The 60,948-nt window shown below is 38.2% G+C and overlaps 1 protein-coding gene across 1 annotated transcript; it reads left to right on the plus strand.

Moving 5' to 3' along the window:
• Window positions 1–876: 876 nt before the first annotated feature.
• Window positions 877–57,678, plus strand: TNPO1 (transportin 1). Its single transcript, XM_074166899.1, has 25 exons — window positions 877–1,048; window positions 1,270–1,383; window positions 5,119–5,194; window positions 16,873–17,022; window positions 26,547–26,653; window positions 27,740–27,873; window positions 28,974–29,055; window positions 29,786–29,908; window positions 32,614–32,732; window positions 33,533–33,593; window positions 34,194–34,362; window positions 36,265–36,417; window positions 37,552–37,777; window positions 40,439–40,610; window positions 42,072–42,158; window positions 42,937–43,044; window positions 43,247–43,405; window positions 43,499–43,586; window positions 44,737–44,835; window positions 45,066–45,161; window positions 48,054–48,129; window positions 48,930–49,029; window positions 50,327–50,401; window positions 53,260–53,402; window positions 54,973–57,678. Exons 2-24 carry the CDS (start codon window positions 1,279–1,281, stop codon window positions 53,365–53,367), a joined length of 2,673 nt encoding a protein of 890 aa, XP_074023000.1. The 5' UTR covers window positions 877–1,048; window positions 1,270–1,278; the 3' UTR covers window positions 53,368–53,402; window positions 54,973–57,678.
• The last annotated feature ends 3,270 nt before the right edge of the window (window positions 57,679–60,948 follow it).

Raw genomic sequence — 60,948 nt, forward strand, 5'->3', positions numbered from 1 at the left:
GCTCATAGTAATAGAAGGAAAGTTGGCTCAGGACACATCTTAGCGCCTGAGACTGTGCAGCTGACGGTCAGTGTTGGGGAGGTGAGATGAATAGCCAGGCAGCAAACTACCTGGGACACGCCGTTAGGAACCACTTATGGCTGCGATGTGCAGAACTTGCACTGAGTTCTGTCCTGCAGGAGAAAGTGAAACTAGTTTCCATATCGTTGAGCAAGATTCTTACATACGCAGTGACTAAGATCATAAAAAAACAGGGAATTACTGTTTTTCATATTTTAGGCCTCTTTTAAGCAGCATGTGTTCTTATTTCGTCCATTAGCATATGTATAATATATAGAAAATAGACATATGTATATAAATGTGTATATCATGCATATGTATTTTATATATATACATATGTATATGTGTATCTAAATTGCTAATTTTGACCTGAGATCTCCCTTGATATATTTTGAGGGTAAGGATAAGATATGCTAGGTATTCAAAGCAGTTTATTTGGAGTTTCTTCACCCGCACACCCACACACCCGCATAGTTGATCCTGTTCCCTCTTTACACGTGTTACTGAGAACTTCTGGTTTCTGCTCAGCCAAATCACCTAGAAGCACAGCCGGCGGTCCCGCGTTCCCGGCTCCTGCCTCTGCCTTCCCAGCCCCGCTTCTTCCCCGCGGGTGGCAGCCTCCCCTCCCCGCCGGCTGCCCGGCCCTGGGGGAGCGCGGCCGCAGCTCTCCTGCGAGGCTGGAGCCGGGCCGCCGCTTCGCCCCCTCTCCCCAGCCCATCGCGGCGGCTGGAGGTTTCTCTCTGTTCTCGGGTGGGTGGCGGAGGCGCCCCGTGTCCCGCCACCGGGATTGAGGGCCCCGCCTTTTGTCGCCCCCAGGCTCCTGACGGTGTGGGACGCACCGGGGAAAGGCTGACGGCGGCCTGGGCGGGCGGAGGCGTGCCCGGCGCTAGGACCCAGGAGGACGCCAGGCGGCTCTTCGGGCCGGATTACAAATTCGCCGTGACTCAGTCTGCTCGGCGCGGAGCGCAGCGGGCGGCGGCGGGAGCAGGTCAGTGTCGTCTGACCGTCGGGGCCGGGCGGTTGGTGGGGTGCGGTGTTTGCGGGGTGCGCGCTGCCGGGGCGAGAGGCAGAGCGGGCTGGGCGCCGCGGTGCCCCCTCCCTCCCTCCGGCCTTCCTTCCTCCCTTCCTTCCTTCCTCCCTTTCCGCCTCCCCCGGCCTGGGCCCTGCCGCGCCGCTAAACGCGGCCTCCCGTTGTCTGGTGTTTTCTAGCGAGACAAGATGGAGTACGAGTGGAAGCCCGACGAGCAGGGCCTCCAGCAGATCCTGCAGCTGCTCAAGGAGTCCCAGTCCCCGGACACCACCACGCAGAGAGCCGTGCAACAAGTATCCTTGGCCGAGGCCTGCGCCGCGCGGGCGGGGCGGGCGGAGCGGGGCCGCGGCGGCCCCGGCGGGCGCTGGGGAGGCCGGGGGCGGCGGGCGGGGGGAGCGCGGCCTGCGCGGCAGCAGGCCGGCGCTGCGGCAGGCGGCGGTGGCGGTCGGGCCTGCCCGGTGAGCCACCACAGCGCGGTGGGCCGAGCCTCTGCCAGAGCGGGAGGCCCTGGCGCGGCGTTTGAACCGCCGAGGAGGCCTGTGGGCCGCGGGGCCGCCTTCCCCCGGCGGGGGCCCGGGCACCTGTTGCGAGCCCGGAGCCAAGGGCCGGATTGGTCGTGGATTGGTTTTATTTTTTTCTTTTCTTATTAAAGCGCAGGCTCTGGCGCGGCTCGGCCGGTATCTGCCGCTTTCCCGGGTTCCCCCACGCTGGGCTGCCGCCAGCCTCCAGCCGTGGCGGGGCGGGATGGCGGCCCTCGCCTCGGTGGATCCCGCCGACGGGTCCAGGCTAGGCAAGCGGCGCGGCTCGGGGTACCCCTCGCCCCTGCGGCGAGGCGGGGGCCTCCGGAGGTAATCTGGCGCCCGCACTGGAGGCGAAAGCCATCGATTGCGGGGGGAGCTGCTGCCTGCACGCCCTCGTTGGCCTGCTGGCTCTGACACTGCACATACTGCTACGTTGTGAGGCTGTTTCTGCTTGCCCAGAACCCTGAGCCTGAAATACTCCTCGTTACACTCGATAAAATTGACGGGAAGGGGGAAATCTACTCGTGCTACTCTGTAGTGTATTTGGTCTTAGTGGTGTGGATTGTTGGGGTTTTGACCCCCCTAAGTCTCTCTTGCTTGTGGAAGTGATGAAGTAGCAAGATTTTAAGGAACAAAGATTGAGACAGTAAAATTTTAAATTAAGAAGCAGAGATTTTGAAAAACAAAGCCCTCATCTACTGCCTCCTGCTCCTAGAGCTAGCCATATAAGTGCTTTAAAATATCTGGAAGTCCTGAAATTCTATGAAGGATATCATCTTGATCCCTTTTTATTTAAGACATTTGCTTGAAGGTCTTCACAGAAAGCAACAGAATTTATATAAGTGCGTAAGAACATATATGTGTGCCTATATATATTTTTGTCATTTTAAGAGTTTAGCTTGAAGCCAAATTTGCTTCACTTCTAGGCTTTCATAACAGATGTGGTCAAGCTTAGGAAGGCTTTTGCTCTTGTCTGAAAGGTGAAGGTAGTTTTCATCTTAAATCTTCTTGTTCTTGCAGCTATGTTTCAGATTTTAAAAATGTTACTGCTTCCTTTGAAAAATCCTAGCTGGAAGTGTCTAGGTGAAATGTTCTGATGATGATCCAAACTTAAACCAGTGCTCTTTAGTATTTAAAATACGAAAGTGTTTATAGCAACAGTGTTTATAGTGTAGCATTAATGTAAAATTACATTTTAAAGCTCTGCTTCAAAGAACTTAGTAGCATCTGGTTTGTTTATTGAAAAACAGCAGCGTACCTGTGGGATGGGGAATGTATGTGATGCTGTCTGCCTTGAAGATGAATGGAAATTGACTGAAAAGAAGTGCTGTTAACGGACGTTTTAAATTCTTTTCAAATGGTAGTGGTAATTCCCTGCTGTGCTGAGGTACCTGTGCTTTCAAGGAGGTCCTTGTATGTTGACCTGTATAGGTTAGAGAAGTGGCATGTTTTTACCATTGTATTATACTTCAGTTCAGGAAAATGTTCTAATAGAACTTGACAGGCCATATCCTGTAACTTAAAAATAAGTAAATATATAAATGTCCTTTGAGACTGTTTCCACAAAAAAAATTGTGATGGCTGTTGAAATGTAAAATGACACTTAGTAGCATGTCCAAGCAGAGTGGTGATTAATGGTTTTAAATTTAAAGTACTTTCAGTCCGTATTTTTTGGTAAGATTATCAGTGTGTTCATTCTGTCATGCTCGCTCTTTATGACACTGTTTTGGCACATTTGGGTACTCGGAACTCAAATACAACAGTGGGGAGTCTAGGTTAGCTGAAACCTTTTGTTAACAAAATTATGAATTGGTAATGCTTCAGATATTTTGCAGACAAAGAGATGTTTCTTGGAATAAAAAAGAAAAAGTGAGTGAAGACGTTGTTAAGAAAATATGGCCTGTAGGCTATTCTTTGATTCCTAGATCAATTCAGTGGTTTTTTTATTACGCTTCTATTAAATACTGCTCTTTTCATTCTTTCTCAGTTCTGCTGCTGCTTCCTACTCAATCCATTGGAGTTCACAGTTGTTACTAATGTTCAGCTGGCTTTTTGGTGATTATGTTTCTGAAGCTTGGAGAAGAAGAAAAAAAATTTTGAAATGTGCTACCCTACTTCTTGGCTGTTCCTGAAAGAGCTCTTTGGCTTGGCACCTTTGACAACAATCTTTGGATGTGTGGTTTTTCATTTCCAGGGGCCATGTAGAGTGTCCTATATTATTTTCACTTGTCCTGACCATCCTCCTGTTTGCATTTCGTCTGCTGTGTGTTTCACAGTAAAGGAGCTTGTGGCTGTGATTAAGTATGCTTTACTCTCTTATTAAGTGGAAAGAGGGTAGGCTTCTCCCACATTACTTCTTGATGCAAACAGCCTTAGTATCTAAGAATGAAGTTTCTGAAGTTTGTGATTGAGACAGTGGCTGTTGGTCATTGGAAGGAAATGGATACTTTAGAACTGGAAGGGACTTACTGGACCACCAAGTCCTAACATACGTGTATCTGGCTGAGGTCTAGCTACTTTGAATGTTTAGAGATTTAGCTAAATGGCAAGTAAAGTAAATGCTTATGGAGCAAATAACCAGGCTTCTTCTAAAAATCGTTTTTTGTTAAATGTCTTGATTGTTTGCCATACTGATGATATTTAGTAGGTTTAGAAACTTAGACGTGACACTGCACTGACTTAAAATATTATTGTTGTGCAAAATGCCTATTACTACCAGGGTATGAGAATGGGGTACAAGGAGAATATGCCAGATCACTGCTCTAGCCAAGCAGTGGCAGAATACTGGGAATTTGAGGCAGAAGTAGTGACAAATTTTGGGAAAGACAGCTACGTACCTTCACAGCTCTTCAGAAACATAATAGTTCTTCTTGCAGTTAAAGAGCATTTTGTTGTTTGGGGTTTTGGGGTTTTTTCCCTTACGAGACTGTGGATGAACATGAACTTCTTCGTACAACTGTCTGTGCATTTACAATTAAACAGGCTCTCGTTGCTGAGAGCTCAGGCTGTGGCTAATTAGCATCATAAAGAAGTATATGTCTAACATTAAAATGAGTAGCTTATCAAAATCACAGCTCTTGTATTTTAATGCTGAAATGCTTTTATTTATTGGGGGGGGGGGAGATGTATTATGGGATTGTGTCTCAGTGGATTCCTTGGGTTTGGCGGCCTTCTGTGTACCCCCTGAAATCTAAAACTGTACAGAGGAGGCTTTTTGTGTGTGTGTGTGGCTTAACAGATCCTTAAAAATATTTGTAAATTTTTGTGTCTGTTCTTGGATTGTCCTTTTTTTCTTTCCAGACTTCCCCATAACTAAAAGCTATTGCTTCAGTAAGAAAATTACAGAAACTGTTTTCAAATTGTTCTTACTCTGTATACTGTGAGCTTATGGTCGCAGCTGGTTGAAGCGACACAGCAGTACATAAGTCATTTAATAATCTTTGTATCTAGAAAGCTATAAATGCTGTGTGTGAAGATTCAACTTTCCTTAACAGTTTTTCTCTTCAGAAACTAGAACAACTCAATCAGTACCCAGATTTCAACAACTACCTGATCTTTGTTCTTACGAAGTTGAAGTCTGAAGGTAAGTTCTTGAGATATTAACTGTTTTATTCTTTTTTCTTTTGGCCTTTTCTTTTAATGTGTTTAGATTGTTTTCTGGGTTTTTTTTTTTCCTTAGTGTCCTGCTACCAGTGATTTTTCTGCCTTCTAGTGTTTGACCTCTGGGTTTTGGGATGCTTGCTTTTTTTCCCTTTGAATTAAATTTTACTACATGTGGGTCTGAAACATTCAAAGAATCGGCAAGAGCATTTATCCTAAGTTTTAACTAGTGTTTTGCATGTGATGTCAGTTTACTTCGGGAGGAAGGAAACAGAGAGGAGGAAAAAAGTATATTTTTATACTTGAAGGCTGGAGTATATCCCAATGTTTTTGTGTGTACTATGTAGGAATTCTCCTGATTATCTGTAAGGCCTTAGGGGAATACATCAAGTTTGACAGAGAGTGCTTTCAAGACTTGAATCAGCCAGGATATTAAATTATTGAGCAAAGTGCCAGTGTAAATACACCATGTGCTTTACACCATGAACAGAAAAATGAAAAGCAGAGTGAGTCCAGTTAGAGATCTGGAGTCTGTACAAAAGGGTATGACGAGAAGGGTGTTCCACACGTTTTTTTCCCCATATTTGTTTTCTAACACTGCCTTACTTGCTGATTTCCCCTTCTTCATTCTGTTCAGCACTTGAGCTTGAGGTTCTAGATACTAATATGTGTTTAACGATGTGTCAGAATCTATCTTCCTAACAGATCTCCTTAGATTATCCAGTAGTCGTCTTTTGCTGTTCTTAATGTTTAGACACATCAATCTGTTTGGAATCGGATGAAGAGTAGGAGATGCTACCTATTGAAAAGTGATTATATAAAGCCATTTTATCTGAGGGAAAAATAAAAAAATGGATCTGGCAGGTTGAGGAGGCAAGCAAGTTGGGGAGAAGTAGCAAGTTAACTTCTAAGAAGTGTTTGGGATCAGACTGCACTGATACCGCTCGCAGGTACATCAGGTCTTTTGTGAGACTGCTGAGAAGCAGCTGTTGCTTCAGAGGTGCTCTTGTCATGCATCAGTGACATTTTTAGAGTCATATTCTTTTGTCCAAAGCAACTATATTTTAACTTTGTGTTTCTAGTTCAGGAAACCTGCAGAATGTTGAGGGTGCCATAATTGAGTCTGATGTTGGTGCTTTTCATGGTAAGTTCTAAATATCCTTGTTACCTTGCTTGGGTAGGACTAATGAGGGACAACAGAGGACTTAGTTGGATTTGCTTTGAATCCAACCAACAGGCCTCCATTGCCCCTCATTAGTCCTGCCTAAGTAAGGTAAAAACACTGTTAGAATTGCTATTCAGCAGGTACAGTAATCTTCAGTCTTCTTTTGGACCAATAGGGGAAAATGTGATGGACTTATCAGGTAGAAGAAGGTTCTGTTGACAGTCTGTCCTACAGCCTTGCCAAGTTTCTTGGCTAGAGGAAAGAACTAGCATGCTTTATGCCATGGACCAAAGCATAGATATTCATACTGTTGGAAGTTCCAACTTTTCTTACGGCCATACTGCCCCAGAAGGAGCCATGAAAATAAGCGTCCAACATCACTGACAGCTTATTTAATAAAAATTAAGGTGTTTTGATAATGCATGAGAAAAAGAGCTTGGTTTGATAGCAGATGGGACTAACCTTTGATTTGGTTTTTGACACCATTGAAACCACTGCTGAGAAAACTGTACTTAAGGATACATTTAGGTGACAGCTCCTGACTGTGGGAATTCTGTATCGGTTGATTGAAATGTGTGTTAAATAGCTTCATTTTACTACAGTGGAGGTTGTACCAAATTATATTTTGCCTGAGTCTTACACCTCTTGCAGGCAAATAACTGTACTTGCAAAGCTGGCTGTTTCACTGAGGCTTGCCTCTAAGATACTTAGGTAAACCTTATGTGTAGGGAATTTGCTTTGTTTTAGTGCCAGAGGTACTACTTTTCAGTTGCAAAAAGTGTAACTTCTTTTTCCCTCCAGTTAGTTTCATCAGTCTTCTGTGTCTGAATGCTTATGACTTGCCGGTTTTAGGTTTATTGTGGAACTCCTACACATATGTGATGGTTTTCTTGTTTTTGCTTTTAAATTCAGTGGGTCTTGTCAAGCTGTCAAAGCTTGTTAAGCTTTAGTCCTCCTGGAAACAGGTGTTTCCCTGCTACTATTTCATCAGTGAAAATATATGGCCTGGCTTGCAGATGTGGCATATACATGCCCTAGCTTTAAGTGCTTCTTTTTCTTTTTTTCCATTTAACTAGTGTGCATTTATAAAGATAGCATTGTGAATCTGGACAAATGCCAATGTTACAAATATCACAGAATATAAAAAATGTCGAGGAAACAGCATTCAGTCCTGGAAGTTAGGCAGTAGGCGGGTTGGTGGAACAGAATATGATCACAAGCCATTGAAGTTTGAGGTATAGGTCCCCAGAATGTACTTCTCAGCAGGCATGGTGCTCAGAGATATTCCTTAGTTGGGTGAGATGGGGTCCAGATTAACTGGAAAATAACAGAATTAAAGAAGCTTGTTTTTACTGATGTATCTATAAATGAAAATATTACTCAGATGCTCTGCTAGTGTAGCTGTTCATTCTTGGTTTGGCAGGTATAAAACCTCTCAGATAATGTAGTGGCACTGCCCTGCCTTAGTGTTGGTCTTGTGGTTGGAATTTTTTTTTGTTGTTTGTTTTTTTGTGTGTGGTTGGTTGTGCTTTTTTTCCTACTGTTCCCTGAGCTGAGCTCAGAATCCTGTAGGCTTCTATGTTCTGTTAATGAGTTGTTTTCTGGAGTGCATGCATGTTGCTGCTGCTTCTCAGATCACTTTCTGTATTTTATGTGTGGTTGACTGAAACAGTCCAGTGCTGCAAGGGAGTATCAGCTTTGCCTCTGTTGTTAATTTCTTCTCTTACCTGCAGCTTCTTTTTGTTCTACATTGTGCATCTAAATCTTCCTTTCCTTGTTCACATTTTTGCTTCCATAGTCCAAGTGTGTTCCCTTGAAGGAAAATATGAGGAAAGAAGGTATGGTCCTAATTTCAGCCTCATTACTGTCTTGCTGAGGCCAGTCCTTGCCTCTAGTTAAGGTATGTTGAGGCAGTTGTCCAACAAGACGGCTGAGGCAGGTCAGATGAAGGACCTCTAGGTGTCATAATGTGGGCAATTCATACTGTAAGCAGAAGTTCTAAGTTTGTTTTGGAGCTTTTTGACCATGATGGTGAAATTCCCAAAGTTGTATGTATCAAAGCCTTGCTTGCTTTGTACCTTCTGTAAATGAAGGCTTGTAAGATTCCTTTTTCCCCCCATCTAAAATAGACTGACAAAAATAGCATCCTTCTTAATTCATCTGCCTTGTCCTTTTGTAGGACAACTTGTAAATTCCCTGGTGTTTTCTTCTTACTATTTTTAACCTGGAATTACACCATGCTTTATTTCATACAGCATCCTGAATTTTGTGAATGAGGTGGATCTGACACGCGCTAAATTATCAAAAGATAATGTCCATTGTCGTTCACCAAGAATACTCTCTAATCTTCATAAATTCTATTTGTCAGGGAGCATTGGGTGTGATGACTGTCATAATCCTGCCATAATATTTTGTTGATGCAAGGTTGTAGTGTGAGGTGACATGACCTACTTGCATCAACAAAGACTACCGTGTTGCCTTCTGGTAACCTTTCTCTGTTTAAGGAGAACCTAAATTGAGACTTTGTAGACTATTCCTGCTATGTTTCTGCATGTATCCATTCTTTCACTCTGATCTTCACATCTCTAGGCGAAAAAGGGAAGCTGTCTTTATACGGGGTCAGAATTAAGGTGGCATTCTAGTTGGCCTAATGTCACCTTCATGTTGGTGAATGTTTTGTATAAAAATTGCAAGAGCAGAAGTGATGTCAGAGCTTACTGCTTTTTAGGTAAGATTTAACATACCTAATGCTGCTTTATGTGGTGAAAAAAAGAGCAGAAGTACTGATAACTGATATTATGTTTATTCTAGTTAAGATTCAGGCTGTCTATCCTAAAACACAGAAGTCTTTTCTCAGATAAACCTTTTCTCCTTTTGTCATGGTTTAACTCCAGCCAGCAACTAGGGTGACACAGCCTCTCATTTGCCTTTCCCTTTCTATCCCCCAGAAGGGTAGGGAGGGGGGGGGAAAGGATGAAACAAAAGGGGTTGAGATAAAGGCAGTTTAATAGACCAATAAGAGAAAAGAAAAATAACAATAATAATAATGGTAAAAGAATAAACAATGCACAAGTCAGTCTCTCTGCCTGGTGAATTGGTTGCCCAGCCTGACCTGAGCAGAGATCATTGATTCCTCCCCCAGCTAACCCCCATTTATATACTGAGCATGATATTTCTGGTACGGAATATATTCCATTGGTCATTCTATTGTTCTGTCTATGCTCCTTCCCAGCTTCTATGGGAAACTTATACTAGTCAAGGGCCTTTTTCAACATCACTTAGCAACAACTAAAACAATATGCGTTATTTGACGTGCCTTTCATAACAAATCTGAAAAAACAGCAACCACTAGAAAGAAAATTAACTGTATGTCAGCTGAAATCAGGACACCTTCTTAGACAAGAGACAGAGAACATGGTTAGTTTGTGCACAGCTTCTGTAAAGTTTTGCATTTGTGTGCATTTGTGAGGCAGCTTTGGAGTGTTGGCCCGTTGACTAGCCTAGTGCATTCATGCACTTAAACACATTGGTTTAGGTTCTTCAAAAGTGCTATTCACTGTAAACATTTGGGAGGCGAGTCTTGGAATATATATTTTCTCTCAAGTTGCTTGTGGAGCAAGGACAGAAATTTTCAGGCTTTCCCTTGATTCTTGAGGTTTTCAGACCTTCGGTTTTGTTTGCTATGCATTTTTCTGAAGTTCACATAGTAAGACCTGTTTCAGCCACACAATAAATGGGACTTTTTTAGAGTAAGTTGGAGGTATTTAGCCAGCTATTTGAAGTCTTTCCTTAGCATGTCTTACAAGCTGAATGTAGTTCTGAACTGCCTCCTACCTGGAAAAATGGTGCCTCCTACTTGTGAGGTTACATGCTGGTGTCTGATTTAGGCTGTAATGGCTCCTAGGAAGCAACATCACCACCTCTTTCTAGATTTTCAGAAAGCAGACTTGTGGTGAGGCATTAGGATGATATAACCGTTTCAGTGTGTTTGTTATATTTCAGTGCTGGGACAGGTGCAATTGGTTAGCTGACCACTTTCATGAAGACAAATTAGCCCTATAGAGGAATGTCCATTACCACTTCTCATGTGCAAGTAAAAACACTGTTCCTTTAATGCCAAAGGGAAGTGTAATCCAGAAAAAAACCCCACAGATACATTTCAGTATCACCAGTAATAGTGCCCACAGTATTTTTGGTCAGCTCCAGAACTGAGTGTCTTTATTGAAAGTAATCTAAAGAGCCATATAAAAGCACATCTTGATCCCACAGTTTGATGCTAATATCAATAACTAGCTAAGCATTACTACTACTTTTGCAAAACATTAAACCCCTTTCTTCTCCTTCTATAATGGCATAATTCTCACTCTTCAGAACCACATGAAGATTTTACTTGGCTGTGCCTTCTGCTTTCAAAAGGTATTCAGGTGCAATAGTGCCATGGCAGAGTCATGAGAACCAATACTGACTGCAGTTTGCGTTTGGTTTAGTGTAAGCAGCTTATAACGGCTTAGCTCTGCAGCACTGGACAGGGCAACATCATTCCTTCCTAGTGAGGCTGTCTGCTTCATCTGAAGTGGCACACACTGGCTGTTCAAGTAAGTAGTTTCAGCAGTACATATTTTTATTTTGGTATTTCCAAGGAAAAAGCATTTACGTGACTTCAACTGATGGATGTTCTTCTCCAAATCAGTAGATATACTACTGATCTGAGGTAATTCCCTCCAAAGAAAGGAGGTTGATGAAGTCATAGATAGAAATTAGAGACTGAAGATGGATTTCAAATGACAAGGAAGAGCAGCATAGTCACACTTCAAAGCTTCTTAGATATAGTCTTATTTTCACTGGTACTCTGAGTAGCAGAGGATCAGTCACTTTGTTCCGAGGAAGAACTCTTGCGTACTCAAATACTAGAAAAAGTTTGTTTCTGAAATACTAGTAGTAGAAGATGAAATTGCATAAAGGCGTATTGAATTAAGAGCATATCCATGGTCTCTATTTTAGTATTGTAGCTAAACACACAGCTGCTTAGGAAGAACACCGCCACTAGTGTCAAAATGCTATTTTGCCATTCACCGGAGTGCAAACTAATATTGCTATATTGCTATAAGTGAAAATAGGAAACACACTTGAGTACAGGCTTAGGAAATAAAAATGAGAAGGTTTTGTCTTGAATTAATTGGGCATTATAGGGGAAGGGTATATTGGCAAAGTAGGATATCAGAGAAACAAAATAGTCTGGCTTTAAAACAAGACCTGCACGCCACCAACAACTTTCTGTTAAGCTATACCTATAGGATATAAACAGAAGGAGTAGTAATCAAAACTTCCAGTGCACAGCACCCTATACAACATCAGTGTTGGTGAGTGTCCTGTATTTTGTGCTTCCCAGTACTCACTTAGCAGTTTGAGCAGTATTCTGAATTAACTCAATTTAATAACACTCTCTCATACTGAACCAATTAATCCTTGTTTTACAACAACTAATCATATGACAGATTGTCACATTTTAAAATATGACATTCACTTTTTATATATTCAGAGAGTGACAAAACGTTTATTCATCTGACTGAGTCATTTCTTCAGATAGATTAATGACCCTAAATCCTAATTCACTTGCTGCCAAATGCTGTCTAAGCAACTTCCATTGAGAAGCTCATAATTTCCTTTTCCTATGCACTTGACTTAGTACGAAGGTACTTGTCCCCCACTCCCCACAAATAAATACCAAAGAGAGATGGCATTACTTTTTAGATGTTCTCAAACTGCAACAATACACTGCGTTTGTTACATAGTTTGGAATATCGTAGTGAATCATACTCTCATCACACTGAATCTCCATTTCTTACTAAGGGTTCTTCTGCTCTTGATAGAATTGTAGCACTGTAGGATTTAACTGCAGGAATCGGAGTGCTACGTAAAATGGCATTAGAGAGGAAAAGAGCTGAGACAACCCATTTGTGGAAATATGATAGAGAAGCTGAAAGTAAGAGTGAAACCAGAGGATTAGTTCCTGAAACGTTTTGTGTTTTGCAAGCCTGTAGGGATGTACAAATTATGGCATTCTGATTGACCTGTGGTCATTGTTACTTAGAATGCAGAAACCAACAAGCTAATTGTTGGTCCACAGTTCAACACCCTTCCCATATTGTCCACAGCTCAGTTTTATTTACAACATGATCTTGAGAAGCATAGCTGTTGCTACTTATTATTCAATAAATATGCACCACTCAGCATCAGTAGAACATTTCTAGCTTTGTTTTGGTCTTACAAACATTCCTAAACTTAGGCAGTTGTGCCAAATTATTTTCCATGACATGAGTCAATTGAACACTGATTAATTTCAGACTAGCCACTACATTTCAAGGTCATTTATGTATTCAGGTACACTGACTGTTTTAAACACTGTCGGTCCTGCTTCTGACATGAGAATAAACCATACCAGTTTAAGCCAAAAGTCTTACACTTAAGGTTACTTAAGTCCAGCATCAAAAAAAATCCCAACACCACTAAGATCTCTTTCTGCTAGGAAGCTCATGAAGGTGTCTCTGTACAGTATTCTTGTACATTTGGACAGAAGAAATTATTCGTCATTCGCTTTCCATATGATACTGCTCTGGTGGGATCCTTATTTTTTGATTTCAGCTCTTTTAAGAGACAGTCTCTCATTAATGGATCGGAAATCTTTGTGTTCAACAGTGACACTAGTAATGATTTTTATCGCATTTTGTATTTGTACTTAGTAAATCCGTATTACTAGTTAAAACAGAATGGCAGTTTATCTCTGAAAAAGGCTTAATAGCTTTAAGACTGAAATTTGCAGAGCAGTTTTGCTTTAGAAAAAGTCTCACCCTAAGATTTAAAATTGCCAGTATGAGAAGAGTAATAGGGCGAAATATAGCCATGCTTGTAATCATTGTATCGGTCTGTGAATGGATGAACACTACCCTCATCCCAGATGCTCAGTTCTTTTAGCAATCTAGGTAGTTACATTCTAAGGAAGAGAGGATGAAAAGGCATGGTGAAACAAATGGTCACCTGGACTTGCAGGTGAGCTACAAAAGCTTTGTTGCTTTCACATATGCACCCTATGTCATACAAAGTCTTGGTAAAGGAAATATGGCTGTTTGAGGGGACACTCTAGTTATTAAAAGGACTGCAGTAGCCCTAAAATAATTAATATCTGTGTAATATGGGTATGTGTCCATTTGCTCTATCTGTATACTATTGAAGTCTGGAACTAGTATTAGAGTCTTGCAACAGAATTGGAAAATTACTGAGAAACAAATGATGATTATGTGATATGGTTTTATTACAAAGTGAGGCAATGTGAGAGGGGAGTCTTCCACTGATGAACTGATTTGACACCGAAGATGATAACAAATGCCAGAGGTCTGCGTTGCTTTCCTTCTTTTTCTTGTACTGTATGTTCTTGTCAACTCTCTATACTTCCAGGTTGACTGAGATGGGAGGAGGCAAGACTGTGATCTTTTGTGATGGCTGAAGCATATGGCTGACAGAATTTATCACAGAATATATGAAGACTAAAGAGTGTTTTACTCAGCTTTTAGGCCATCTGCCTTTAATCTTGGTGTTACAGCAAGAGCTCATCCAGACTTGTATTACGGTCTTCTGACAGCGTAGCTGTTAAGTTGGTGAACACCCTAGATTCCATAAATATACTTGTGCAGTCATATCAGAAAGTTGTTTTTTTTTTTCTCAAACTAAGATTTTGACTATGGTGTGGTTTGTTTATTGTTTGGTTTTTTTGTTTGTTTGTTTTTTAAATGCCTGAGTATCAGATTCTGTAGTGCTTCCCTAGCTCAAATGATTGGTGTTTGTTTAGCACTACATCCATCTTTGTGATTTCTGCTTGTCACGTCTTAGTATGGTGGTAATTGGGTTTGCTTTTTGTTCTTAATCTTTTTCTTGTTTCATGAATCTTTTCCTTTTGTCAAAGATGCAACTTTCACTATGAATCCCATGGAATCTTTGTTGTGGGTCTGTGGGATAATCACTTACTATGAAGAACAGCTTTTCTGTTATCTTGGCTGAAGGAGCGGATTTAAGATGTTTCATGCTGCTGCATACCATTGGATAGTTCATAAAGAAAAAAATGGTGTGGAAGTGTCACCTTAATGTGACCTTAATTTTTATCTAAACCAGCTGGCTAATCTGCCTATTCTGACACAAGAAACGTAAATAGTTTCTGTATCTCTGCTTGGCTAAATTGAAGCTGTTGCCTTGTCTCTTTTGTAGTTGTAACCAGGCTTTCTAAAGGATTAATGTTTTTGCTTAATACACTGTTTAGTATTTTTATGCTGGAGTTCATACTGATAGTGGCTAATGTACCGTATTACAGTCTGGCTTTGGTTGGCACTCTGACTTCTTTCACCCCAAGAATACACTGCTGGCTGATACAGAATGAGTAACTGTTATATTCTGTGTCTAACTGGTTGCTGAAGATGGTAGTTTATTGTGGTGGTTTGCAAGGGCTTTAAATCATATGGAAATTAAAGGAAGACTCCTTTGGCTTCCTTCGTCACCAGGCACAACTTTAAATCTTAATAATCATTTATGGACGACTGGATTTCTTGAAGATGTGTATACCTATCAGTGGTTTACAGTTACGTGAAGCAATCAGAGTTTAACATAGTATATTGGCAGAAGGGTTGATGCAGAGATTTTACTTTGAATTGAGAGTATTTTAGAGAAACCTGAGAGTGATCAAGAGAACTTATCTCTTCACGTCATTCTCCACCTGATCTTTATTAATGATATCTTTAAAACTTTAAACAAAACTACAAAATTACTTGATTTGACTTGCCAAGTAATAATACTACTTGTCATATCTCACAACTAAGTTCTGTGGTTGAGAAAAGTTTGTCCGCTCATCCAGTCTTTTCTTCCCTCCTCCATTCTCCCCAAAAAGCTGTTGGCCCTTGAAATGGAGTGCTCTGCAAGCGAAACGACTTTTATTTTTGTATTGTTTAGAAGTTGCTGGGTATTTAAAACATACAGTATAGGTAAAGTTACAGAATTGTTTCAAATACATGTGTGTTAGTTGTCTTCCTGGTTTATAAAGTTACTGAATTCTATGTGAAGGACTTGTTTGTTTGTAAATCAGTCCATTTATAGCTATGGAGCATGAAAAATAACTCTTCTTTAGAACTGGAATATGAACATAAAACCAGGATGATGACAGTCTGGTTTTAGTACTCAAAAGCAGTTTATTAAAATCAGTTTTAGTTTCTGATCAGCCAGACAGAACCCCGTCTTCTGAAAAATGCTCTTTGTTTTAATGAACACAGATCACAATACAAAGTATCTTTAATGTCTGTTAGTCAGACATCACAGGTGTACTGAGATTCTTGGTTTTGTAATGCAGTGCCTTTAGTTTGAAAATACTTCCAGTTTGGAAGTTGTATCTCTTACTCTGCTTATCCTTATTTCTGTTAAAATGTAGTAGTTTTGAAGGCCTGGAATAGATCCACATGTAAACTAATTCTTGCTACAAGGGAACTGGGAACATCTTTTTTCTTGCCCAGCTCAGGGCTTCATACAAAAACAATTCAAACAAGTGGCTAAAGTGCTAATTAAAATTAGTTTCTTGTGCTGATTAGGGTTGCTGTAAATTGTAAATTTAAATTTTCCTATAGTATAAACTAGTCCTTCCTACGTAGAACTCCAGATCTCACTTTCAAAAGTAATACCAGGTTACTTGTGCTCTTGGTTACTCGTGACGTAAGTCTGCTCCAATATAAATGGAAAAACTAGACTGTTCTTTTTCTGTTCCTCCTCTTGTCTTGGTAATTTAGAGAAATTTGCAGGCAAAAAGAGCTCAGTGAAGATAACTCAAACTGTTGCCTAAACTTAAATTCTTACTCGGTTCAGGTCACACTTTTCTTATGGTTCACACTATATAACACTTACCCGTGAACATTGTTTAAAGACTTTCTTCTGCCTCTGATTTTTGATGTAATAGATCAATAGAACAGCTGATATCTGAAGGGATTACAATACCTTATTGTAGAAAAATTGAACACTGTATTTCTCTGAGAATAAGGGGTGGAGGATTTACTGTATAGTCCCTACGTCATTTCTGTGTCTTGCTACAGTGAAAGCAGATTTGTCATCAACTTTGTGGAGTGTCAGTCAGTATAATCAAAATGTCTGAATATCTTTAGCTGACCAATTTCTTTCATGAGTCTCCTATACCCTGTGACTTCAGATCTATTCCTTGCCTACCCCTCTATACAAAACTTTCTCTTAAAATGTAGAATTTGTAATACTGATACCCTAATTTTGAATAAATAGAAATAGTGAACTGTGAACTGAAAAGCTTTGCTACGTGAATTGATGGGTGTAGTTGGAAGGAGAAATACGGAAACGAAGATTACTATCTCTATATCAGCTTTGCTATTGTTGCATTTTTTCTGGAAATCTGCCTTATTCCTATGAGCTGGTTGAAGGCTGACTGTAATTATTTTCTGTTGCAGATGAACCAACACGTTCCCTGAGTGGTCTCATCTTGAAGAATAATGTAAAAGCACATTTTCACAACTTTCCCAATGGGGTAACTGACTTCATTAAAAGTGAATGTCTGAACAACATTGGTGATTCCTCCCCCTTAATTAGAGCTACTGTAGGTAAGTTTGCTCTTATTGCTGTCTGCTAAAAATGTTACTGATATGGGTGAGAGCTGCACTAGTGACATAAAAAGTTACTTAACTCCGTAAAACTGCTTGCTTCTGATAATTGTCACAACCTCACTGTGTTTTAACACTGATAATTATTCAACGTGAATATACAACAGTCACATTTACTTTTGCTTCCTGTTCTCTTAGAACTGATTTAGCAGTTCAGTTCATATCTCTTGAAATGTAACTGAATATTAGTTTATTTGAATCAACTAAAATTGAGCTTGCTGCCAATTTCTCTCCTTAAAAACAGAAACAAGGTAAAGGTCTGACTTCAGAACTATTTCCATACTCCACTTGCATCAGTGAATAACTTCTGTTAGCTAATTTCCTGCACCCCATCCCCCATATGCACACACATACCCCCACATGCACACACCCCTTCAGGGAATCATCATGCCATGCATAACGCGTTCACATAATGAGTTTCTATTTTTAAACACCTTCTGTCAGAAAACAGTACATGAAGTGTGGCATACAGAATGTTATAGAATCATAAGAGTGGTTTGGATTGGAAGGGACCTTAAAGATCATCTAGTTCCAGTGAGAAGTTTTTTTGTTACACCGATTTCTGATTTTGTAGATACTTTGTTTTGGTGCACTTCTTCCATAAAATATGCAGATTTGCATATTTTTACTTATTTCTAGGTAAAGTTGCTTTTCTAACTGCTCTTTGAGAATGATTTCATCCAGTTACTATAATCATTGTAGTAATTTTCCTTGGCCCCTCAAAAACCTAGAACAAAGTAAAATATTTACTGAAGGACAGTAGAGAAAATGGGTGTAAGTGTCATTTCAGAAAGAAATTCAGCTTGTATCAGCTGACTCCTTTTATAAAATAACCTACCATTTACTGCTCGTTTAGAATCCCTTGCTTTATATGTAGGATTCCTTCTCCAGACATCTGGGTTATGGACTACAGATTATCCTCATTTCTTAGCTTTTTCCTGCTGCCTGTCACTTTTGAAGCTGCTTTACTATGAATTTTATTAATGTCCCATTTTCTTAATGATAGTATAAACCAGTCTTCAGGTGACAGGTACTTCAGTGATTTCAGGTTGTAGAAGGGTCATGCGTGCTTGTTTGTTCAGAGGAGTTGTCAGCAGAGTATAATGGAGCTGACTAAAGAATATATTCCAGCTCCATTTGGATTGCTGTTTTAGGTTTGTTTGGTGGTGATGGTTTGTGGGGTGTTTTTTATTTGCAGAAGGAGGGGAAGTTATTTGTTTTCATAGATTCATAGATTGGTCCAGGCCGGAAGGGACCTCCAAAGGTCATCTAGTCCGACCTCCCCGCAGTCAGCAGGCACACCCCCAACTAGACCAGGTTGCCCAGGGCCTCGTCGAGCTTCACCTTGAATATCTCAAGGGAAGGGGCCTCAACCACCTCCCTGGGCAACCTGTTCCAGTGTTCCACCACCCTCATGGTAAAGAATTTTTTCCTAATATCCAATCTAAATCTCCCCTTCTCCAACTTAAAACCATTGCCCCTCGTCCTGTCACTGCAGGCCTTTGTAAACAGACCCTCCCCAGCCTTCCTGTAGGCCCCCCTCAGGTACTGGAAGGCCGCTATGAGGTCTCCCCGGAGCCTCCTTTTCTCCAAGCTAAACAACCCCAGCTCCCTCAGCCTGTCCTCATAGCAGAGGTGCTCCAGCCCCCTGATCATTTTGGTGGCCCTCCTCTGGACCCGCTCCATCAGGTCCATGTCCTTTCTATATTGAGGGCTCCAGACCTGCACACAGTACTCCAGGTGAGGTCTCACCAGAGCAGAGTAAAGTGGCAGAATCACCTCTCTGGATCTGCTGGCAACACTTCTTTTGATGCAGCCCAGGATGCGATTGGCCTTCTGGGCTGCGAGAGCACACTGCCTGGTCATGTCCAGCTTCTCGTCCATCAGCACCCCCAAGTCCCTTTCCTCAGGGCTGCTTTCTAATACCTCATCCCCCAGTCTGTATTTATACTGAGGATTGTTTCTTCCCAGGTGCAGAATCCTGCACTTGCTTTTGTTGAACCTCATGAGGTTCATCTGGGCCCACCTCTCCAGCCTGTCCAGGTCCCTCTGAATGACATCCCGTCCCTCTGGTGTATCGACAACACCACACAGCTTGGTGTCATCTGCAAACTTGCTGATGGTGCTCTCAATCCCTCTGTCTATGTCTTTGATAAAAATGTTAAACAGTACTGGTCCCAGGACAGACCCTTGAGGGACACTACTAGTCACTGCTCTCCATCTGGACTTAAAGCCATTGAGTACCACCCTCTGGGTGTGACCATTCAGCCAATTCCTTATCCACCGAACCGTCCACCCATCAAATCCGTATCCCTCCAATTTGGCAAGCAGGATGTTGTGAGGAACTGTGTCAAAGGCCTTACAGAAGTCCAGATAGATTACATCCATGGGTCGCCCCTTGTCTACTGACCTAGTCACTTCATCATAGAAGGCCACTAGGTTAGTCAGGCAGGACTTGCCCCTAGTAAAGCCATGTTGGCTGTCCTGAATCATCCCCCTGTCCTCCATGTGCCCAAGCATGGCGTCCAGAAGGATCTGCTCCATGATCTTCCCAGGCACAGAGGTGAGGCTGACAGGTCGGTAGTTCCCAGGGTCCTCCTTTCTTCCCTTTTTAAAAATGGGTGTGATGTTTCCTTTCTTCCAGTCTGCAGGGACTTCACCTGACTGCCATGACTTTTCGAATATCATGGAAAGTGGTTTTGCGACTTCATCAACCAGTTCCTTCAGGACTCTGGGATGGATTTCATCAGGTCCCATGGACTTGTATATCTTTGGATTCCTTAGGTGATCACGTACCATGCCTTCAGTTATAGTGGGATGGACTTTGTCACCTGGATCCTCAACTTGTGGACCATCAATACAAGAGCTAGGAGGAGAGGGGTTGCCAGCGAAGACTGAGGCAAAAAAATTATTGAGAACTTCCGCCTTCTCCTCCTCTGTTGATACAAGTTCCCCACTGCTGCTCATTAGGGGGGGTACATTTTCTTTAACCTTCCTTTTCTGGTTAATGTACCTGTAGAAGCCTTTCTTGTTTTTCTTTATGTCCCTTGCCAAGTCCAATTCTAGCTGTGCCTTGGCCTCCCTGACCTCATCCCTACACAGCCGGGCAACATCCCTATACTCTTCCCAGGTTGCCTGTCCCTTCTTCCATTTCCTGTGTAGCCCCATCTTGCCCCTTAGTTTGACCAGTTTGACCAGTTCCCGGCTCAACCATGGTGGTTTCTTGCCTTCCTTACCCAATTTCCTACATGTTGGGATTGAGATCTTTTGTGCTCTATGGAGAGCATCCTTAAAGATCTGCCAGCTTTGTTCTGCTCCCTTGTCCCTAAGGGCAGTTTCCCATGGGGTCCTATTTACTAACTCCTTGAAGAGTTGGAAGTTCGCTTTCTTAAAATTTAGTGTCCTGATGGTGTTCCTCTTGGGCTTCAAACTTCTTAAGAGAGTGAACTGCACTAGAGCATGATCACTGCAGCCCAGACTGCCTTCAACTTTGATATCCCTGATGGCCTCACTTCCATTTGTGACCAACAAGTCCAACAATGCATCTCCTCGAGTAGGGCTGGTGGTTTCTTGTCTCAAGAAGTTGTCGTCTAGGCACTCTAGAAGCTTCCTGGAGTGCCTGCAGCCAGCCGTGTTGCTTTTCCAACAGATGTCAGGGTGGTTAAAATCACCCAGCAGGATGAGAGCCTGTGATCGTGATGCCTCTTCCAGCTGGAGTAAGAAGGCATTGTCGACAGGCTCTGCCTGGTCAGGAGGCCTGTAGTAGACTCCTACCACAAGGTTCCCTTTGTTGTCCCGATCTCTAATTCCTACCCACAAGCTTTCTACCTGCTCATGGCTATTCTTTAGCAACAACTCTTCACACTCTAGCCATTTCTTCACATAGAGGGCAACACCTCCACCCCTTCTTCCTCTCCTGTCCCTTCTGAATAGTTTGTAGCCATCAATGGCCACAGTCCAGTCGTAGGACTCGTTCCACCAAGTTTCCGTAATTGCTACTATGTCGTAGCTTTCCTGTAGCATGATGGCTTCCAACTCTTCCTGTTTGTTTCCCATGCTGCGTGCGTTGGTGTAGAGACACTTTAGTCGGTCTGCTGGCTGTGTCTCCTTCTTAGAGGGGCACTCCACTGATCCCCCGACATGTTTTGTGCCAAATACACTTCTGTCCCCTATTGTCTCAGGGGATCTTGGTCCCTCTCTGCAAGACCATGCCTTTGTTACAGTATTTACAGCATCTCCCACTTCAAGTGAGATGGCAGGCTGAAGGCTCTCCTTAGGCTTATTTCTGCTGGACTTGTGTTTAACCCCTTCCCCCTTCGAGCCTAGTTTAAAGCCCTTTCAACAAGCCCTGCCAACTCACATGCCAGTATCTTTTTCCCCCTCTGAGACAGATGTATTCCATCTGTTGCTAGGAGACCTGGTGCTCTATAAAGTTCCCCAAGATTAAAAAACCCAAAATTTTGTTGGTGGCACCAGTTTCTGAGCCACTTGTTAATCATGCATATTTTTTTATTCCTCTCGGTATTCCTACCTGCGACTAAGGGTACTGATGAGAAAATTATCTGTGCCCCCGATCCCTCAAGCAGTTTCCCCAGTGTCTTAAAGTCCTTTTTGATTGTTTTTGAATTTCCAGTGTTGACTTCATCGCTACCCACCTGAATAACTACTAACGGATAGTAGTCAGAGGGCTGTACCAGACTTGGCAGCCTTCTGGTAATGTCTCTGACCCGGGCCCCAGGGAGGCAGCAGACTTCCCTGTGGGAAGGATCCGGCTGACATACGGGACCCTCTGTTCCCTTCAGAAGGGAGTCACCAATAACAATAACCTTCCTCTTTTTTTGTAGTGTAGAGGTTCTGATGCGAGGGGGAGACTGATTTGCTTTAGGTGACTCCCCAGATGGCGCTTCTTCTACCTTCTCATTTGCCTCACCCTCAACCTCCAGTGCCCCATACTTGTTGTGCAGGGGTAAATGGAGAGAAGAGGGGGCTGTGAGGGTTTTCCCTTGCCTCTTCTAACAGGCACTTGTATCCATTCCTCCTTCTTCCTTGGGTCACCTCCCTCTGCTACAGGGGTCTGCAGTGCCTGATACCACACATCTAGTTCTTGTTCGCATTCCCTTATGGATCTTAGTCTATTGACTTCTTCCCTTAGTTCAGCCACCATGTTAAGCAGGTCGCTGATCTGCTCACTCCTAACACAGGTGGTGTCTCTGCCACCCTCTGTTGCAAGGTTCCAGCACTCACTGCAGCCAGTTGCCTGGGTGCCTGCATGTTTGTGTGGGGCTTCAGTTTGGGTACCCACAGTTTTTTTAATAGCCTTCGGCCGAGTTCCAACCATGATTCAAAAAATCTCTTCTGCCAAGTGACTGCTTTTTTTTCTGTGTGTCGCGCGCGGCCTGCCAGACCGGTCGGCTGCCGCCGCCTCGCCGACCGACCGAGTGTCTGCTCTGACCGCGTTTAGTTCCCCGCGGCCGCGCCCCCTCCGCGCCTGATTGGCTGACGCGAACTTCCGGGTTCCGGCTGGGGCTCGGGCTCGGGCTGTGGGTGGGGGGTCCCTGAGCTCGGAAACCCCTCCGTACAGCGCCATCCAACCCTCCCCGCGTGCTCACCTCAGTCCTCGTCGCCGGTGCTGCCGGTGCTGCTGCCGCCGCCTCGCCGACCGACCGACTGAGTGTCGGTAGTTATACCTTGTATAACCTATATATCAAGTAGTTATACCTTGATTTCTCCTAGTACACAATGTTTGTGCATTAGTAGCTCAATTACTGTTCAGCTTTAAGTGATCCTTGCCAGGATTATTCAAGCATGTCTGAACTCTGAAGATGAGTAGCAACCGATGAACTCTATGCTTGTGTAAGAGTTGCTATTCAGTGTATGCTTTGCACCCTGCCATTTGAAGTAAATAAACGTTGGATCTTTATAGCCTTTTGTCGTAATAGTGAAGTTGGTCTGGTACCCCCCATCTCCTGGTACTGTCTAGGTGTAAATATAGTACTACCTACCTAGGCTGCCTTGTTAGCATATACTTGGGATACGCTAGTTAGAGCTGCTCTTTGAAATGCATACATTTTTTGCAGTTCACTGTCAACTTAATGACCCAATTGAAAATAAGATCTCTGGAATTCTGAGATGAAGATGAGCAAGTACATCAAAATAGCATTAGAGAAGATTTAATGCAGCATTCAGTCTCCTTTGTGGTCTCTTAGCATCTAGTGCTAACCAGCCAAAAGTTGATACCTTTTGGCCAAGATGGAGGCAAGCTGATGAATCCCATCCCCAGAAGTGACCTCGCTGAGGAGAATGAGTGTGGCAATTGAGCCAGTTTTAGAACTGTGACTTGAGACCAAATGGCAGCTACATGTTATTATATCCTTACTTAGCTTTTCCCTATTTTAATCCCCAAATGAGTAGAAGTGTGGAACTTCTCTGTGTTTTGTGGTACAGATTTTAAAACCCAGTGTGCCAATGTTGAAATACGGATTCAAGTTCAAAAAAGATGGCTGCATGTGTTCAGAACCCACAAACTTACTTGGAAATAAGTGCATCTATTTAGGAAGTGTCTGTAACTGTTAAAAATTTCAGGGGCAGGAGGGGGGAATAGATGGATGGGACACCCTAGTGTAGGCTGGGCAGGACCTCACTGTAATTCCTATTTAAAAGCAAGCAGGGGAAATAATTTTGAGTGTTTAAGAGTAGTGGCGGGACTGCAGAGCTTCATTGCAGAAGGAAAGGGAAAGCTAATGCCCTAAGAGGGGCATTTTTTTTGTTGTTGTTGTGAAGTTCAGCTTTTTAGAATTAAGGAGTGCAAAAATCAACTTTAGGAGCTACAGAGGCAAAACACCACTCCAAAAATCCCAGCGTTCCCCTTGAGCTGTTATTGGCATGAAAGTACTGAATCATTGTTGCTTTTTCTTTATTTTCAACTTTTTTAGCGTAGAATTGATGCTGTAAACTGGGGTTGCATGTAATTGAAACAGTGACATAAAAGATGCTGTCATGACAATTGTTTTTAACAATTTCAGAATCCCTCTGGAGTTTGGTCTCTTCTGTGTTTACTGCTCAATTAGCCCAGCTGCTATATCTGGTAGATTTCACATTTGACAAGTGAAATATCAACAGATTCTGTAATACTGTTCTGAAGTTCATTACAAATCAAAGACCATCTATAAAGACTTTCCTTTTCAGATTTCTAACCTTGCACCTTAGTATGTTTGTTGGAAAGAAGGGCCTCTTTCAACTGTCAGCTCTAGCCCAAACCTGTCAAAAAGCTGCAAGCTCCTAAATTGATTATTTCTTTAGTTTGATGATTCTTCTGATGTCCATGTTTCTGTTTGAAGTGAAAGCCACAAGGGCTAATCTCTTATGTCTTCTGTTCCCTGCTGGCCAAATGAAGCAGCAGGTGGATGGGAAAAGTTTCACATTTGGAACAAGATGAAGCTCATTACTGACCCATGAAGATTCCTTTTAGCAAGAACATAAGCGCCTAAAACTTAATTTTATGTGGCTGTTTCCTCATTGTTCTTAAAACCTTTTGAAAAGCTTCAAATGCTGTAGCTGTTGTCTCCCCAAGTTCTTAATAGTCTGATTTTTTTTTTTTTTTTTTTTTGTCCCCACCAAAGTCTCGCTTTATCATGTCAAAAAATCTAGCATAGCGTTAAATGCCATCTTCACAACCTGTACAGAAACTTCATAGAGGCATGTGTGGTCTGAACTGCATACATCTTTGCTGCAAGGGGCAGTGGCCTCAGGTCAGTTCTTGCCTATGCATCTGGGAGTATTTCCTCCCAGGTTATCCTGTTGCTGTCTGGGATAAGCCTTTTGAAAGAACACTTAAAGTAGTTTTCAAATAGTTTTTCCTTCAGCTGTGAAAGCTTGCACATATTAAAAGTATAGCCAGACCATTTGTTATCCTCTGAAACCACTTCCAGGACTTCAGAAAGATCTTCAACCAATCTTTTCCAAAACTACCTTTCCCTTTGAGACTTATAACACGACTTCTGTCACGTGTTAGTCCAAAGGAGTTCCAGGAATTTCATTCTTATGTTTGTTTCTGAACCCATGTTCAGTCTGCAAACCAACCTGTGCTAGATCCTAGGTTAGGAAGACAATTTTGCAATTTAAGTACTTGGACTAGGAGGCAAGAAAATAAATTTATTTTGTTCTTTTTGTGAAGTTCAGTTTAATTAAAAAAAAAAAAAGTGGATCATTAAGATCCAGCAACAGTAAAATAAGTATTTTCTATTAATGCATCTGATATTCTTTGCAGGACATAATATTCAGGAAAAATGCAGTCTTTAAGACTCCATAGATCTCCATAGGCTTTTGGGAATCTTTTCTGTTCAGTTGCAGTTATGAAGAGAACCGGATACAAACTACTTCTGGAGCTGTAAAATTGTGTTTTACCTCTGTCTTCATTTTTGCCCTTTGTGGGTTCTCCAGCCTATTGCATCAAAGGAAACATGATGCAAAATATCTTTTAGTTACTATGTGTCTTGTCCAGAATGTCCTTTGCTCTGTAATGTTGTCCTGTATTCTTGTGTATTTAACAAGAATTTTAACATTTTATTCCAAAGATAAATGATATATTGTGATTAGCTCAATGAAAAAGCTTAGGAAAGCTTTTTTCATCACTTGTCACTTGGAAGATTACTAGTTGTAGTAGTATCGAGTTCTTCTGTGTTCAAATTCATTAGAAGCAACTGTCAGTAGCATAACAGATTATGCTACCTGTTTTATTTTGTCTTGAGGCAAAATGGACCATGTAAAGTCAGTCCCAGTTTATAAGCAGCCTTCCCTGTTCCTGTCACCTAATTAGTTTTTTCTGGGATTTCTGTATGTGCTGGAAACAGGTCAGCCCAAAGAGTCACTAATTCTATCTGTTTGCTGGATCTCAATCAGCCAACCCCTACAGCTGATCACTGGATGACCTGCCATAGTGTGTAAGCTCTTAGTAGGTATCGTGGTCTTAGAATGTGTCCTTAATGTTTTGTGTAAATACAGTAACTTGTGAACACATGACTTGCCACTGGGTTGTAAGTTTATTGAATGACAGATTACCCCATTAATGCTTTTGTAGCATATTAAAGAAGAGGTGACTTGAGGTGGATACTCTTACATTTACTGAAGGTCAAATTTTGTACAGTGTTTAGTAAATTTAGAGCCAAAGCTGCCCTGAAGTGTTTGGGCATGATTATTTCCTTAACTGGAATTACTTTGTGCTTGATTTCTCACAACTGAGGCCTTCCTGCTAGCAGGAAGGAACAACTTCCCTTTGCATTTCAAAGCCGTTCAAATACCATTTGCAATTAAATGTGCTTCCTCTTTTTTATGCTTGCCAGTTCTTAGCAAAACAAGAAATTTTTTAAACCCTTACATATTTGAGAGGAGAAAAATTGGTATGAAACATGTGAAGGTATGTGAGATCTCATTTCCTCCTTCTGATTTCCTTCCTCTGATTCCTTTAGGCATTCTGATAACAACCATTGCCTCAAAAGGGGAATTACAGAATTGGCCTGAACTCTTACCAAAGCTTTGCAGCCTGTTGGACTCTGAAGATTACAACACCTGTGAGGTAAGAAGACTTATAGAAAATAGAAGATTATCATCTGAATTTGATTATTTTTATCTCTCTTCGTAGGCACTGTCTATATGTATAGGGGGTGTGTGTATACATGCATCAATGTTCTCCTCAGAAAACAGTAGCTCAAATTTGATACTTTTTCTTCTACCTGCATTCCATGTGCTTACTGTTCAAACAAATTTGTTTTCTTTGCATACAAGTGGAATAAGACTGCAGATGGGTAGTTATAGCGTCTCAGCTGAGAAGTGTCCTGAAGTTACCATTCTGTGATGCCTAAGCTTTTAGGCATCATCAGCATCAATCAAGTTGACCCTGAATTTTCTCTTACTTAAAAGTAGTATTCATTCGTCTTGTAACTTAATCTGGAAAAGTGATATGTCATTGCTATATCAGAGTGAAATGAACTGTTTTGTTCAGTTTGTAAGAAGGAAAATAAAGAAATACCAACATAACTGTTTTAAACTATGAGGAGAAAAAAAAAGCCTTTTCTGATTTAAAAAAATAAAAATCTGGGATCACACAATTTTAATTACTTGGTACTGTCTTCATTAAAGTGCATGAAGCACTTTGTATAAAGTAATCCTTAGAGACAGCATAATGGTCCAAGATGCCATGCAGTTTTGTAGTCTTTTAGTGCTGCTTTCTCAAGAAAAAGAAAAAAACCCACTTGAAAATGAAACTCAAATTGAGCAACATATCCAGAGTTCTGTTTTCCTTCATAAGAAACCGTGAAAGAAAATACAACTATATATGTAATTAAATTGGATACTTCTGCACCTGGACATTTATTTTTCAAATATGAACTAGATTTTAAGCATTTTTAAAAATATAACTGAATAGCATTGAATGCTAAAATTAAAATTACCACTTATCCATTACTGACTCACCCAGCTTGAGAGTTTACAGATGCCAGTATAAAGTGCTTAAATAAAAAGCCTTTAACGATGTTTCAGTTTAACTCCATATTTAATTAGTTACATTTACTGTGTTGTGCTGAAATTACCTGTTCTGTACAAAACCTGACATTTTGCTTTTTTCAGAATGTGAAAGAAGAGATTTATTATTTTTTTTACACAGGGTGCTTTTGGCGCTCTTCAGAAGATATGTGAAGATTCTGCTGAAATTTTAGATAGTGATGTATTGGACCGGCCACTCAATATCATGATACCTAAGTTCTTGCAGTTCTTCAAGCACAGCAGTCCAAAAATAAGGTAGGTTTTACCTGTTAAAATTTTATTTACATGAGCAGCAAGGTTGCTATTTTGTAGATCTCTTTAAAACACATGTCATTTTTAATGATCCACAGAGGTTCCACAGGGATCCACAGAGGTTCTGCACATCTGTAATTTCCACGTTTATCTACTTAGTTACTACAACAATCTCATCTCTCTGTACACCTTCCAAGTATACAATCAGCCTCTCATTTTGAAAATCGAATTGTTTTTGTGTATTATTATGAAAAAATCAATGCTGCTGTTAGAATTTAATATTCTGATTAGAAAAAAACAATTTTGCCTTCATTTTTTAATGACTTCAGCGATGGGAGAGCAAACAGGCTGCAAAGCTTTGGTAAGAGTTCAGGCCAATTCTGTAATTCTTCCAGGAATGTCTGAACAGAAGACAAGTTTGGAGTTACATTAGTAAAAATACTTTAATGGATCTTCAAGGGCTTTTACAGGTAGTTTTGCCTTGTGCCTTTACTTAGGGAATTTGACTTTTGTATCTCTGAGAATGAAAAAGACCTGTCAGTAATGGCTTTGCATGACATGAAATAGAAGAACCAATGCTTCACTTTTTACTATGTTTCTATCACAAGTATTTTAGTATGTATCCTCCTGCAAAAGTGTGTTTGTTCTAAGCTACAGCTATATTATTGACATATATCGGTCTCACTAAATACTAAAAGTATTGCAAAGGCAGTTAGTTGCTTAAGAACTAAAAAGAGCATGCTAAAATTTCACCATGTTGACTGTATGGAATTGTTAACATCAGTAATCATGACATACTCGAAAAGGAACACCCTTACATACTCTTTGGAACAAATATGCCAGATGTAGTCATCCTATTCTGGTTTCTACTTACTGAATACTTCATTTTAAAATATTTATTAGGTATATCAGAGTAGGAGGTGGCACTTAAAATCTGGTATAGTAGTTTTGCTTGGCAATACTATAGATATGCAGATTTGTTCCTCCTTGCCTCTGGATGATGTTTGGACAATGTAATTTACTAATGTTTTTGATGTCTATGTACAGTTTAGAAATTTTTTTTAACTAATGAAAAATATGTATTTTAATTGTTCCATTTGTAGGTCCCATGCTGTTGCCTGCGTCAATCAATTTATCATCAGCAGAACTCAAGCTCTTATGTTGCACATAGATTCTTTTATTGAGGTGGGTGTGCATTCTTGCATAGGGCGTTAAGTCAAATTATAAACCTGATTTATTTTGAATTACGTTTTGTAACCACTTCTACCCCCAGACTCTCCATTTCTGGATGCCCATTCTTAGCTTCAGTCCCCCATGGATTGAATTTCATTCTGTAGGCGTGTGCTCGGAGTTGATTAGTCTAAGCACTCTCCAAGACCAAAAAATAATATTTTGAAAGATGCTTCCCCTTCATAAGTAGAGGAAACTCTTGTTGCATAAAGGAGTAATAGTAATGGCAGCAGTCTGTCACTTACCTGTGATTGAAAGTGCAGTACAAGGATCATCATGTCAGTGAGTCCATCTGGATTTCTCTGAATACTGCTATTGAATGTGGATTAGAATGGCGGTATTTTGGGTTGGCTAGAGTATTTTATTTGCTGCTGTTATGCACTGACAGAGTTTTCTGGCTTCAGAACTTCATTTATGTTTAGGAGAAAAAGTAATCCAGGAAATACTGTTCTTGTGCCAGTGCTAATATTAGGCAGTGTTTTTGTTATGTATACAATACAAATTGAAAGTCTGAATGTTCATTTGCTAAACTTTGTCTTCAAGAAATAAAATAGTATTCTGAGATGTGGGCTGGGAGAGTACAGAAGTACATAATTGCATACTTTAGTTTGCCAGTAATGTCAATTTAAATGCAAATTGAACTAGATGAACTGGGGGTTTTTCAACTGATACTGCTTTCCAACAGAATCTTTTTGCACTGGCTGGTGATGAGGAGCCTGAAGTACGCAAAAATGTGTGCCGTGCTCTGGTAATGTTGCTAGAAGTTCGAATGGATCGCCTACTTCCTCATATGATTAGTATAGTTGAGGTGAGTCTCATGTCCCAGAATGCACGCTGAAAAACCTGTTTGCGGTTGCAGAAATAATAACAAATAAAAAGCATTTATCAGAACAGGTATGTTACTCTTGCATTTGCCTGCTCTTTGTTTTCCTTCAAGACTGAGATTGTAAAACTTTCTTCTTAGCTGATTGCCAACTTGACGTTGTGTTTGGCAGGCAATGCATATGGCATTTGTTTATTCTTCATTAAGTTGATTGATCCTGGCCAGCATCAGCTATACTGTGGAGCAGCCAGGCATTGCTTTGACCCCAATTGAGAAGACTATGTTAAAAATCTAGTGCTAGTGTTGATACTGCTTCAGTTTACGCATTGAAGCTGTCACTTTTTTGGGATGTGTTGACCATAACAAGGATAAGGCATGTTATTTTACATAGCTGAGATGCTCTTTGAGCTACTAACAATGTTGCCTCCCATTCAGTTGCAGAGGTAAATGTTATTTGATAGTTCCTTTACCATTCCAGATTAGTGCAGACTTGTCTACTGGAGGACCAATCAGCTCTGGTTTTTTGTCTGCTCAACTGTTTGAGCTATGAGTAGTTTCCACATTTCTGGGAAATACTGCAATTTCTAGGTAGCATTTATGTGTGCTAGTTGCGAGACTGGAAATATAGCTAAGATCATAATGTTCCTCATGCAGATTTCATGTGGACAAGCGGGTCATAAGCTAGTGTCAAATTCCGGAAGGACTATGTCCAGACAACACAAACAAGATGTGAAGGTTTTTTTGCTCCTCTACACAGGCATTAGAAATGGATAAAACTGAGATGACCTTTCACAGCCTGGGCCTGCTATCTAATCTTCCTAAATGTCTGGAATTCCATGACACTGGCCTTGGCAGACATGATCTCATATAACACAGGACAAGCAAGAATTGTTGGTACTTGGTGGTGGGGTTTTTTGTTTGGTTGATTGAGAGATTTTTTTTTTTTTTTGAGGCAGATAAAACTTTGGAGATGGTATTGTCAAGAAGTGACAACTTCTCTGGCTCTTCTGCCTCCCAAGATCAGTAAGGAATTTCTGGACTTTGTAGGCAGAAATGATGTCACCAACCAGAAAAAGATCCTTCTCACTGTATCTGGTCTTTTGCTGTTGGGAAAATTATTACTAGGCTTCCTCTCTACCATAGACAGTAGTGGTGATTTTCTATTCTGTAACAGAAAGTTTATATTTTTTTGTTTGTTTTGGGGTTTTTTTTGTTGTTTTTGTTTTGGGACTACTGTTACTGATTTCCCTAGTTCTGTATACACCCTGGTATGTGGAAATGTAATATCCCAAAACTGACTGTTGTTCAGCATTCAAATGAGTCAGGTTTTGCACCTTTGAGGCTTTGATTTCCAGGCCATGTATATGGCTATCTGACACCACTGACTGCAAGTAGCCTTTTCAGTCTACTGCTATCTAACTTAATGGAACATATAGTATAATACTTATAGAAGATACTTGAAGAGGAAGTGACAGTGTGAGGGGCATCTTCAAACAGATTACTGGTGGTCATTCTATTTTTGTCTTCCTGGCAAATAACAAATCCACCACAAAGTAGTGGATTTTCAAGCCCTCTGAGGAAAAAATGCCTAATCTCTTAAGTGCATTAAGGAAGCTTTGCTTGCAATAAGTGGGACATTTTTCAACTTCTCTGAGCTGCAATCTGTTGAAAATTCAGAATAGAGCAGTATTTCTGTTACTGCAGGGTCTTAATCAAAATAGCGAACCTTTAGGAAAAGCCTGCAAGTTAGTGCAGTTCTGTAGGAAGGGGTGCCGTTCACAGCAAGTCTTGCATCCCTGAAATGCATAGGGATAATAAAGGTCCCTCCATTCTATTTAGTTTCAAGAATAAAATGGTATTCTGAAGCAACTGGCGAGGGATTTCTTTTGCTATAAATCCATGTATGAGGAAAGGTAACTGCATGGACTTTCACGAGGTTTTCTAAAATGAATGGAAGAACCAGCTGTTTCAGAAATAAGAGCTGGCATGGAAGAATGCAGAAATTACTATTTTGGAAGTTACAAGGGTCTTCCCTAAATTTTTCTGGCACTTGTGTATAAGCAACTGATGTAGCAGTAGTCTACTTAGGCTTTTTGTTTCTGCAGGTATTTAATTATTTTTGGTTGCACGAGGATTTAATTTCAATAGCAAGCTTAAAGATTTGATACTGAATCTCTGAATTACCATTCATGCTAGAAAAATGTGAGATTTTTTTTTTTTCCTCCCTGTTATCGGTTCTACGTAATTGCATCCTGCCAGGTAATCAAGATTTGGAAGGGAAGCTTCTTTTATGGTACAGGAAATAAAAAGTATTTCCATCTTACTAAGGGTATAGTTGTAACTTTTTATTCAAAAATGCAAAGGGGATACAAAAAATTTAAAAGAAAATCTATTTACAGGAAACTTCTGTTTATGATCTTGGGTCTCTGCAGTTTCTTGGTAATAATGTTCTCATGTAAGCAATTAAGAAATTTAGAATCTGAATCATCTAGCATTAAGAAAGAAGTATTTTAGCTTATTATCATGATAACCTTTAGTAGTCTCTTCTCTGTTTTTCCTCCTTGTCTCAAAGAAATAAAATTGCTATGGTATCATAGTCTGGTTTTGTGAACAGTTTTCAGTGTCAGTAGCTTCTTCTAGTCAGTTAAAACTTGTATCTTATACAAGTAATTTATTTTTATTTTGTGTAGTACATGCTTCAAAGAACCCAGGACCAAGATGAAAATGTGGCTTTGGAGGCTTGTGAGTTCTGGCTGACTTTGGCTGAACAGCCAATTTGTAAAGATGTATTATGTCGGCATCTTACTAAGTAAGTATTAAGAAATGCAACTCCTATTTATGTTGAAATAGTCAACTTTAAACTTCATTTGACTTGTTCCTGTCACTAATGCTGGATCAGTCCATGGTCATTATTCGCTTGATTTGGCTTGTAATACATATTTTTATGGAATTATTTTTTTTTCTGTGGAGAACACGGTCTTATCTGAAGAATTTTACTTTTTTACCTTGGTATGTTTTTTTGCTGTACATCTGTAGCTTGGAGCCATAGCCAGTTTAATAACTAATTAAATCCTAATACAGGTTATTCAAGATCTCTGCAATGTTGGGGACTTGTCTTACTGGAGTAATCATGAAAGGATAGGAGGGTTTAATGTAGTTAGGCTCCCAGCTTTAAGAGCAATGAAGTAGAGTCTTCAGCCACAAGTAAATAAAGTGACAAGTACTCTTGGTGAGAGCCAACTTTTGTCATGTGTATTATGGGAGTTTGAATTTTAACTGAAAACCTTTGGACTTAATTTCTGAAAGGTGCTTCAGAATAAATCAATAATATGGAAGAATATTTGTTTTTTAAAGGTTAAAATTCAGTTATGCTATCTGGCTACCTCTAGTTAAAAGTTTCTAATTTGAAATTAACACTTCTGGTTACAAGGTATTGATGAACCTTGTGACATGGAGCTTGGTTTAGGTACTAGCTTTTGTTACCAGGCTAAGGGTTTTTTTTTCATTATTATTTTGGATTCAGAGGGTGAGGTTTACAAGCAAAAGTAACTGAGAACTGGCTTGGGGCTTTTTGTGTTATTTTGACAATATTTTTATATTTCTTTGTAGGCTGATACCTGTGCTGGTAAATGGTATGAAGTATTCAGAGATTGATATTATTCTGTTGAAGGTAAGCATCAATTTCTTTTACTCTATAAGAATATCTGGTTAGCTTCTGACCTATAAATCAGAATGATTCAGATCAGAATTGTGTGCTGTTCCAAACAGTAAATGCGACTGCTGCCATGTTTGTTGGAAAATGATCTGTGGGCTTTTCTGCTTTGCCCCTGTCTCCTCCCACCCAACTTAGGCAGAACTGGGATACTGTTACCTACGAACTACTGCAGCAATGCAGCCTAAAAAAAAAATGTTCAGAATGAGTTCTAATGCCTTGTAGATTTAATACATGGCTTTTTCTGTCACTACCTTTAAGAATGTGTTTGCGTACCAGAATTTATCACCTCTTCTTTCTATTTCATTGCCATCAAGAGTAATTTTTTAAAAAGAAGGATACTTTGTGCATGAGCTTACCTCTCTTGCTTCTGTCTTTCTGTCATTTTTCTGGTAGAGAGGCAGCAACAGAATGTAGAAACAATGGCGTTTTTAATTAGCTGGGCAGCACAAGTGGGGTGTGCATCTTCTATCTGCATATAAAATCTTGAACTACATTCTTAACTTGCTTGAGCAGTATAGTTGGACTAGTTTATCTGATAAAACGTTTTGATGACAGGGGGATGTTGAAGAAGACGAGGCTATTCCAGATAGTGAACAGGACATAAGACCTCGCTTTCATCGTTCTCGGACAGTGGCTCAGCAACATGAAGAAGATGGTATTGAAGATGACGATGATGATGACGATGAACTTGATGATGATGATACTATTTCTGACTGGAATTTAAGTATGTCAGTGATGTGTAAAATGTTTTAAAATGAAGCTACTTGCATAATACAAGAACCACAGTAAAAAGAGTACTATGGGTATCGGAATACTGAGGCTTTGCTTTTGAATACAAAAAGAACTATCTGCTGACATAATTGGTGGATGGGGTAGACGGGGAGTCTTTCAGGTGATACTTTGACTATGTAACTGTGTTGGCAAAAGCTAGCCATCTGTAATGTATAACCTGTTCAACTTCAGTTTAAAAAAAAGAAAAGATCTTACTCATTGATAGCTGGAGGAAACTTGGTAATGCTTTCTTTTACTTCAGTCTTCCCTCTACAATTGGTTTGTGTGTTTTGGTTTGGTTTCTTTTTTTCCCATGTGAATATGTTACTACTGATGGCCATTACCGATAGTTCTTTTCTATGCGAGGAATTTGCTTCTAACCAGAATATAGTACTTCAGTTACAGAGATGAGGTAGCTATGAGGAAATCACAGTTCTGATGGCCTAGTGAAATCCTGACAACAAATCTGACTTAAATATACTGTGCAAGCAGCCTCATTGTAGAATAATGTCTTGGGATTTGGACACATCCACATAAATGTCTTTTTTTTCTTCAAAGCCCCCAAGTTTTCACAAAAAATGAATGTATCTTGAAGTTTATGGTCAAACAATTTTGAGACTAATAATTATTATTGTTGTTGTTATTGTTATAGAAAAATGAGTGTGAATATGCTTGTTTCTGTAAAGATTCTTTTTTTTAAAAAAAAAGCATAGTTTTAGATTCATAATGCTGTTCTTGTCAGTCCGGTGAGTAGAGGTTGAAGAATTAAATACATATTTTCTGAAAAAGATACCTGAAATGACGAAGGGTGTCCTGTGGCCCAAAGTTTTGATTAAGATGCTGAGGAAGATAAAGTTGTCCATGAATGATGGCCAGAAAGAGAAAGAGCAGAACAGTTAAGAAATCTGTATTGACATACATTATCTGGACTTGAGAGAATTTGGATTATTTGAATATCAAAATTGTATGCCCTGTTTCTTATTCGGTGTTGTATATTTGACTTCAAATTTGAACAGAGAGGAAGCATCAGTGCAGCCTGACAATTGGCAGCATTACTTACTAATGAGACCAGTTGGATCCTTTATGACAGATTGAAAAGGAACTGAGACCATAATAAGCAAAAAGTGCAATATAAATTCTGTAATCCGAGAATTCTTTATAAAACAACCTTCGCATTATTTTTTCTAGACATGACAACATGACAGCAGAAAAACAGAGTAAGGATTTCTGAATCATGTTTTATGGTCATTCCTGTTTTTTTCTGTGGGCTTTTGTTTGCTAAAAACATGGTATTAAAACTTTCAAACAAATTCTGAGGTGTTCCTCTTCATATTGGCGCATCACAGAATAGGACTAAGGGATAAAAGCTCAAAGCAGAGGCCAGCAAATACCTTTCAGTCTCTAGAGTTGGATAATTTTGCCTTTTTTTTCACTTTGAGACATGGATCATATTTGAGCATTTTCCTTTGAATCAAGTGCTAGCATTTCTAGGCCATTTCTCTTTAGTTTCTCCAAGATGTTACCTTCTGTCTTCCTTAGTGTTACACCGGCCTGAAATCACGTAGTGTATATAATGGTGCAATTTAATGGTGTGGTTCCTGTGAGTGAGAGTTTTAATATCCCAAATGTATGAGTCCTTTTAGGGACTATTTAAGTGCTGCAAAACTGGCTTTTTAAGAGCTGTGACGTTACACCAGAGCACAGTGGATCACTGTGTATTGTAATGAAATAGAAGCATCTTTCCTCCTAATGGCTTGAATCTTCACTGGCAGCTCGAAGTTAAAATTAGAATTTTATTGCCTAACTACAATTACTTGTAAAATAAGCAGAGATTAACACTGTTAATTCCCCTCAGGGAAATGTTCTGCTGCTGCTCTAGATGTCCTAGCCAATGTATTTCGTGATGAACTTCTGCCACACATCTTGCCCCTTTTGAAGGAATTGCTCTTCCATCCCGAATGGGTAGTAAAAGAATCTGGTATCCTTGTTCTTGGAGCAATTGCTGAAGGTAAGGCATATGTGCATATGAGGTTGCTGAATTTTTGATTGGTTCTAAAGCAGCTCTGTGATTACTTATGCAAATGAGTATATGTCCTTAACTGGTTTGGTTTTGGTGATTAATCTCAATGTCTACTAATAGGTGACTGCAGTTACTTAATTTTTCATTTTCAAATCTATGCATGTTTGGGAGACTAAATAGCTTAGATAATTTCTTTTATTTCTCCCTTTCTTAATTCTGCAGCATATATTTAATGGTGTCTCATTAAACACTAGCTTGATTTCTTAGAAGAGGAATATTTAATAAATTTGAGCCTTCGTTTCTGAAAACACTTGAATGAAATGTGAGAAGACTACTGCTGTGACTGCAGTACCCGGAGCTGCTTTTTATGGATGGTTTTCCAATTTAAATATGATAACTTCTTTTCCTTTGTACTTACCCATGGTCTTGCTTGGCTTTTTGCCTGCATTTCCAGCATCTCTGTCCCTTTTGCAAGCTGAAGGAATACATTTGGGTCCATGTGTGGATTATCTTTTTTTTTCCCATAGTGCCTAGCGAACATACTTTTTTCTCTGTTGCTAGAAAACATTTTTTTGCTTTCAATTTTAAGTCAAGCAAGGTAAAAGTTAGTACATCTGGCAAATCTCAGTGTATTACTGCCCTTCCTGACTTGAAACGTGTAGCTTTTATCGCTGGTCAGTATTTGTGTGTTGTTAGGGGAACACAAGAGGAAATTTAAATTTCTTAAGGAATCCTTTTTAATCATGTGAGGATTTGTTGTCAAGACCAAATCTTTCTCTGCTTCGTGTTTTGGTTACTCTGAGTAGACTGACGTAGAACCTCCAAGCTTTATGAACTTATTTTATTTGGACGTACTTGCCATACTCCATTTAATAAAGCAGAATTTCTGGAGATTGGGGAAGCACTGAAGTAGAAATGCAGTTGAAATAAATGTAAGTTTAATTGGGGGATTTTAATTATTGTTTATGTAAGTTTTCTTTTTAGGACAATATAAATCAGGTGGACTCATGTTGTATATTGTTAAATTGACAGGGAATGAAAATAATGTCCCTTCTAGGAGTGAGAAAACAATAGAGCTTTTTGTTAATTCTGGTACTGCAATAGCTGTATTTTTCCTTCTAGGCTGTATGCAGGGTATGATTCCATATCTTCCTGAGCTGATCCCTCACCTAATTCAGTGCCTGTCTGACAAAAAGGCTCTTGTGCGCTCCATTACATGCTGGACTCTTAGTCGCTATGCACACTGGGTAGTTAGTCAACCCCCAGACACATACTTGAAGCCATTAATGACCGAGTTGCTAAAGCGTATCCTGGATAGCAACAAGAGAGTACAAGAAGCTGCCTGCAGGTAAGCCAAAGCTTCAGCAAAAAGCAGTATTCTTGACAATGCTTTTTCATGGGAAACTGTTTTAATGCCTTTATCAATGAATGTATGACTCCATTTCTAGCTCTTAATGTATTTCTTTCTCTTTTAAATTGGAGTAGCTTCTTCTGGAGTAGTCACAAATTACTCCAAGTTGTAATAACCTGAAAAAACTTAATTTGTATTTCTCGTCTAGCTTGTTTTCAGAGTATTATGAGTCACCAAACTAAATAATTTATTGTAGTAAAAGAAATTATGTTTGTGACGTCATATAGTTTAAATATATGATGTTTCGTTGACCAGAAATCTGGCTTTTTTTAATATGCCTATGAACAAGGGCAATACTAGTTGCAAAGGAAAACTGTCCTATCATTGAATTACTGATGTTGTTTATATTTAGCTCAGGGTTACCAAAATATTTGGGTTATGATTATTTCAAGGGATAATCTCTTTTTCTTGAAGGGAGATTCTGGGAGGTAAGATTCCCTTCTCCCCTTTGCTGACATTTAAAATAAATAAATAAATGTCTCCATTAATGGACATACCATTAATGGAATGGGAGCGGGTGGACCTCTGTGCAGGAACCTCTTCAAAGGAAGCTTATACATGTCAGTTTGCGTGGGGCAGGAGTGTACACAGCAGACTGCCAAGAAGGTTTCTTCATAAAGCAGAGTTAGATCTGCAGCTGATTTTATTCTTAACACTTGAAATATGTAATAATAATATTATTGTTATTATTTTTACACCCCACCCCCAAATATTACTAGCACATGAGGACAAGGCTGAGGTCAGAGCTCTTGTAGCTAAGCTTTGCACAAAAAGGGTAGATGTATCCTTGCCTGACAACAGATACTATGAATTTAATGAAATGAACTTAGTAAGGTTTGAGTATTAAACACTGTTTCCTTTTTTTCTCTAAATCTTTTCAAACACTGGGCTAGCAAATTGTTGGTCTGTGATGTCTGCCCCATTCTGTCTTCTGTTCCTTCCTGAGTGAGCAGGAGAATGGTGATATGAGACTACTTGCTTCACGCATTTTCAGATCCAAGGAATCAGATTATGTACAGATTCTATAAAAGAAAAAGAAAACGCCACCACAACAACAAACAAACCCCACTCACTTCTGTTCATACTTTCCTTGTCCAAAACATTGTTGAAATGTGCGTGTAGTTGAACACAGCTGTGTTGCAGTTGTTAAATAACCTCATGTAGTGCTTATGAAAGAGGTGCAATGGGCAGTGGATACTGTGAAGGTAATAAGAAAAAGATAAAATAGAAATATTAAAAATAATAACACATCTGATTATTTTTTTATTTGACATTCAATACCAGATTTATATAGTGTTTTGAAATGCATTCTTTAGAGCAGATATTCATTAAAATTACTGTTGTAGCTAAAAAATAAACTGACTGGAAAATTCCACTTTAAGGAAAATGTAGAGCTGTTACAAGTCACAGCATACTTACTAGCTTTCTAAATTGCAAGAATATACAATGATCCTTCTTGGGGAGGAGGAGCAAAAAGCTGCATCCCTACAGTGAATAGCTGCACAGATCATTAATGTCTACCAATTTGAAAATTGGTCATATGATACTGTATATTTTCATCGCTAACTTCTGTGTCATAGCAGATGTCTAACTTTCATTTCTGTACTATCAAGAAACTGCTCCTTTAGTTGGTGACACCCGAAGATATATTTTACTGAAACATGTTTTCCTGCTCACATTGTATGCCTTTCTGAAAGAATACTTCATAATAATATAATTGAATCAATAAATAAAATAAGAATGCTAGCCACTAAGTGTTCACAGTTGCATTGTGTTAAGAAAAAGGCATTTCTGTGTTTGTTAGCATGTTAGTTGGGGATTGTTCAATTCATGAGGAGATGCATGCATTTTTAGCGCAGGGACAGGCTAATAATAAACTTGTTGACACAAGCTAGGCTAGTAAATCTCCAGTTGCTCGTAATTTTTTCCTTTCCTTAATGTTTCTCTGAAGCAGCGTATCTGGTGTGGGAAGAGTTTTTTGTTTCTTTGGGGAGGGTTTTTTTAATGCTGCTGTTAAAACACTTGACAGACAACCTGACAAGTTTCCATGATGCTGTGATGTGTGCTTTGACCGTGACTGGCTAAAATTCTTCATTCCCTGTCTTTGCTTTTAGTTTCCATGTCTTTTTGTATCTGTTTTTCTATGTAGTGAGCTGCTGAGATTACAGGCTGTTGTTGGCGTTGTACTTGCACAACAGCACTAGGGCTTCTAGGTGCAGCTACAGCATACATTAAAGATAGTGGGCCACTTTTAACATCTTTTGTAACAGTTCCTACTATTTAATTTAGTATATTGTCATTTGTGTACAGTAGTACTATTCTTGGTGGGGGCTTCCTGCATATACATCACAGGTTTTACAGCAATATTTTTAAATTTTGTTCATCACAATGTAAGAGCTGAATCCGTATATGCTCAATCAAAATAGATTGAGGTTATGTCAGTAATACCATCTTGAAAACATATCTTGGACAAATTTGAGGACTAAATGCAGTTTTTTGTTTAAACAGAAATGGGTAGTGTGGGGCTTTTGGGGGTCATCTTGTTTTGTTTTTTCCAAAATACTAACTGACCTGTTTGTGATTTTTTTTGTCTCTCAGTGCCTTTGCTACTCTAGAAGAGGAGGCTTGTACAGAGCTTGTTCCTTATCTTGCATATATACTTGACACTTTGGTCTTCGCATTTAGTAAATACCAGCATAAAAACCTGCTCATCCTTTATGATGCTATAGGAACTCTAGCAGATTCTGTAGGACATCATCTAAATAAACCAGTGAGTATGCCTTATGTTCTGTAGAAGCACTCATCATAATTGAAAAACTGGTTCAGTGTTTTTTGTAGAGTGCTTACAATTTATAAAACAGAAATGCTGATATTTCTGTGTATGTTTCAAAAATACTGAATATTTACAGATAAAATGCATAGACTGCATGTAATTTTCCCACTGCACAAATATTCACCATTTTGAATAAACGATTAGGTGTATCGTGGCTTCTGAAATGTGCTTCTCATTGTGATATATTTTTTTTTACCTCGTGCTCAGAATTTGTCAGCTCAGAGGAGGTACATAGAGAGACTTTACAGAAATTTGAGAAATGTGTGTTTTAATTTCTAACGATCACACTTTTCTCTGTAACGACTTCAAGCATAGCTAAGCTGCTCTGTATGTTTCTTTCTAATGTATAGGAGCAATCATCACTAGAAATTCCTTTATCAGAGAGTGAGACAGGCATTCATTTTATATATAAAAACACAATGCTTTGGATAAAATACAGATAGCAGGCAAATCAATGTACACTAAAAAAAACCCCAGTATATTAACTAATAGAATATGCATACATGTCACGTGTGCATCTTCTTATGATAGTTATTGAAACTTGTTTTATTTCTCCATAGTGCTTCACATGAGCTAGACACACTAGAATGAAACAATTTGAGTTGTTTCCATGGCATTTTACTTGCCAGCTGAGACCCCACACCATCAAAGGACCTCTTTTTCAGTCTGTCTCTTGCCCTGGCCACCTTGACATTTGACAGTACCAGAAGGAAGCTAAATGGGAGCTCCTGGTCGTGGTGGAACTTTCTTCAGTCACTTAGAATTTTGTTTCTTTGGACATAGCATTAGCTGGCAGCATCTGTTGGCTCCTTAGATACTTTCTGGGAGCAACAGCGCTGTAGGGATGCCTTGCTCAATGTCCTTGTGACTGTGGCTGTGCAGTGGCAGGGAAGATGAAACAGCTTTATACAGAGGGGGTAAGTGTGTCCTTCTGGAGGGATAGGGAAATACTTTATTCCTGGATGGCTAGTAGCTTGAGGAAGAAGTTTCAGGAATTTAGGGGGATAGGATCGGCATCAGGGAAATGGGAAGTGGTTGATAAAAGTAGGTGGCAGATGCAGAGTCAGACCGCATTGCTACTGAAAACGTTTTCCATAGGCCCTGAGGCAACCATGTAGATTTGTAACAACGCAGGCCACTAGACTGAAAAGAAACTTGGAGGAAAAGATTCACTCTGCAAAGGTACTTAATGTGCTTCAGCAAAAAATCTTAAGGCACAAATTGTAAATTCTAATACTAAACTATTTCTATGTATTGCAACAGTGATTGAGTTACAGTGCAGGTTTTGCTGAAAAAGTGGAATATTTATCAATTCTTGATATGTCAATTTTCTAGCTTTGAAATAAAATAGTATGTAGTGAAGTGTTTCAGCAGCTGATGGATTTTCATCCTAAACAGGAATATATTCAGATGCTAATGCCTCCATTAATCCAGAAGTGGAACATGTTGAAGGATGAAGATAAAGATCTCTTCCCTTTATTAGAGGTAAATGTTAAAATTTGAATATTTTTTGCCATCTTATTTTAGGAATTATACTTTCTACTAACGATGCTCATACTAGGAAGTACGACTATAAAAGCTAACAGTGCTAGGTATTTCTCATTATGGAGAAATTATTCTGACTGTAGCTAGAAAGTTTTGTTACTGAGGAAATGTCATTAGGTTTAGCAGAAATCTTCCAGATTTTTTTTTCTGCCATTCTAGAGTGTTTTCTTTGATGGGATTCTTTTAGAAAAAAAAAAAAAAAAAAAAGAAAAGAAATGTTCCATCCTCCTTTTATTCTTGTCTTCTCTCTCCTTGCTCTCCCTTCATCTCTTTTGTCAGACAAGCTGAAGGTATGAACCAGACCATGTAGTCTATTTTCTGTACTTTCCAAGTGTGAAGCAGCAAAGCACCTCTAGAAAAATTAGTTTCATAACTCTTAGGTAATATTAGGGCTCGTATGTGGTCAAGATACTGAAGCTTAGTCTAAGTGCTGGTTGAAATATTGTACTGTTTTTGTATGCAGTTTCTTGACTACTTCTAACCAGGTGCTTCTGCTGAGAAATTTTCTCACTGGCATGTGTAGGAGAGAGTAACAACTTGCTGATAGTTGCCTTGGTTCAGCTAATGGTACTGCCTTTCTAGGATGTGTTTTCTTAATCAGTTACATGTGGGGACACTTAAAATGCTGGTATCTTTTAATTTATCTCTCCCAAGTAAAAGGCTTTTCAGAGATGTGAGGAAAGGTAGTGACAGTTTTCTCTTTTGCTTGTATTTCCAGTGCCTGTCGTCAGTTGCTACTGCCTTGCAATCTGGCTTTCTTCCATACTGTGAACCTGTGTACCAGCGTTGTGTAAATCTGGTGCAGAAGACCCTTGCGCAAGCCATGGTATTTTTCTATTGGTAGTCCAATATTTTCAGAACATCTCCTTAAATCAACGTATTAACTGTGTAAAGTTACAGGTTTGCAGGGAAATTTGTAGTATAACCATTGAATATCTAAATGAAGCTGCAGTTCTGAAACTCTTTTTATGCATAACCCTAAAAAAACCCTAATACTCATTTTGAAAATGCATATTTATTTGTTGCAGTTGCATAATGCTCAGCCAGACCAATATGAGGCTCCAGATAAAGATTTCATGATTGTGGCTCTTGATTTACTGAGTGGTTTAGCTGAAGGACTTGGAGGCAACATTGAACAGCTAGTGGCTCGCAGCAATATCCTGACACTAATGTACCAATGCATGCAGGTGAGATGAGTAAACTGTTTGATCCAAGGATTTTGTTTCTTAAAAGAATGAGAAACACTTATAGAATTGTCACTTTTTTCTTCCTCTCTTTAGGATAAAATGCCTGAGGTACGGCAGAGTTCTTTTGCATTATTAGGTGATTTGACAAAGGCGTGTTTCCAGCATGTTAAGCCTTGCATCGGTATGTTTCTTTCACATATTAAACAATTAACTTGTTCTACAAACTGATCAGAGGCTGCTTTTGCCATTGTTAAGCTCCCTATTCTGTTGGTGGCCTTTTCATGGTGTTGTAAGTTTTCATTTTCCTTTATCAGCAAGGGTCTGTAGTCTTTTGTCCTTCTAATTGTGTGTTTAAAAGACATGTTCTTATTTTTATAGACTGCAAAAATTCATTTTTGCCTTTGATTTTTATAATGTAACAAGCTACCTGTTGTGCTGGAGTACAGCAAAACAGATGGCCTTGGACTTTAATTGGAATAGTTTCTTGCTTTGGTAAATTATTGAATTTGGAGCTTTTTTGTTCTACTAGAATCTGTTGTTACATAAAAATTTATATATATATAAAAATATAGAAGTATATTTTATATTGTTTTATATTTTAAAAATATATTTATATATTTATATATATATATAAAAATTTGAAAACTTGGCTACAGGATAGGTTTTGGTTTGGGTTTTTGCTTTGCTTTTAATTTCAGTAGGGAAGTAGCATCCGTTACATGCTTTCATGATATTTGCTGTCTCTTCCCACAGATAATCTTGAGATATGCTTAGCTTGCCAAATGAATGCTTGGATAGGCTTGAAATTTAAAATTTATTTGGCAGGTGTTATAATCTATCTTTGATTTTTTTTTATTTTTTTTTTTTAATTTAATCAATGATGTGACTGCCTGATAGGCTTTGTTTTTTTAAGCATAGCTGAATACATAGCTATCCAGGTGATTTGCAGGTTGTTCAACTGTATTATAAAACTACAAGTACTTGTAGCTGCCTTTTCTTCTTCTCTCCTCTTCCTCTCTCTTCCTGGCACCCCAGTGAGGGAAGGGGAGAAAAAAGGATTCTAGAGTTACATAAAGATGAAGCCTATTAGAAACATTTTAAAATCATAATTTGAAAAGATTTGCATTGATCTGCTTAGGTTCTAAAATCCAGGTTAATCTGATATATAGCAGAAATACAGCACTTGTTAATTCATGTGTAACACTTTCCAAGCATTTAAATAGGTTTACATGATTTATTTTTTTTTAATTTCCCCCCACCCTCTGATTTCACAGTAATGGAACAAGATGGTTGTATTGTGCGATGAGATTTTAAAATATTGTTCTTTCTAGCTGATTTCATGCCAATTTTGGGAACCAACCTAAACCCTGAATTCATTTCTGTGTGTAACAATGCCACTTGGGCAATTGGAGAAATCTCCATCCAGATGGGTAAGATTTAGTTTTTGTTTGAATCTCTGCACATTTGGCATGTTTGTTTGGGTGGTTTGGCTGGGGGGGGGGAAGGGGGAGTGTTTAAGTGATACTTTCATGTTAAAATTTAAATTATATTTGAGATTCTTCTCTTTGTTAGTAAGTTCAGTGTACCTGACCTATTTAGATTATGCATATTAATGGTCATTTTCTTCTGAATCTTTTTCTTTTTTTTTTGGCTGTTTCAGGTATAGAGATGCAGCCTTATATTCCAATGGTGTTGCACCAGCTTGTAGAAATAATTAACAGACCCAACACACCAAAGACGTTGTTAGAGAACACAGGTACCCAAAAATTGAACCATACCTGGTGAAGGGATTTAGAGATATTTTTTTTTTAATAATGATTTAAAACGTTGTGTAGGGGAACCACACCAGAACAGATTTTATTGCTATGTATTTGGCTTTTATAAGCAAAAGAAACTCTGTTTTGCAGAAGCTCTTACAAGTCTCAGTCTTGCAGCAAACTATCTATCATATATCTAGATTCTTAAAGTTATTCCTTTCTCACTTTTATGACATTTATTATATTTATCATCTGTTTAAGTAATCTTCCAGTTTTATTTGTGTATTGAATATGACAAATGTATACAGTAACACTTAAAGACTTTGTTCACACTGTATATGCATGTCCTTACATGTGTACTGTATATATGTGTCTAGTGTTTGAAACAAATGTAATTGGCATATACAAAACAAATAATGAGCTCTTTGAATTTACAAAAAATGCACTTTTTTTTAGAGAGAAAGTTGTAATATCACCCACAAAAATCTAGATCTGTGATGGCAGTTTTACCACAACATAACTGAAATTATGTATAACTTCTATTACCTGGTCACTTGATAATAAATATCTGAAAAGAATTCTAATATGGCATGCACGTTTTCTGTTCTGGTCCACAGCTTTGCTTTCCAAATTGAGAGCAATCCCAAAATGCCTTACTGAATCGGAATTTCTGAGGCTTGTTTCTTTTGCATTTATAGAGGGCACGTTCTGGTATGAAGAGCACCTTCCATACTTCAGCAAAACTTTATTAATAATTTGATAGGTTTCTAGTTGACTATGTTACTAACTGAAAATGTTTTTTCATGTTTTCTTTTTCCTGTTTGAAAACTGTCTTGTAAGAAAATAATGGTTTAGTAATTACACCTGACATGATTGAAAATGATGCAAATTCAGTGGTGCAGTTATGTTTTTTGAGCTAAGCAAGAGATAAATTGGAGAGAGATTTTCCATGCACATTTTTTGTCCAGTATTCTCTAAACTTAAAAGCTGCACTTTCTGTGCCCCCCTTTACCCCTGTATAGTATGGAAGGTGAACTTGAATGAAAAATTACCTAGTTGTCTGGCATATTATAGGTACTACTTCTTGAAAACATAATTTTGGAGCAAATACCTACTTGTTGTGAAATACACTATGAAATAGTATAGCAATATAAATTTTCTTTCCCCCTGCCTCTGCCCTTGACCCCCTGCCTCTGCACTGATGGATGTGTAATACTTGTAGCTGAGAGGCATCCAGTACTTAAATGTTTGCTTCCATCATTGTTAGAGAATTTTTGGAAGCATCCAAACACTGACTTTTTTTTTTTTTTTTTTTTTTTTAGTTCTCTCAATAGTTACTTTAAATGTGGATGCATAACTGCAAATAAATGTTGAGTGTGGTGTACTTATAAGTTTGTTGTGGGATATTGTGCTGCAGGCCACTAGTATGTACAAGAATATTTCTGTTTTCTGCTTGTTTTCTGCTTTAGCTTGGTACGTAATAAGCTGTGAAAACACTTCTCCTGTAGAAACATGAGATCATCTTAAGTAATTGCATAGAAAATAACCAGTACCTGCCAAAAAGTTGAGCTTTGACAGAGATTGCTATTCCTTGTACAGACCATAGGTGACAGAATTTACAGATAAAACTAAAAAGTGTATTTTCATTTGAAAGTAGCTCTTCAAATGCAGTTTTATAAGTTAGATCTGCTGAAAATTTTAGATGCTGCATGTTGAACATCAGGGCAAAACAGTACATAACCAGTGAGCTGCAGCTTTCATGGAATTAGTATATTTCAAACTGCTAGTATATCCTACACCAAACTTTTATTGGAGAAAGCATCATCTGCTTTATTGCATGTTTCATGAAACTGTTCACAAATGCCTGTTAATTAGAGTGTTGCATAGTATGTCCCTTGAACATAGGTTTCCTTTTCTCTGCTTCATTTAAATCTGCTGGATTTTAGTATTATTCATGTATTTTGCTTCAAGTAATCCTGATACATTATTGCCCACCCTCTCCTTTTTCTAAAGATTAATATTTCGTGAGTTGAGCAAACACCATTAAAACACATTTGCTTGATGATATTTTCTTCAGTCTGTCCCTCAGAACAAAGGACCAAACTACCTAATCATGCGATAAAGTAATTTTGCTTTTCATGTGTCCTTATGCCTTGGTAGCAGAAGTCAGATTCTTATATGACTTCTATGAGGAAGCCTTTTGTGAACTGGAGAAATATTTGGATCAAAGAATTAATTTTCTGCAGCCAGTTGCTGTGGGTTAACAACCACTTTAAATTAAATTCTCTACAAGCTTATGAAAAAGACAAATGTTTGATTCTCTTTGAGAAGTGTTTCATCTATGTAGCATTTTTAGGTCGACTGCAATATTTTCCGTGTAAAAGTATTTTAAAATGTATTTTATTGATAGAATAGATCTAAAAATCTTGAATTCTGAATATTGAAAAAAATAAAATGTTTAGAATACTTGATACTAAAACTGAAAATGATTAATTCATTTTTATCAAGAATTTTCATAATAGTACATTTGAATAAAAACTTCAAAATGTATGGTAGGTAAATTTACTGTAAGAGATTACTCTGAAGAGGGCAGAATGACTGCTTACATTAGAAAGCCTTTGGATTTTAAATTGTGTTTTTGGTGTTCTCTCATTTACTTCTTTAATTTTTCTTTTGCCCTGGAGAGTATACCATATATGTTGCTGCCTCTTATTTAGGGGGTGGTAATAAACAGCACTGGTGAAATCTTATGTTTATTATCATACACAGATTCTGTTGGTTTCTGTTTCTGAGTTATTTGTTGTTTTTTCTTTATTTTTTCTCCTCCCCCCTCATTTGCTCATGTCTTGGTTGGCGTTTGGTGGTGTATAACCGTGATTGCGTTACCTTAGCAATAACAATTGGTCGTCTTGGTTACGTTTGTCCTCAAGAGGTGGCCCCCATGCTACAGCAGTTTATAAGACCCTGGTGTGTATTATTCAATCTTTTTTTTTAATTCATTTTTTCTTCACTCTCTTTCTTTCTTTCTTTCTTCTCTCTATCTCACTTTTAGATATATTTTCAGTTGGTTACAAAATCTCAATCCTTAATCATTGCCAACCATGTGACTAATCTTGTCCTATCAGGTTTGTGAGTTTTTAGTAGCACCGTCATGTATTCTTTATGTTGTGGCTAACGACTAATTTATGCATGGGATAAGATTGTCACATGCTTGCTGTGTTAAAGCTTGACTATGAAATAGCATTTTAAAATCCACCAGAATGATAATACAATGCATGCATATACTGTAAAATTTAAACCGTGCATTACTTTCTTAAAATTCAGTCTGAGGCTTGAATTGGTGTAAGGAATATATGTTTATAGATTTGTTATGTATAAAATAGCTTGCTTGCTGCTGTAAAAGTTAAATAACTGTTCTGTAAGTGGTATCTGACATAATTCATACTGTGATAGTATTCTATGTTCCGCTTCTAATAATGATAGTTTCTATAACTATTTCAGATACATGTTTCTTTTGTATTTGATGGAATACAGGTCACACTTTCTAACTGTATATAGTGCAACAGGAGAACAAGATTCTGGAGATGATGCCTAGTGGGAATATGCTAGTAAAGACTCTGTGCAACAAGTGATTTTCTAAGCTTTCAAAATAGTGTTTCAGATCATCTTATCAGTGTGACTTATTCCATCAAATACTGTCATCTAGTTCTGACTTGATTGAAGAAAACGTAATGGAGTTAGCTAAGTTTTACTCTCCAACTTGCTAGGTGCACCTCTCTGCGGAACATAAGAGACAATGAGGAAAAGGATTCAGCGTTCCGTGGGATATGTACCATGATCACGGTCAATCCCAGTGGAGTAGTCCAAGTAAGATACATTAATAGATGTTAACTGCTTTTCTTTACTCATGTGAAATGAAGTGAAAGCTGTATATGGAGTATGAAAAAGTTTAGCTTGACATGTTTCCCTGCAGCACATGATGTAGCTTTATTTTGAGGTCAAGGAGGCCAAAATGTTTATGTTGCGAATGATACATATCATGATGCTTCAGTAATTATCACCTAGCAAAGGAAAGGGCAAGTTGACATACTTAAACCTATTTCTCAGATGAAGCCTAGGCTTTTAAAACAAGAAACAGAACAATAACAGTAACTACCCCTTCATTCTTAAAACTTGGGTAGGGGAGATTCTGTTTCAACTTTGGATATATTGCTTAAATAGTCAGTCAATGTGACAAGGAATGCATATCTTTAAAATAAATGGTACATCTGAAGGATAGGATATGACTTGCTCTTTAGTCTCCACACCTCCAAAGTATTTTCTGAGAGGAAAATGAACATGATTTTCCCTCTCTTCTGCCTGGAATTCTTCTTCCTAAAACATAGAATTGAGCCTCCACCTTGTTTTGAAATTTTCAGTTCATTTCACTTACACCTTATTCTGTACTTAGCACTTCTCTCTTCTGCTGTCCATTTGTTCTTTCCGTAGTTTAAGGGAGGGCATAATTAAGGTCTCTCTTCATTATCCCATTTTTCCTTCTCTGTAGTTGTTATCGTCAGGTCCTACCCAAAAATATGTACATTATCGACTTAAAGACTGGTGTTTTAATGGTGTAGTAGGAGGTACTAATGCATGAATCTGTAATAAGCAGATGAACCAAGCATAGCGATTTTGTGGTGGCTTTAGTTTTGAGCCTGTATGATCAATATCTTGTGTGTACCAGAAAAAACTTCTGGCTCTGCTTAAACAAATAGAGCAGGCTTTTTTCCCCAACTGGAAATGCTTAAGAGAGTGAGTGTTGCGACTGTAGTCATGAGTTTGTTGTTATTAAGGTGATTGATTCTTGAACTTGGTATGTGTATTGAAAGAATTAGAGAAGTGTGGTGTGGGAGGGGAGGGTTGTTTGGATTTTTTTAACTGTGGTTTTATTTAATCAAAAGATTAAACAAGGTATTCCTACACTCAGCTATTTTTATTTCTGAACACTTAGGCGTACAGTGGTTTACGGTTATGGTCTGGATTAACTGGAAAATAAATACATAAAAACAAAAGCAGTTATGAATTAGGATCACAGACCCTGCATAGTTCATAGAATGAGCATCAAGTGTTGTTTTCAGACCTATAAATTCAGATTTCTAACCTATGTGATTGTTTAATCTTATAGGACTTTATTTTTTTTTGTGATGCTGTTGCATCGTGGATTAGCCCAAAAGACGATCTCCGAGACATGTTCTGTAAGGTATGGTTTCTAATATTATAGTATATCATAATGGTGGTTGGTTAGGATCCTCTATATTTTCCTTGCTTTCTATTTCTACTGTTGGAACTTACTGTATTTGTGGTCATGGAGGCTTCTTTGCAAGGTCGTAAGTTTTCAACAACATTAAAATCCTGATTATTTTTTTTTTAACCTATATTTTCTTACATGCATTTGGGTTATTCCAAATTTTTTTTTAACAGTATTGAAAAGTTCACTTGAGATCTTATTTGAAGAGATAATCATTCTCAAACAGCTTTTCATAGTGTCCACCCTACTGTGTTTTGTCTGAATTTGGAAAAATGGGGCTTTATACCACATTTAACACTTTTTTCTTGAAAATTAGATTTATATCGTTCAAGACTTTTTGTGCCATGAAGATGCCTACTTTATTTTGGAGAAAAATATAGAAAATTGCAAATGAAAATTATTCCAGTGGTATCCTGATCTGTTTCACTTACTCTCCCTGAAAATAAGTTTCAGGATTGCTTAGTCCTCCTCAGAATACCTCTTGGATGAGCAAGTTTCAAGAAACTAACATACAGTTACACCCAAGAATATGTCCATAGACACAGTGTCAGTAGAACGTACGGGAAAGGACTGTTTGCCTTGTGTAAAATTAGCAAAAAAAAAACCCAGCCAGATGTGATTTATTGTGTTTTGGCACTAGTGTCTTGGATGGAAAAAAAAAAAAAAGAGACAAAATTATTTCAGTTTCATGAACAGGTGCTGGTACTGTTCAGCAGCATGGCTCCCCTCATAAGTTGTAAAGTGAAATCTCCGTTTTTAGGAACGGTGTGTGTCAAGAGTTCATGATACTCCTCTTAAAGCAAAAATGGAGCATATTCCTAAGTACTTACTAGGATCATGGGTCAGCATTGGCACTTTTTATTCAAGTAATGCCATGTGTGAGTATCAGAACAGAAGATAGAACTTTTGTATCCCATCTTTAAGAGGAAAGACAGATATTTCACTGTCCTAGTTAGCCTCTAGGATAACTGGTATCCTTTGAAGGAACATCAGGTCCGGGAAATGCCCAGCTGTGAGTATTCTAGTGTCAGCAGAAGGAAATTGCAAATACTTACAAGAAACTTAAAAGAAAGTTCAGGATGCTGTCTGTGATGATTGTCCAAAGCAGTTCAGTGTGTGTTTCTGCAGTGGTCCTTCAGCACTGAATACTTGCTTCAGTAAGTTAGGCTCCTCTTTTTCAGGTTCTTCCCAAGTTATCCGTGTGGGATCTAATGCATTCAAACTAGACACAATGGTTCTTGGTCACTTGGCATAAGGACATCCTTGCTTTTTAAAGTGTATTCTTTTGTGCTTTTTGCCATGCAAGAAAGGAGACAAAGCTTTCTTCAAGTGATGGCATGCACAGTTTTTAGATCAATTCCTCATGAATACATGATTGCTGTAGTCCGGTTAGATGTTTTTCCAACAACAATAATGCCTTTTAGGTACATTTCACAATGGTGAAAAAATGGATTGTCCAGTGCTGCTTTTTTGTTTTCATTTGGTTTTTAGCACTAGAGCTGAGAGAGAAAATATCACTCCTGAGGGCATGGGTAGGTGAGCTGCCAGTGTTGAAATCTAATCTAATACCCTAAGAATTATATCACTTTTTGTAAAAGCAAGGCATCTGAAGATACCTTGTAGCTGAAGCTCTCTTGCTAAAAATCCACTGGAAGATGATTTAAAAAGTGTTCCTTTTGTCGTACCTGAACATCCTTAGATTTTCAGTATTTTCTTGGCAGCTGGCTAATTTGACTATTTGGGTTAGGAAAGAGTCTGTGAGTCTCTGAGAGCCTGCCTGTGGAAGGTCTCTTTCAGGGAGAATAGCAATAAGTTAATTAGTGGCTCTGTATTGTCATTATCACTACATCTTGTTTAAGAACAGCTGTTCCTGAGAATGATGTGTTGAGGGTGAACTCAGTACCATGAGCTTTAACTTTGGCATTGCCTTTTATGTGAGGATCTATTCATCACACACTGTTCCACCATTCAGTATCATTGAATTTAAAAAAGAAAAACAAAACTAGACTCTCTTGGCATAATTTTGTATAGAGGAGCCATTTAATCTGCTTTTGTTCTTTCTAATATTTGCCTTTTAGCCTGCTGTTCTCAGAGCTAACATACTATGACCTTTTTGATAGTATAATTTAATTTTCATTGGTTTTAGTTACTTTATTATGTTGGAAGGTCCAGACTGAAACTTGTTGATTTATTTTTTTTTTCCTCTGTCACTGGCTTTTGACTGCCACTGACTCTGGATCCCTGTTTTTTCAAAACACACAAAGGTTTTAGCAACTTCCTTTTTAGTGACAGTTGTCTTACAGTTTCCAAGGGAAAAAAAAAAAGAGCTCTCACAGGATCGTTTTGTATTTGTGCTAGAAATTGACAGGTATTCATTCTGTCCAATGCTGGCTGCAGTTTTGGCTCAGCTTTCTTCCCACAACACATTACACATTTAAAAAAGAAATGTTAATACAGTAATCTTAAGATATATAAACTGTATCAATTGATAAAATGTTTAGCATTCTGAAATGGCCTAAGTCTAGGTTGTAAGTCACCTTACTCATTAAAAATACATATAGATATGTATACATGCACTAATTTGTGTGAGTAGCTATATTCGATATGTTACCTTTAAAAGAAAAAACATTTCAGTTAAGAAAGACATTATAGTAGACTTTGCTTGTCTCTTAGTTAGCATTTCAGTATTAAATTGGGGAATTCAAAGGGACAGATGTACAATCCAGCAGTTTGTGACTTACTGCCTATGTTGCTAGTAAGTAATGTCTTCTGTTTAATGATTATCTTGGCTTCTCCCTTCTCATTTGTAGATTCTTCATGGATTTAAAAATCAAGTTGGGGATGAGAATTGGAGGCGTTTCTCTGACCAGTTTCCTCTTCCCTTAAAAGAGCGCCTTGCAGCTTACTATGGAGTTTAACCTCATGCACTGTAGCTGCAGTCCCATAATTAGAGGTAAGCACACAAAACTTCCTTGCTAGACAGAGCTGTATAACAGACTTCCTCCCTGTTTGCATTATATGAAATGTAATCTATTCATCAGACTAGAATTTTTCAGATACATTGGATGAGATATCCTTCCTTCCTGTAAGAGGGAAAAAAAAAAGAGCTGATAGTGTATCTAAATAATGGTAGCTGTAGCAAAAGCAGTTGTCTGACTATTATTTTATTTTTACACAGAGAGAGAGAGAAAAAGTGAGTGTATGATACGCACGGTAGTGTATCGAGATAAGGTTGGAAGTGTAGATATAACAAAGTGCTGGTGCAAGTTTAATAAGCAAACTGAAGCCATCACACTAAAGACACAGGCTCCCTTATTTCTTATGAATGAGTAGATGGCAGATGTGGTGTAAGCTGAAATTTTCCTCTAGGATAGGAAAGCAAGTTTGTTAGCACACTTTAGCCATCATAAGTCCAATATACTCCTAACCACATACTAGATGATCTGTACACTGAGTAAAGGGTGTTATGCTAATCTGTACCTCTACTGTAACTGTAGAGCTTGATGTTTTGGGGAGGCTGATGTGTTTATTATTGCCGTGTTCCGTTTTGTGTACCAGTTCAGAATTGTTACAGTTATCTGCGGAGAATGATTCAACTTCAACTGAGAACAGCGAAAGTGCATTCTAGAATAGTTGTATTATTATACCACCTTGCTTTGTATGCTGTCTGTGCACACTATATGAAGCAAATTTCCCACGTGTAAAGTAGGGTGATCCTGTGAAAAGATTATACTGCCCAAATCCACCACCCATAAAAGAGAATTAATTAAATTTATTCATTCAGTCTATATATAAATTTGATACTCGGTGTGGAATTTTTGTATTGAAATTATGGGAGTGACTCATAATTTTGTGTTATTATTGAATGAACAGCTATTTAAAAGTCAGCCTAAGATTTTTTCAGTCAGTGACATAAGAAAACCTGTTTGAATTGTTACGTTTGATGTGTACAATGGGTTAAAAATAAACCCATTTCAAACACATATTTATCAATGGAGGCATTTTAGTTCTGACATAAGGGTGTTTTCTTGTCCTAATAAAGAGGAATCCAAAGTGATAAAATTTGCCATTATTCTCAGTTTGAACTAAGGAGACAGTATGTTTATCTTGTGTAATCCACCTCAAATGAAGTTGTTACATCAGTAATACATTTATATACATTTAATATTCTTTCTCCATGTCATAACTACCTCATAATTTTGCACTAAAAATGGAAAAGCTTGTTCAGCATATATAAGACTGATTCTATGATTCTATGACTACTTTTGTCTCAGCTTAGCCACAATAGTGGAACTGTCAATGTAGCTTTAAAGCATACACTGTTGTTTCATGAATAATAATTTACCTGATATAAATGGGCTCTTTTCTTAACAGACTTAAAAGGGAAGATCTAGGCGTAAATTTGTTTTTAAGGTTGTCACCTACTGCTTTAAAAAGGCGAAAAAGCTCTTTGTTTATGCACAGATCTGTCAGTTAAGGTTCAAGGTAAGATTTAGTTACACCTTTGTCTTTTCCTTTTACAGGTCCTTCAGTCTGGGAGACCATGAGGGAGCCTCTGCACCCAGGGAAAATGTTACCCTTTACTGGGGGGAAGGGTAAACCAGTAGGGAATACAGTACAATCCCAACCCTACTGGGAGGGGCGGGAGGGAGGTGTTGCCGTCACTGTATTAAGTCGATGTTGGGAAATGTTTTAACATCTGGAGCCTTTGTGGGTGGAAATCTGTCTCCTATTACAACTCTGCACTGGATGTGAAGAAGAAAAAAAAAAAGAATCTAGTCATAAAACAGCACATTCTGGAATATTGTGGGGAATTGTACCAAAATAAGAACCATATAATCAAACCATAGGGATACGTAAAGAGGAAAACTATTTTGCGCACAATAAAGGAAACCTAAGAATGGGGGTCACAAACAGTAAAAGGCTTTCTTTTTTCTTTTATGTTTTTTAAGTAAGGGTTTTCTACATTATTTCATCCTGCTTGATGGGATTCCTAGGTATTTGCATGTTAATGAAGAACTACACAAGTGAAGTTAGTACAGTTAAAATGCAGCTTGTGTCTGTATTAGGAGCAGGCACTTGCAGTGTACAATATAGAAACCCCATCTTAATTAATAAAGGTTAAACTTGGACAAAGTGAAGCAACCTGCAAGCTGCCAAATGAGTCACTCCTTTCATTTCTGGGGTAAGGGGAGGGACACTTCAAAAGAAAGATTAACATCTTAATTTTTACATTAAAAAGAAGAAGTAAAGTAGTGGATATGATTTGATTATTGTACTTCATTAGATTTAATTTCTAGAGTAAGGCATTATTCTTAACGTGCAGTTTAAGGTTCAGGCATGCATTCTGGCTCATAGTGATCAGAAGTAATTTAAATTAGTGGGAAAGTAGCATGCTTGCATCACATAGAGTGAAATTGGTATACATTTACCTATGTTGCGCCAGTTTTGTGTTGCAGTTTACCAATTCAATATAGCCCTGCATTTAAAATTCCTTTTTAAGATTCTGTGGATTTTTTAAAAAAATAATATAGATATAAAGTACTGTAGTTAATAATTAGGCCTTGAAATACCTTTTTAGGATTTTTAAGAATAGGATTGATATTGTATTGTGTGTAACCTGCACAATGTGGAAAGCTGATATAGCTGTGCAAAATATTTGCCTCTGTGCTGTCAGTGTGATGTGCTTTCTGCATGGTTATATACTAGTGATTTTATCAGAATCTCTAAAAATGAGTTACATGGTAAGACCCGTTAAAGGCTGCATAAATGTTAGTTGGCACGTAAAGACAATTGTAGAAATTGATGACATGATTGCTATATTTGTGTTTATTCCCACTCAACATATTACCTTCTATGCTTTCTTTTTGTTCAAAGCATGATCTTAAAGAGATGTTTAAGTTAATGGATGTAATGCAGGGTATCTACACTGTATTGGCGCATGTTGGTGGCCCTTTGTGATGTAGTTAAATGCACAAGGGTGCAAGTTTAAAGCTACAGAGTGAAAGTTGGTTTGGATCCTCTTCATTTCATTTGTTTAGCTTTTCTGTTGTGTTTTTTTTCTCTACTTACATGTATTCCTGTGAATAAATCCTTGTTAAGTTAACCCTTTACTTTTCCTTTCATGTGTATTTTCTTATGTACTGTGAATGTGAAATCCTAACTGGTACACTTGATCTTGTGTCGATCTGAAAGTGGCAAGTCTTTAATAATTTAGATTGCCTAAAGAGTATCCCATGATGATAAAGGAAAATGGAGAGATTTTTAACTCTGCTGGTCAGAGGTGAAGCCACACCTTTCCATTTTTCAAGTGCTGCATAATTAATCTGCAAAACAAAATTAAGCCATAACAGCCTTTTCGTAGTTTTAGTTTCTCACCTTTGCATTGCAGAATGGATACTGGATAACAGTTTTTGGGTTTGTTTGGTTTTTTTTTTTTTTTTGGTTGTTGGTTTGATTTTTTTTTTTTTTTTTAAGAACTTGTTCTTCTTTGCATGGTTCTGTTCTTTGACTGTTGAATGATTTAGCCATTGCACTGAAGTTTGAGCTGTGTGAGTGTTAACTTATAAATGCTGTTAAAAGTTGGTTTGTTTTTTTTTTTTTAATGCATGATAGCATGTATGTTTTACATGCCCCCTCCCCCCCCCTTGCCACCCCCTTTTTTTTGGCTTTGCAAATTTTTATGAATTATACTGAAGAACAGTTTGGACATGTACTGTATGAAGTACGTTCAGTAATGCTAGTACATAGTATTTATTCAATTTGGTCAAAATTGCATGTAATAACTTGCTTTCAAATTACATTGCTTTGGTAGCAAATACAAAATTCCTTCTTAACTAATAACTCTGAACTAAATCAGTAATAGTCACTAAAGACACTTGAAAACCAAATTCTGGAAGAAAAAAAACCCCAAACTTTTAAAATATAGCAAGGTGGGATATTATTTTATACCCAAACTAGCTCCAATTTTGAGTGTGTTTGTATGAACATTAGGGAAGAGTTTCAGAGAAATTACATTAAAAAAATTGTAGAATAGAAAACTTACCCAAATAATACAGTAGCTTAATAACAGCTAGAATCTGAGTTTAATTATCTTCTTAAATTCCAGAAAGCCCCTTTAACCAAATAAAACCACTCCACCTCACCTTGGATTAGCTTAGGATGCCACTTTTTTACATGCGTATTTTAATAGGTATTTGTACACATGTGAACTGATCTGGTATAACAGCAAGGAAAAGAATTAAAATAAGGCAGGAATAAACAGGACTGACAAAATAGTCTTTTGTATCAGTAAGTTCTCTCATGGTATATTTTAAAGCAAATAAACCATATTCTTCATACATGATATACCGCAGAGATTTGCAGAAGCTATTTAGGGTATAATGTGAGGTAAGAAAAGTTCTGAATCAGCATTAACATTTATAATTGAACTATTGCATCATGGGATATATAAAAAGCATCTTAATTCTTGTGGTGTAGTCTTGACAGTTCTTGAATGTTGACTGAATGTTTTTACTGGTAGAATTGTGAGTTTGTCTTTGTTACATTCCAGTGTTTCTGCCTCTTGGCATGCTAAAAGCACGGCTTACTTCATTTGCTCCTTACACACTGAGTAAAGTGCTGTTAGTGTGCTAAACTACAGAAATAGCCGCTGCTAAGTAATGGTGTAGATTTTCTACTTGAATATTTTTGTTGTAGAAACCTCAGGAGGTCAGTGTTTACTGTTTTTATATATGCCTTTTTCCTGTTTTGAGTTTCCCTTTTTGAAGGATTCTGAGAGTGAACAAAAGCTGCTGATCAACCTAAGTTGGTAACAGAAAGTGTATTTAAAATCCTTATAAATGCATCTTTTCGGCAGTTCTAAATTGCTGTTAAATTAGTCTTAAGTGAAGTTCAATACTAAATTTTTTTTCATTACACATTCAGGAAACAGCTCCTTTCATTTAGGGAAAAAGATTATAATAGTTCATTTATTTTAACCAGTGCAAGCAAAAATTACAAACTTTGTAAATTTTTTCCAAAGCTTGATTATTTTCTAAATCAGTGAATATGTATATATTTAAATTGTAATAAGCTAATTCTTATGCTTCAGTTTATTGCTCCTTAAAGCTTGTACTCAAAAGATCACTTTTAGAAGAATGGGTTTAAAATTTATAATCATTATAATTTTTAAAAGTTATGAAGTAGCATAAATTTTGTAACTAACAATATTGATACACACTGTGATTTATTTTTTTTGTTAGGACTTTCATGTTAGCATCAATCTTAATTACTTAAACTGCATATATTGTATAATAGTAAAATGTATATTTTAAAACTTCAAGTGGCTTTCCTCAAGCGAAACTCATTGCTACTTAGAAATATTCAAATACTAGCTTTATCTCAGGTGAATACTCTTGTACCCTTTTTGTTCAGAACACATGCTAGTAAAAATGTGTCTTAATTATACCAGTTCATGTATTTCATTTAGGCAGCTCCTCTGTCTTAAACTTACTCTAAATTAACCTTCTACTGTGGGACAATAATGACTTTTGCTTCACCTATTTTATTCATATTGAATGTATTAACAGATAAGGTGCAAAATCATTCTTCCCTTGAGGAGAATGCATCCATGTTCAAACAACTGAAATATTTCTTGAAAAATGCTTTAAATGCAACATTATATTGGAAATCGTCTGTTTCATATTTTGTCAAGGAAAGAAGTTGCAACTTAACACTAATTGCTTCAATACTAACTTTTTCATGGGGATGATAGATGCATAAAGCTTCTATATAGGGTCTAAAGAGTAACTTTTTATCTTAGATAAAGGTTAAGCTCTACAGTGAAATGGCAAAACATCCTGCAGTTATCTCAGATAGACACTGATGTAGTTTGCATACGTATTACGTAAGTATTTCCAGTAACCTCATTTTGCATAAACAAAGCTTGATCAGTAGCTGTGTATTTCACTCACCTATGCATTCTCCAGAATGACTTGCATCCATTAGTCTTCTAAGTATTCTTCAGTAGAAACTGTTTTTTGTTTGCCACTGATGCTTGCTCTTTGCACTTAATGGTTGGAGCAAGCCAGTTTTTAGATTATTATTTTAAATGGGGAACTGAGGTGAGTACTCTTGTTGCTTGCCTTGTAAGAGTATATTCTGCTAAAATAATGATACTTTTTCACTTGAATGTACTTATATGAGGGAAGTTCAAAATGGCTCTTGTAAGATGAATCCCTGTGTGGTGTTACAGTATATTTTAAGTAAGCCAAATCCACGTCTTGGAAGAATTCAGCGCTTACAGTATAGTATCATTTTTTCTATAAGCTGGTTCTATTGTGTTACTTTCGCCTTAGGTATCTATTTCCTTACTTCGGGTGAGCAACAAAATTGAGAAGGCCTGGGTGTCTTTTGTGAGGACAGCGATTAGAAAAAAACATTGGTATAAGCAGGTTCACTTGGCTGTTGAAATCTCCAGTGTAATATTATCTTTTTTCATGGGAAGAGATAGGTAGTTATGTTGTATATTGTCTGACTTAATAATACTAGACACTTTAAAATTTTAAATTGGATGCAGTAGACAAAATAGTTTAAAATGAAAGATGACTGGATCTTTCTGCTGACAACTTAGGTTGTATGAGTTTTGCTTGAAAGCTTTAAATCTGATGTTTCTGTATCTGCCACAATGTTGGAATGTTTCCTTCAAACATATCCTCCTGCAACCTCTCAAACTGTACTAAATTGAGTGATATTTCTTGAAGTCTGCCTATGTGCTAACAGAACTTCATTTTAAATAGAATATGGTTTTAATTTTTGATAAGCTGCTGAATTTTAAAGAGTTTTTGGGGCCACCAAATATTTTGGATCATGCAGAGAATATATATTGTACTGTAGTAATTTTGTATTTACATTTGTATGATGTGACATAATAGATGTGAATGTTAATCACTGCTTGACTATGTTAATAAAGTTGTTTAAATATAGATGTTGCATTCCAATTTTTAATGAAAAATTAAAATTTTGTGTTCAGTTTATGTTTTGCCTGACCCAGTAGTGCACTCTTCTGGTTTATACATGTAAGTTCTGGAGTCTCTTGAATAAGAATTTTAATTTTATCTGAAAGAAAATGATCTTTGGATAAGTTAGGGTCGGTTCAGTTTAGATGCTTCATGCTGCTTGAGGGCAGATCAATGTAGAAATAGAGGGTTTATATGAACTGAAATTAATGCCTGTTGGGTGATAACCAGTAACTGCTTTACTCCTGAGAAATGGTACATGGACTCTATTTTTGTTTGAAACAGCTGATGCTCGCTAAGTGTGACCAAATGGGAAAGGGGAAAAAAAATTGTTCTCATCTTGTGCTATCAATAATGTGAATAAAGTAAGGAGTAAACTAGAAATAAATCATTTAAGACCTTGAGCCAAAATTTGCAGTGGTCTTAGGCTAATTCTGTCTAGCTTTTATGGGACTGTGATAATACAAACTATTTAAAGATCTGTCCTTCCATTTATATAAC

Source organism: Numenius arquata, chromosome Z, assembly GCF_964106895.1.
Source record: "Numenius arquata chromosome Z, bNumArq3.hap1.1, whole genome shotgun sequence".
NCBI classification, from domain to species: Eukaryota; Metazoa; Chordata; class Aves; order Charadriiformes; family Scolopacidae; genus Numenius; species Numenius arquata.

Coding starts and splice junctions, on each gene's coding strand:
- TNPO1 (XM_074166899.1), top strand. CDS start 1,279: ATGGAGTACGAGTGGAAGCCCGACGAGCAGGGCCTCCAGCAGATCCTG. Junction 42,159..42,936: donor ATCTCTTCCCTTTATTAGAG/GTAAATGTTAAA, acceptor TTGTATTTCCAG/TGCCTGTCGTCAGTTGCTAC. Junction 50,402..53,259: donor TCCGAGACATGTTCTGTAAG/GTATGGTTTCTA, acceptor TCTCATTTGTAG/ATTCTTCATGGATTTAAAAA.